This window comes from Anomaloglossus baeobatrachus, chromosome 1 (genome assembly GCF_048569485.1).
Source record: "Anomaloglossus baeobatrachus isolate aAnoBae1 chromosome 1, aAnoBae1.hap1, whole genome shotgun sequence".
Classification (NCBI taxonomy): domain Eukaryota; kingdom Metazoa; phylum Chordata; class Amphibia; order Anura; family Aromobatidae; genus Anomaloglossus; species Anomaloglossus baeobatrachus.
In genome coordinates this window covers 695808052-695872891 of record NC_134353.1, presented here as the reverse complement: position 1 = coordinate 695872891, position 64840 = coordinate 695808052, and the positions used below count along the sequence as shown (strand labels likewise).

The 64840-nt window shown below is 47.3% G+C and overlaps 2 protein-coding genes across 2 annotated transcripts; both read right to left on the bottom strand.

Moving 5' to 3' along the window:
• Nucleotides 1–15871: 15871 nt before the first annotated feature.
• On the bottom strand, nt 15872–35143 carry UNC119B (unc-119 lipid binding chaperone B). Its single transcript, XM_075341751.1, has 6 exons — nt 34882–35143; nt 34702–34812; nt 28645–28748; nt 21029–21033; nt 18362–18534; nt 15872–16495 (listed from the first exon to the last, which is right to left on the bottom strand). Exons 1-6 carry the CDS (start codon nt 35078–35080, stop codon nt 16383–16385), a joined length of 705 nt encoding a protein of 234 aa, XP_075197866.1. The 5' UTR covers nt 35081–35143; the 3' UTR covers nt 15872–16382.
• A 13630-nt stretch (nt 35144–48773) lies between these two features.
• Nucleotides 48774–57345, bottom strand: MLEC (malectin). The gene is made up of 5 exons (XM_075320609.1): nt 56945–57345; nt 55811–55989; nt 55494–55670; nt 54855–54912; nt 48774–52577 (listed from the first exon to the last, which is right to left on the bottom strand). Exons 1-5 carry the CDS (start codon nt 57129–57131, stop codon nt 52354–52356), a joined length of 825 nt encoding a protein of 274 aa, XP_075176724.1. The 5' UTR covers nt 57132–57345; the 3' UTR covers nt 48774–52353.
• Between the last annotated feature and the right edge of the window lie 7495 nt (nt 57346–64840).

Sequence of the window (64840 nt, the reverse complement as noted above, 5' to 3'; positions counted from 1 at the left end):
CTCTAGACTCCCAAGTTTCTGTTCTGCTTGTACATTAGCTGCAATAAACTGAATTATTCGTACCATAATGAGCCTGTACAAAAGTCAATGTGAAGGAAAGGGGAGCAGGGCATCTGTGACATCCCCTATTGTGATTGGTGGACCCTGTGTTATCAGCTCTGTATAACAGGTGTTACCTGTCACTGTAATCCTGCCTCTGATGATGACAGCTAAAAAAAAAAAATGTCTTCTGTGTAGAACAGGAAATGTGAGTCTGGAATAGGCCCAGGGACCACTGTGAAACCCACAGATTTCCATTATATCTATATCTCAAGTAGTACAGATTGTGATATGATAAAAGCCAAAAATGTTTTTCTAACAAAAATACATAAAAAGTGTTCTCATTAGAAAGAAGGGAATTTTGTTTACTTACCGTAAATTCCTTTTCTTCTAGCTCCAATTGGGAGACCCAGACAGTGGGTGTATAGCTACTGCCTCTGGAGGCCGCACAAAGAACTACACTTAAAAGTGTAAGGCCCCTCCCCTTCTGGCTATACACCCTCCCGTAGGAGTACAGATTCCTCAGTTTTAGTACCAAAGCAAGAAGGAGGAAAGCCAATAACAGTTTCAAAAACAAATTCAATCCGATAACACGATCGGAGAACTTAAGAAACAACATGAACAACATGTGCACCCGAAAAACGAAACCCTAAGAACAAATAGGGCGGGTGCTGGGTCTCCCAATTGGAGCTAGAAGAAAAGGAATTTACGGTAAGTAAACAAAATTCCCTTCTTTTTCGCTCCTAATTGGGAGACCCAGACAGTGGGACGTCCAAAAGCAGTCCCTGGGTGGGTAAAAAGATACCACATGAACGGGCTGTCAGACAGCCTCTTCCTACAGGTGGGCCACCGCCGCCTGAAGGACCTGTCTACCTAGGCTGGCATCTGCCGAAGCGTAGGTATGCACTTGATAGTGTTTGGTAAACGTGTGCAGACTCGACCAGGTAGCCGCTTGGCACACTTGCTGAGCCGTAGCCTGATGCCGCAATGCCCAGGACGCACCCACGGCTCTGGTAGAATAGGCCTTCAGTCCAGATGGAATCGGAAGCCCAGCAGAACGGTATGTGTGAAGAATTGGTTCCTTGATCCACCGCGCCAGGGTGGATTTGGAAGCTTGCGATCCCTTATGCTGACCAGCGACTAGGACAAAGAGCGCATCAGAACGGCGTAGAGCCGCCGTGCGAGAAATGTAAATCCTGAGTGCTCTCACCAGGTCCAACAGATGTAAACCCTTTTCAAATTGGTGAACTGGATGCGGACACAAAGATGGTAAAGTGATATCCTGATTGAGATGAAAGGAAGAAACCACCTTGGGAGAAAACTCTGGAATTGGACGCAGTACTACCTTGTCTTGGTGAAACACCAGGAAGGGAGATTTGCAAGATAACGCCGCTAGCTCGGACACTCTTCGAAGAGACGTGACCGCCACAAGAAAAACTACCTTTTGTGAAAGCCGAGAAAGGGGAACCTCTTTCAAAGGCTCGAAAGGCGGCTTCTGGAGAGCAATGAGAACCTTGTTCAGATCCCAGGGTTCCAATGGCCGTCTGTAAGGAGGAACGATATGACAAACTCCTTGGAGAAACGTGCGTACTTTAGAAAGCTGTGCCAAGCGCTTCTGAAAGAATACGGATAGCGCGGAGACTTGACCCTTAAGAGAGCTAAGCGACAAACCTTTTTCCAACCCAGACTGCAGGAAGGAAAGAAAAATTGGCAATGCAAATGGCCAGGGAGAAAACCCTTGAGCCAAGCACCACGCTAAGAATATCTTCCACGTTCTGTGATAGATCTTAGCTGAGGATGGTTTTCTAGCCTGTCTCATTGTGGCAACAACTTCATGAGATAAACCTGAGGCCGCTAGGATCCAGGACTCAATGGCCACACAGTCAGGTTCAGGGCCGCAGAATTCAGATGGAAAAACGGCCCTTGAGACAGCAAATCTGGACGGTCTGGTAGTGTCCACGGTTGGCCTACCGTGAGATGCCACAGATCCGGGTACCACGACCTTCTTGGCCAATCTGGAGCGACGAGTATGGCTCGATGGCAGTCGGACCTGATTTTCCGGAGAACTCTGGGTAACAATGCTAGAGGTGGGAACACATAGGGGAGTCGGAATTGCGACCAATCCTGAACCAAGGCGTCTGCCGCCAGTGCTCGGTGATCGTGAGACCGTGCCATGAAAACTGGGACCTTGTTGTTGTGCCGTGACGCCATCAGATCGACGTCCGGCGTCCCCCAGCGGCAACAGATCTGCTGAAACACGTCCGGGTGAAGGGACCATTCTCCTGCGTCCATGCCCTGGCGACTGAGAAAGTCTGCTTCCCAGTTTTCCACGCCTGGGATGTGAACTGCGGATATGGTGGACGCTCTGCTTTCCACCCACGTCAAAATCCGTTGGACTTCTTGAAAAGCTTGGCGACTGCGTGTTCCCCCTTGGTGGTTGATGTACGCCACCGCCGTGGAATTGTCCGACTGAATCCGAATCTGCTTGCCTTCCAGCCATTGTTGGAAGGCTCGCAGGGCAAGATAGATTGCTCTGATTTCCAGAACATTGATCTGCAGGGTGGACTCTTCCAGAGTCCACATCCCCTGAGCCCTGTGGTGGAGATACACCGCTCCCCACCCTGATAGGCTCGCATCCGTCGTGACCACTGCCCAGGACAGGGGAAGGAACGACTTTCCCTGTGACAATGAGGTGGGGAGAAGCCACCAACGCAGAGAGTCCTTGGCAGTCTGAGAGAGGGAGACAGTCCTGTCGAGGGACGTCGATTTCCCGTCCCATTGGCGTAGAATGTCCCATTGTAGAGGGCGCAGATGAAACTGCGCGAACGGGACTGCCTCCATTGCTGCTACCATCTTTCCTAGGAAATGCATGAGGCGCCTCAGTGAGTGCGACTGGCTCTGAAGGAGAGATTGCACTCCAGTCCGTAGCGAGCACTGCTTGTCCAGTGGAAGCTTCACTATCGCTGAGAGAGTATGAAACTCCATGCCAAGATAAGTCAGAGATTGGGTCGGGGTTAGATGAGACTTTGGAAAGTTGATAATCCACCCGAAACTCTGGAGAGTGTCTAGTGCCACCTTCAGACTGTGTTGGCATGCCTCTTGAGAGGGTGCCTTTATAAGCAGGTCGTCTAGATACGGGATGACCGAGTGACCCTGCGAGTGCAGAACAGCTACTACTGCTGCCATGACCTTGGTGAAGACCCGGGGGGCTGTTGCCAGACCGAAAGGTAACGCTACGAACTGCAGGTGTTCGTCGTGTATGACGAAGCGTAGGAAACGCTGATGCTCTGGTGCGATCGGCACGTGGAGATACGCATCTTTGATATCTATTGATGCTAGAAAATCTCCTTGAGACATTGAGGCTATGACGGAGCGTAGGGATTCCATCCGGAACCTCCTGACTTTTACGTGTCTGTTGAGCAACTTTAGATCCAGGACGGGCCGATACGATCCGTCCTTTTTTGGGACCACAAACAGATTGGAGTAAAAACCGTGACCTTGTTCCTGAAGAGGGACGGAGGTCACCACTCCTTCCGCCTTTAGAGCGGCCACCGCCTGCAACAGAGCATCGGCTCGGTCTGGTGGTGGAGAAGTTCTGAAGAAACGAGTTGGCGGACGAGAACTGAACTCTATCCTGTACCCGTGAGACAGAATATCCCTCACCCAACGGTCTTTGACGTGTGACAGCCAGATGTCGCCAAAGTGGGAAAGCCTCCCACCGACCGCGGGTGTGGGAATCGGAGACCGCAAGTCAGGAGGACGCCGTCTTGGCAACGGTTCCTCCGGCTGTCCTTTTTGGGCGTGACTGAGACCTCCAAGAATCTGAGCGTCTCTGGTCTTTTTGAGTCTTTTTTGACGAGGCGAATTGGGACCTGCCCGGTCCTCGAAAGGACCGATAACCAGACTGACCCTTCCTCTGTTGGGGTCTGTTTTGTCTGTGTTGCGGTAAGGATGAGTCCTTACCCTTGGAGTGTTTGATTTCATCCAAACGCTCTCCAAACAATCGGTCACGAGAAAAAGGCAAATTGGTTAAGCACTTCTTGGAATGAGAATCTGCTTTCCAATGTCTCAACCACAGGGCCCTACGCAAAACAACGGAGTTGGCTGACGCCACTGCCGTGCGGCTTGTAGCGTCAAGAACAGCATTAATCGCGTACGACGCGAATGCCGCCATTTGCGAGGTCAATGGTGCTACCTGCGGGGCAAATGCACGTGTGACGGAGTCAACTCGCGCAAGCCCGGCTGAGATAGCTTGGAGTGCCCATACGGCTGCAAAAGAAGGCGCTAATGACGCTCCAATCGCTTCATAGATGGATTTCAGCCAGAGCTCCATCTGCCTGTCAGTGGCATCTTTAAGTGCCGCTCCATCTTCAACTGCAACCAAGGATCTAGCTGCAAGCCTGGAAATTGGAGGATCCACTTTTGGACACTGGGTCCAACCCTTGACCACCTCAGGGGGAAAAGGATAGCGTGTATCTTTAAGCCGTTTAGGAAAACGCCTTTCAGGATAAGCGTGGGGTTTCTGGATTGCGTCTCTAAAGTCAGCGTGGTCCAGAAAAGTGCTTAAAGTACGCTTAGGGTATCTGAAATGGATTCTCTCGTGCTGCGAAGCTGACTCCTCCACAAGAGGAGCTGGTGGGGAAATATTTAACATCTTATTGATGTTAAATATAAGATCATTAACTATGGCGTCACCATCTGGTGTATCTAGATTGAGAGCGGTCCCAGGATCAGAATCCTGATCAGTTACGTCCGCCTCATCACCCATAGATTCATCTCGCTGGGATCCTGACCATTGAGATGAATGTGAAGGCCCGTCATAGCGAGCCCGCTTAGGCTGCCCGGGGCCATCGTCCGAGTCAGAGTCTTCACCCTGAGGTGTATATGCCCGTCCCGGAGCTTGGAGCTGAGGGGGACCAGGGGGCAATGATTGCACAGTGTCCGTGGCCTGAAGTATAGGCCTAGCTTGCAATGTGTCAAGAATTTGTGACATAGTGAGAGACATTCTGTCAGCAAAAGCTGCAAACTCAGTTCCTGTCACCTGGACAGCATTCACAGGTGGTACACCCTGGGTCACGTCCAGCAGAGGTCCCGACTGTGCAAGCGCCGCAGGGGCCGAGCACTGCACACAATGGGGGTCCGTGGAGCCTGCCGGTAGAAAAGTCCCACATGCGGTGCAGGAAGCATATAATGTCTGTGCCTTGGCACCCTTGCGTTTTACGGACGACATGCTGCTGGCTCTCTGCAATGTGAGAGAGTCTATAGCCAAAGGGCGACCAGCGCTATGCAATACAAAGTATTTGTAGAAACAAAATACTAAGAATACTACTGGCACAAGAGGGGGTGAGCCCTGAGGGCTGCTTACCGCCCGCTGAATAGCGGGTAAGAGGCTGCAGAATTCCTTGTCTGGGTCTCCCCGGCTCCCCTCTGCAGCTCAGCGTGTCAGCAGGAATGGCTGCCGGCGTCTGTGGAGAGGGGCGGTCCGTGGGAGTTCCCAAACAAAAGTGCGGGAAACAGTGTCCCCTCTGTGCCGATTGTGAGGGCTGGAGTATGTAAAAACGACTCCAGCCCTCAGCGCTGATGCACTGGCCAGCGTCCCGCCCCTCTCCTGACTGGCAGGTCTGGGGGCGGGAACGAACGGAAGCAGGCCGCAAAAGCCGGGGACTCGAGTTATCAGCGCGGCCGCCGTAAAAGCGCGGGCCGCGCTGAAGTCCCCGGCGCACCACAAGTGCCAGCCGCGCCGCAGTCCCAGCGGCCGGCATGACCGATTCCTAGACGTGGCCAGCGTCCCGCCCCTCTCCTGACTGGCAGGTCCGGGGGCGGGAACGAACGGAAGCAGGCCGCAAAAGCCGGGGACTCGAGTTATCAGCGCGGCCGCCGTAAAAGCGCGGGCCGCGCTGAAGTCCCCGGCGCACCACAAGTGCCAGCCGCGCCGCAGTCCCAGCGGCCGGCGCGACCGATTCCTAGAAGTGTGCCTGCTTCAGCGAAGCTGAATGAGGCCATGGCACAAGCGCCGTAGCGCTGATGTCCCCCGGCGCACTACAACACCCAGCATGCTGCGGTGTGAGCGCCAAATGCACGGGGACACAGAGTACCTTGAGGAAGCAGGGCCATGTCCCTGATGTACTCCGCTCCATCCAGCATCTTCTCCAGGGGCTGTAGATGGAGCACGGTCTCAGTGCCTGGAGACCAGTAAATCCCACTTCACCCAGAGCCCTGTAAAAAGGGATGGGGAAGGAATCAGCATGTGGGCTCCTGCCGCCGTACCCGCAATGGGTACCTCAACCTTACAAACACCTCCGACATACAGTGGGGTGAGAAGGGAGCATGCTGGGAGCCCTGTATGGGCCCTCTTTTCTTCCATCCGACATAGTCAGCAGCCGCTGCTGACTAAAAACAATGGAGCTATGCGTGCGTGTCTGACCTCCTTGCGCACAAAGCTAAAACTGAGGAATCTGTACTCCTACGGGAGGGTGTATAGCCAGAAGGGGAGGGGCCTTACACTTTTAAGTGTAGTTCTTTGTGCGGCCTCCAGAGGGCAGTAGCTATACACCCACTGTCTGGGTCTCCCAATTAGGAGCGAAAAAGAAATGACCAGTTGCTTGAATCCAATAAGAAAACAACATTACATGACCCTATAGTCATAAATAACGGAGTTTTAGATAACAGATTACACTACTTCGTTACAGCATATGAATAGAATCCAGTAGATCCCAGGAGAAGCAGCATCATCTGCCCACATCTACTACAATCCCATGGATAAACACTTAACATTACATTGGAATTTGCATTCCTAAAAGCCATGTCACAGAGAAAAAACCCTGTCAAGCCCATACAAATTGTAACAACTTAAGTCACAAAATTCCCTCAATTATCCTATGAATTTGCTTGTGCTCAGAGCAGGGCTAGCTGGCAGAAAATAAGGTAATGAGCTAAGATTGATTGGTGTAAAAAGAGTTAAACGTGATTGCTAGAGCTCCATTATACAACTCTAAAGGGGGCTTTACACGCTACGATATCGTTAATGTTTGGTCGCCGGGGTCAAGTTGTTAGTGACGCACATCCGGAGTCATTAACGATATCGCAGCGTGTGACACTGACCAGCGACCTTAAGCGACCTCAAAAATGGTGAAAATCGTTCACCATGGAGAGGTCGTCCCAAACTCAAAAATCGGTAAGGGTTGTTTATCCAGGTGGTTCATCGCTCATGCGGCAGCACACATCGCTGTGTGACACCGCAGGAGCGAGGACCGTCTCCTTACCTGCCGCCGGCCACAATGCGGAAGGAAGGAGGTGGGCGGGATGTTACGCTCATCTCCGCCCCTCCACTTTGATTGGCCGGCCTCTTAGTGACGTTGCGGTGACGTCGCTGTGATGCCGAACGTCCCTCCCCCTTGAAGGAGGGATTGTTCGGCAGTCAGAGCGACGCCGCCGACCAGGTAAGTATGTGTGACGCTGCCGTAGCGATAATGTTCGCTACGGCAGCGATCACAAACAATCACATGCGCGACGGGGCGGGTACTTACACACTCGCTATCGCTACAAATTGCTAGCGATATCGCTACCGTGTAAAGCCCCCTTTAGAGCAAGTATTTAGGAAGCAGGGTTTCATAATGTGCTCAAGGTGACACTACAGATAAGAGGGCGATCTGCTGTCGGCTCCTCTAAACTAGCATTGCTACAAGTATCATTCCAACTTGTGCAGGAGCACACCACTACCCTGCCTCCATGCTTCCTGCATGATTGACTGTTTGGACCAGCGGTAGCACCAAGCTGAATTAAGAGTGCTCCAATATTGTAAACAGAAGCAGGGTAGCCCGTACAGGTGCAGGACTGCAGCTGCTGGAAATCTGGCCACCTTCAGAGCAGTGATTATAAGCTCTAGAGAAAAAGAACTTTGAGGATGTGCACCCATGATGAGAATTTGGGAAGTTTTTGACCCCCCCAAAGAATTGCATTAGATGTAAAAAAAAATAATAAATAAATCAGCAGGTAAAAATTATAAGGGAAACTGTACCCATGGAGATTTCTGCAAGTTTGTCCGCAGCTACTCATTGTTGCGGGATTCGAGCATTTTTTGTTGCAATAAATCAGCGGGACAAGTGTGGAAATACCTGCGGACGTCCCGGCCTCTATCTCCATAGTGGAGGAGCAAGAATTCCGCAGATATTTCCGCATGAATAATTGACATGCAGTTACATGCGGCTGTGGGACATCCGCAGCATATTCCACAGCCGCACATGCCGCAGCATTGATACAGCACTCCCCAAATCCCATAGGATAACATGGGGAGTGTCTGTACTTGCTAAAACCTGTGGATTTATCTAGAAAATCCAGATAAATCAAGTTTTTCCACAGCAAAATCTGCGGGCATGTGGTCCCGTGGGCACATAGCCTCAATGTGCGTTTCCACTGCAAAAACACAATGTAATCCATAAATGAGTCAAAGTTTTGTCAAAGGCAGGTACCAGGAGGTATCAAAAACAAAGCTGCTTTATTTAACGCATGATGTACCAAAAAGTGCAATGTCAAAAATCACATGTAAAGAAAAATAAAATGCACAAAAATAAAAAAAAAGTAACCAAATTGACCTAATAAGTGTACAAACGCTACAGAGAATCTGCAACATCAAAAACCAAAAGCTCATCATAAGAACCCAGCCTTAAGGCACCACTCCAGCAGTGAAATAAAATACCGTGGAGTGGTGCTTCAAGCTCCGCGCTCTTTGCCTAGGAGAGAGCTCATCTCCGATGGACTGCAGAAGGAGGCGGGTGAACCAGGCAATGAGTGATAAAACACACAGGACAATTACTTATATTCTTGAGACTGAAGAGGATTTTTAATAACAAGGAAGTTATAAAGTTGTGAGTTTTTACAAGCAATTTGCACATGTAACCATTTATGATGAGACTAACCTTTGAAAGGGAAATGGTCAAGTAAAGAATACATTATTAACCTGCAGATATGTGGTTAAACTGCCTGGCGCATGCACATTAAAGCCCGCTCCCAGGAGGAAGAAGGGAATTTTGTTTACTTACCGTAAATTCCTTTTCTTCTAGCTCCAATTGGGAGACCCAGACAATTGGGTGTATAGCTATTGCCTCTGGAGGCCACACAAAGTATTACACTTAAAAGTGTAAGGCCCCTCCCCTTCTGGCTATACACCCCCAGTGGGATCACTGGCTCACCAGTTTTAGTGCCAAAGCAAGAAGGAGGAAAGCCAATAACTGGTTTAAAGACCAATTCAATCCGAGGAAACATCGGAGAACTGAACCATACCACATGAACAACATGTGTACCCGAAAAAACAGAAAAACCCAGAGAAAACAGGGCGGGTGCTGGGTCTCCCAATTGGAGCTAGAAGAAAAGGAATTTACGGTAAGTAAACAAAATTCCCTTCTTCTTTTTCGCTCCTAATTGGGAGACCCAGACAATTGGGACGTCCAAAAGCAGTCCCTGGGTGGGTAAAAGAATACCTCGTGATAGGGCCGTCAAACAGCCCTTTCCTACAGGTGGGCAATTGCCGCCTGAAGGACTTATCTACCTAGGCTGGCGTCTGCCGAAGCGTAGGTATGCACCTGAAAATGCTTGGTAAAAGTATGCAGACCCAATCAGGTAGGTGCCTGACACACCTGCTGAGCCGTAGCCTGGTGCCGTAATGTCCAGGATGCACCCACGGCTCTGGTAGAATGGGCCTTCGGCCTTGAGAGAACCAGAAGCCCAGTAGAACTGCAGGTTTAAAGAATTGGTTCCTCGATCCCCCGAGCAAGGGTGGATTTGGAAGCTTGCGACTGTTTACGCCGACCAGCGACAAGGACAAAGAGTGCATCCGGGTGGCGCAGGAGCGCCATGCGGGAAGTAGAACCTGAGTGCTCTCACCAGAACCAACAGATGCAAATCTTTCTGAAATTGATGGACTGGACGAGGACACAAAGAAGGTGAGGTGATATCCTGATTGATATGAAAGTGGGATACCACCTTAGGGAGAAATTCCGGAACCGGACGCAGAACTACCCTGTCCTGGTGAAGGACCAGGAAGGGAGTTTGTATGAGAGCGTTGCTAGCTCGGAAACTCTCCTAAGAGACGAGACCGTTACTAGAAGGCCACTTCCCGTGAAAAGCGGGAAGGGAGACATCCTTCAAAGGCTCGAAAGGCGGCATCTGGAGAGCAATTAGAACCTTGTTCAGATCTCAGGGCTCTAACGGCCGCTTGTACGGAGTGCTGAGAAGACAAACTCCCCGTAGGAACGTGCGTACCTGAGGAAGTCGTCGTTTCTGAAAAAATACAGATAGCGCTGAGACTTGTCCCTAAAGGGAACTGAGCGACAACCCATTTTCCTACCTAGATTGCAGGAAGGAAGGAAACATAGACGATGCAACCGGCCAGGGAGAAACACCCTGCGCCGAGCACCGAGATAAGAATATCTTCCACGTCCTGTGGTCAATCTTGGCGGACGTTGGTATGCTAGCCTGTCTCATGGTGGCAACCACGTCCTGAGGTAATCCTGACGACACTAGGTTCCAGGACTCAATGCCACACCATCCGGTTGAGGGCCGTAGAATTCAAATGGAAGAATGGCCCTTGAGACAGCCAGTCTGATTGGTCTGGTAGTGCCCCCGGTTAGCCTACCGTGAGGCACCACAGAACCGAGTACCACAACATCCTCGGCCAATCTGTAGCGACGAGGATGGCGCGGCCGCAGTCGGTCTTGACCTAGCGCAGTACTCTGGGCAACAATGCCAGAGGTGGCACCTAAGGTAGCTGGAACTGCGACCAATGCTGAACTAAGGCGTTTGCCGCCAGAGCTCGATGATTGTGAAACCGTGCCATGAAGCTGGCACATTGTTGTTGTGCCGTGACGCCATTAGATCGACGTCCGGCCTCTGTCAGCGGCGCCAGATCTCCTGAAACCCGTCCGGGTGAGGAGACCATACTCTTTCGGCCACACCTCAGCGACTTAGGAAGTCAGCTTCCTAGTTTCCACACTTGGGATGTGAATTGTGGATATGGTGGATGCCGTGTCTTCCACCCACATCAGAACCTGCCGGACTTCCTGGAAGGCTTGCCGGTTGCGCGTTCTTCCTTGGTGGTTGATGTATGCCACCGCTGTGGAGCTGTCCGACTGAAGTCGGATATGCTTGCTTTCCAGCCGCTGTTGGAAGGTTTGTAGGGCAAGATACACTGCTCTGTGTTCAAGAACATTGATCTGAAGGGTGGACTCTTGCTGAGTCCACGTACCCTGAGCGCTGTAGTGGAGAAAAACTGCTCCCCACCCTGATAGACTCGCGTCTGTCGTAACTATCGCCCAGGATGGGGATAGGAAGGACCTTCTTGTTGACCAAGAGGTGGGAAGAAGCCACCACCGTAGAGATTCCTTGGCCGCCTGAGAAAGAACGACGACTCTGTTGAGGGACGTCGACTCCTCGTCCCATTGGCGGAGAATGTCCCATTGTAGTGGACGCAGTAAAACTGCGCGAAAGGAACTGCCTCCATTGCTACCATCTTACGTAGGAAGTGCATGAGGAGTCTCAATGTGTGCGACTGGTTCTTAAAGAAGAGCTTGCAGCCCGTAGTGAATGCTGTTTGTCTAGCGGAAGCTTCACTATCGCTGAGAGAGTAAGAAACTCTATGCCTAGATATGTTATCGATAGGGTCGGGGTCGGATCTGACTTTAAAAAGTTGATGATCCACCCAAAACTTTAGAGAGTCTCCAGCGCAACGTTCGGGCAGTGTTGGCATGTTTCCTAAGAGAGTGCCTTGACAAGTAGATCGTCTAAATACGGGATCACAGAGTGACCCTGAGAGTGCAGGACTGTGACTACTGCTGCCCTGACCTTGGCGAAGACCAGTGGGACTGTCGCTAGCCGGAAGGTAGAGCTACGAACAGAAGGTGTTCGTCTCCTATAACGAAGCGTAGAAACGCTAGTGCTCTGGATCAATCGGCACGTGTGGATAAGCATCCTTGATGCCTAATGATGCTAGGAAATATCCTTGGGACCTTGAGGCGATGACATGGCGGAGGGATTCCATCCGGAACCGCCTGGTGTCCACGAGCTTGCTGAGCATTTTTAGATCCAGAACGGGACGGAACGGCCCGTTGTTATAGGTACCGCAAAGAATTTGGGGTAAAAACCGTGACCTTGTTCCTGAAGAGGAACGGGGGTCATTACTCTTTCTGCCTATAGAGTGCACCCTGTTTGCAGAAGAGCAGCGGCGCGGCCGGGAGGTGGAGAAATTCTGAAGAATCGAGTTGGAGGACGAGAAGTGAGCTCTATCCTGTACCCGTGAGACAGAATGTCTCACACTCAATGGTCATTGACCTATGGCAGCTAAATATCGCCAAGGCGGGAGAGCCTGCTACCGACCGAGGCCGCAAGTCATGAGGAAGCCGCCTTGGAAGCGGGTTTTCAGACTGTCGCTTTTTTGGGCGTGACTGAGCCCGCTAAGAATCTGAGCTCCTCTGATCCTTTTGAGTCCACATTGGACGAGGAAAAATGGGACCTGCCCGAGCCTCGAAAAGGCCGAAAACCCCGACTGCCTGTTGCTCTGTTGGGGTTTGTTGTGTCCGGGCTGAGGAAAGGATGAATCCTTACCCCTGGACTGTTTAATGGTTACATTCACCAAACAGTCGGTCAGCAGAAAAAGGCAACTGGTTAGGCAACCTTTTTTGGAAGCAGAATCTGCCTTCCATTCACTTAACGAGCAGACCAGGCTCTGCTTAAAAACACGGAGTAGCGGAGGCTACCGCCGCACGGTTCGCAGAGTCCAGGACAACCTGAATCGCGTAAGAAACAAATGCAGACATTTGAGAGGTTAAGGATGCCACCTGCGGCACAGATGTACGTGTAACCGTGTCAATCTGTGTAAGACAAGCTGAAATAGCTTGGAGTGCCCCAAGGGAGAGAATGCCGGAGCCAACAGCAGTTCCATCTCCCACTGCAACTATGGATCTAGCTACAAGCCTGGAGATTGGAGGATGCCGCTTGGGACACTGGGTCCAGTCCCTGACCAAGTCAGGGGACAGGGATAACGTGTATCCCAAGCCGTTTGGAGAAGCGCATATCTGGATAAGCGTGGTGTTCCTGGACTGCCTCTCTGAAGGCAGAGTGGTCCAGAAAAATACGTGAAGCTGACTCCTCCACTGGAGGAGCTGTGAGAAATAACCCACATTCCATAGATGGACGCTATAAGATTATTTACTATGGCGTCACGATCAGGTGTATCCAGATTGAGAGCGGTCTCAGGATCAGAATCCTGAGCCGCTACTTCCGCCTCATTACACAGCGAGTCCTTCTGCTAGGACCCTGATGAAACCGAGGCCGCTCATAGTGAGCCCGCTTAGGCTGTCTGGGACTGACGTCCGTGCAGAGCCGTGACTCTGGGATGCGTGTGACATTCCCGGAGCTGTTAGTTGTTCACACTGAGGGGGGCCATGGATCAATGATTCAACAGTGCCCATATTGTGAGAGACATGTCCGGACTGCTAGGCTTCTAGTATCATAGCCATAGTCTCAGAAAAACTGTCAGTAAATACTGCAGACACCGTCCTCATCCCCTGGCCATTAGTGCATACAATGGGAGTCTATGTAACCTGCCGGCCGTATAGCCGTACATGCTGTACCAGCTGTATAGAAAAACATGTGGTTCTGCACCTTTGTTTTACACAGAGAATATGCTGATAACTCCTCCGCATAATCCAGGAGGGTATATACAACGTGCGACCAAACAGTGCAATGTATATAGTACAAGCATATCTATAAGTGCACTTCTGCACTAGTGGGGTTAGCACCACAGGTGCTGCTTAACGCCTGTTGCAGCGATTGTGTGACTATCAGAATGCCAGGGTCTTCCACACTTGTCTCTGTATCGTACAGAAACTGACACTAATGGCTGCCGGCGTCCTTGTAGAGAAGGAAGCCGTGGGCGTGCCTGAGAAAGTGCGGGAATCCGGATTCACAGTGCACCCAGTGAGAGGGGTGGAGTATGCAAAACATACTCCAGCTCTCAGCGCTGCTGTGCTATGCAGCGTCACGCCCCTACCCTGACTGTCAGGGCTGTGGGCGGTAACGAAGGGAGACTAGGCCCAGAAGCCGGGGACTCGAGTTAACAGCGCGGCCGCCGTAAAAGCGCGGGCCGCGCTGAAGTCCCCGGCGCACCACAAGTGCCAGCCGCGCCGCAGTCCCAGCGGCCGGCGCGACCGATTCCTAGAAGAGGCCAGCGTCCCGCCCCTCTCCTGACTGGCAGGTCTGGGGGCGGGAACGAACGGAAGCAGGCCGCAAAAGCCGGGGACTCTAGTTATCAGCGCGGCCGCCGTAAAAGCGCAGGCCGCGCTGAAGTCCCCGGCGCACTACAAGTGCCAGCCGCGCCGCAGTCCCAGCGGCCGGCGCGACCAATTCCCATAAGTGAGCCTGCTTCAGCGAAGCTGAATGAGGCCATGGCACAGGCGCCGCAGCGCTGATGTCCCCCGGCGCACTACAACACCCAGCATGCTGCGGTGTGAGCGCCAAATGCACGGGGACACAGAGTACCTTGAGGAAGCAGGGCCATGTCCCTGATGTACTCCGCTCCATCCAGCATCTTCTCCAGGGGCTGTAGATGGAGCACGGTCTCAGTGCCTGGAGACCGGTAAATCCCACTTCACCCAGAGCCCTGTAAAAAGGGATGGGGAAGGAATCAGCATGTGGGCTCCTGCCGCCGTACCCGCAATGGGTACCTCAACCTTACAAACACCTCCGACATACAGTGGGGTGAGAAGGGAGCATGCTGGGAGCCCTTAGTATGGGCCCTCTTTTCTTCCATCCGACATAGTCAGCAGCTGCTGCTGACTAAAAAGTGGAGCTATGCGTGGATGTGTTGCCTCCTTCGCACAAAGCACAAAACTGGTGAGCCAGTGATCCCACTGGGGGTGTATAGCCAGAAGGGGAGGGGCCTTACACTTTTAAGTGTAATACTTTGTGTGGCCTCCAGAGGCAATAGCTATACACCCAATTGTCTGGGTCTCCCAATTAGGAGCGAAAAAGAAAACAACTTTACTCCTCGCAGCAGGCTTTCAGTCATATGGGTGACTGGCAGCTATAACCACACCCTGGCACTTACAGAGGGCTCAGCATTAGATTGGCTAATTGTCAGTCCATGTGAGGGGCGTGGTTACAGCCGCCACTCACAACGCATAGAGCAGTGACTGAAACCGTGCCAGTGCAACCACTATGGCTGAAACCTGATGCTGCCAGGAGGCATAAACTATGTCCTCCCAACAAAGGAACCATCAGTGTGGGCTTAAGGCTGCTTTAGAGCGCCATCACCTGTAGACAAACACCATATCTGCAGATTAGTAGCTTTTTTTTATATATAATTTTTTTTTTTTTTTTACATGACAGGTTGCCTTTAATAGAAGTCCCAGAAATTTCGAGCTCCATAGGGTTCCAATGGTAGAAATGTTAAATGACCCCTCTCTGGGACTTCTAGTGTTAGGATTATATCACACTATTGCTTAAGAGTTGTATAATGAGAACTCCTAGCAGTCAGTCCTAAATTCATTAACAAAAAAAAACCCAAAAAAAAAAAAAAACAGGGATAGATCAATATCAGTATGTGCCAATTACAATCCCCAGCCTGGTCCCAGTGTGTGCAAATGGAAGACAATTATCTGTCCTGGCCTCCACTCTCTGTGGCAGGTAGACACAATACCTGGTATTTAAAGTTAATAAATTATTGCTTATAGGTTTATTGGAACCAACATATATAAAAAGGCCTTTAAAACTATCAGTGATAAAGAGAATGAGACTTGCTATGAAAATGGCACCTTAGTGGCCCATCATTAGAGGGAACTAATTATACATAATGATATAGGTTTATTTTTTTTATGCGAATGCTACCACAGTTGCATTTGGATCACACAGGAAAGAAGATGCTTTAGACATTTTACCAAAACTGGATTTAAGAAACATATAAAAGTGTTAGAATGCTCTGTGCATGTTATTTCCTGAAAAAGGGGGAAAGGAGGTTATAGTATTGCACAAACCAAGAAATTATCCAAACCTCTTACGAGAATATACATATATAAAACCTTAACAGCGACCATTCTCCTATAGCTTCCTTCACAGCGCAAAAGTCCAATAAGGAACAATTGCACGATTATAAAAATAAATTAATATCTTTTGTACAAAGTATTCAGTTCCGTATTACACGTTATAAAAGGAAAAAATAAAAAAAAAATAAGAATGAAAAATACAATATCCATAATGTGTCAGGCACAGGATTGACCTCAAATATATCCTCAAATCCTCTGCTCTTGACAAGGAATGTTCTGTCTCAAAACAGATCAGTCCAAGGAAGCATAGCCTTACTGGCCACCATTGTAGGCATAATCTGCTTTATTGTGCATGATGAGCTTATTATCCACGAAGTAGAAACTATCAGATCTGGTCTCATATGGGTTATCGATCATCAGGCGAACTGTGGGGGAAAAAAAATGGGTCATATTGAATTAAAATTATATTTGCCCATCTATTGTTATATTACACTATACTTAACTCCTTAACTGCCAGACGAATACGATTTTCCGATCCCTTCTTCCAAGAGCCATACCTGAACCCCCCACCCCCAACATGCCCATATGAGGGCTTTATTTTTGTGGGATGAGTTGTACTTTTGAATGACACCATTCATTCTGTCCCATATTGTGCTGAAAAACATGGTGGGTGGGAGAGGGGGTATCCTACTGCGATGAAATTGAAAAAAAAAGTGCAATTCCACAGTTTTGTGTTTTTTGTTTTTTTTTTAATTACTATCTTCCATGTTCAATATATGGTAAAACTCACCTGGAAATGATTCTCCAGGTCAGTAAGAGTACGTAGATACCAAACATACTTTTTTTTTTAATTTATTTAAGTCTGTGGTCCCCAACTCCAGGCCTCAGAGTCACCAAATCAAATCATGTATTTAGGATTTCCTTAGTATTGCACAGATGTTGGAACTATCCCCTGTGCAATTATTAGGTAAATCCTGAAACCATGAACTGTTTGTGGCTCCTGAGGACTGGAGTTGGGGACCACTAAGGCTAGGTTTGCACACTGCGTCTTTTTGACGCTGCGTTTTTGGCCGCTAAAAACGCACCTGCGTCGAAAAAACGCGTAAAAAAAAGCATGCGTTTTTACCGCGATTTGGTGCGTTTTTGATCTCTGCGTTTTTCCAATGCATTGCATGGGGGGAAAAAAACGCAGAAAAACGCAGGAAAGAATTGACATGTCCATTTTTTTTTTCAAGCTCAAAAACGCAGCTTAAAAAAAAACAGTTGTGTGCGGACAGCAAAACTGAAAACTCATAGACTTTGCTGGGGAAGCAAAGTCATGCAGTTTTGAGGCCAAAAACGCACCCGAAAAACACGCAAAAAAGCCGCGAAAAACGCACTGTGCGCACATAGCCTAAGGCTGCTTTTACATAGTGTTCTGATCTCTGTTCAGTGGTCCCGTCGGGGCTTCCACCCGAACCCCCTGCAAAACGGGATCTGGACGTAGGAGACGACAGGGTCACTGACTATAATGATGAAAGCAGAGTCAACGTGTTGTCTGTCATGCACCATTTTTGTGACTGTATGCTCTCTGGAGGCGGACACCCAGATGCAGTCTACTACGTTCAAGTGTCCGCCTCCAGAGAGCACATGGTGACTCTGCACCATGGTCAGTGGCCCAGTTGGCACATACGTCAGAATCCTGTTTTGCATGTGGTTCGGACTGAAGCCCCAAAAGGACCACTGAACGGAAAACTGAATACAATGTGAAAGGGGCCTAATTTAAGTGGTGGGGAAAAAAAAAAAAAAAAATCAGAGTGGGTGCCTTTCTTGAAAAATGTAATATTACCAGTATGTATATTAGATTTTATGACAGGGTGTTGATCCAGGGAACTAGTCTGATTGCCGTATGTGGAGTCAGGAAGGAATTTTTTTCCCCATTGGAGCCGTTTGACACATTGGGGTTTTTTTGCCTTCCTCTGGATCAACATGTTAGGCTACGGGTTGAACTAGATGGACTTAGAGAGTCTCCCTTCAACCTTAAAAACTATGAAACTATGAAACTATGGGTGCAGGGTGAGTCCTGGTGTGGAGCTGAACAACCCTATTAATGGCTTCAGCTTTTTAGACATTTGGAATTTTTCAAAAACTTAGTGATAAGATGGGCTACAAATATGTAAAAAGCATGGAAGTAGAGGAGAAAATCAGCCCTATGTAGTCTTCTGGCATATATGTCAGAACAGCAGCTCTCAACATTCGTATATTAAACAAATTTTAATGTAAAACAAAAAAAAAAAAAAACAAACACTTACTCAGGTCTTCAGAAAGCTGTGGGAATTCATACATGTGTTCACATGTGTTACTGCTGTTTGGAATGCAAAAGCCAAAGTCAAAATCAAAGCTTTTAAGTATGTGATCGCGGAAATAATGTCTCTCAATCATCCGGAAACTCTTCACCGGTTTATCTCCTACTGTAAACTCGACACTAAAAAAAAAAAAAAAAAAACAAAAACACAAGGCCAAACTCATTATTTCAAATCTGTAAAAAAAAAAAAAAAAAAAAAATTGTAGTAACAAAAACAGTAATTACTGAGGGCAGTTTATTATTCCCTACTAGGGACCCCAGACCCAACCAGTTAGGCTCCGATTAATCTACACTGGTGTTTTAGGTGACAGTGAGTATGTTGGATGCACAAAATTCACAAGGTGTATGAATTATAACATTTGGGAGTATATTTCTTCTCAAAGATTAGTCACATCATTACCTGGACTACATTTCTGTTGGAATATACGCCACTTCTTTAGCATGATAGGTTTGTTGGCTGTATTCCACCATGTGGAGTTGGCCGGTTCTAGAGTAAAAATACCAAATGTTGCAAGACAAACAACTTAACCAGTTACTTGAATGACCTGTATGAGACACAGGTATTGGTTAGGCTGGTTTCACACTACGTCTTTTTAACATCCGTTGAAAACGTTTTTTTAACGGAAGTACGGATCCTGCTTTTACAGCAAATAACGTATGCAAACGCATATGTTATTTTGCAGGATCCTGCAGTGGATGTTTCGGGGTGGGCATTGTAGTCATGTGATCGGGAGTGAGGGTAACTAGACTGGGAGGAGGCTTCTGACAGCTGCAGACGCTGGTAACCAAGGTAAACATCGGCCTTGGATACCCGATATTTATCTTGGTTACGAGTCAGCTGCTCGGAGAGAGCGAGAGCGAGAGACTGGTTCTGGGCATGCTCAGTCCAAAAGCAGGATCCTGTCTATCAGCATGCAACGTTCACCTGCGTTTGCGTGCGTTCTAGTCAGGATCCAGCAATTTGCAGTATTTGGACGGAGCTCAAAAACGCTACATGTTGCGTTTTTGAAACATGTTAAAATAACGCAAAAGGACGGATCCTGCGTCTAACGGACGCAAACGCACGCAAACGCAGGTGGACGCGAGTCCATTGAAAATGCATTGACATGAAAACGGATTTGCACAGGATCCGTACTTCCGTTAAAAAAACGTTTTCGACGGATGTTAAAAAGACGTAGTGTGAAACCAGCCTTAATGGAGGACATTAAACGCTGGTAGTTGTTAAAGTGATGCCAGAGCCAGGGTTTGTACAAGCCACTCCCTCTAATACAGGTGACCCCAACCTGTCTTCTGGCTTGGTGCACAGCATTAGGTCTAGCAAACAGCTAAGAAGAGCAGGTTTCCTACTTGTGAGTAGTCCCACATAAAAGAGCAGATCTGAATGGGGGATGAGGTAGGAACTCCTGGATCTTGGTATGGTTCATCGCCCTCTCTCAAAGCTAAATGTAGCAAACAAAACTTTCAAACCTTTAGGCTATGTTCACACTAGAAAAATGATTTTTCTTAAGAAATTTCTTAAGAGTGCACCTGTGTTAAAAAACGCACCAAAAACGCACCTGCGTTTTTGCCGCGTTTTCGGTGCGTTTTTACCGCTGGTTGCTCCCTGCGTTATTGTGCCAATTATATATGGCAAATAACACAGTTAGCTGCAGAAAAGAAGTGACATGCTCATTCTTTTTCTTAAGAAAATCTACTGAAAGAATTTTCTGAAGAAAAAAACGCAGTGTGCGCACAGCTAATTTTTTTTGCCATAGGTTTTGCTGGGGAATGTCTGCAGAAAGGTTACAAGAAATTCTCAAGAAATTTCTGCAGCAAAAACGGACCAAAAACGCAGGTAAAAAACGCAGTGTGTGAACATAGCCTTAATGTGGTTCTCAAGGTCAGAAAGGTTGAAGGTTGGGAACCTCTGATCTAGTAGGTCCCAGGAGACCTATGGACTTCACAATTTAATTCTTGTATAGGGATGGGATCTGAACTTACTCAGATTCCCCCAGTTGAGTCCAAAACGTAAATGCTGGCTGATGGAGAGGGTTGGCAGAGAATAGTCAGAATGCTAGGCAAGATCCAGGAGATCAATGTCAGGAACAAAATAGAGAGGCAGTCGGGTAGTCAAAACACAAACAGAGGTCATGGACAAAATCAAACTAGCTGAAGCAGTGTAACAGGCATGAAGACTGACTTAAACACCGAACAGCTACTTCTAGCTGGCACTTATAAGCAGAAAGTGGGACCACCCAAAGCTCACAGAAGTGGCCTAATTACAACAGATATCCGGCACTCTGCAGGAAGACAGACACTCTCTCTGGGTGGGACCATAAGTCTCATCCACACTAATGTAATATACTACCATGCCTCCATTACTCAGCACCACCAGCAGTGAAAGTCAGGGCCCCTACTCAAGCACAACCCATTCTAAGGCTGCTTTCACACATCCGGCTGAGCGGCACAATACGGCGCTTTGCAGAAAAAAAAAAAAAAAACCGGAGGTTTTTTTTGCCGCCGGTTGCGTTTTTTCTGCATAGACTTGTATTAGCGCCGTATTGTGCCGCATGGCCTTGCGTTCGTTTTTTGACGGATGCGGCATATTTAGCCCAATGCGGCGGCCGGATGGAACGTTGCCTAGCACTTTTTTTGTGTGGCGAAAAATCCGCATCGCGCCGGATCCGGCGCGATTTACAATGCAAGCCTATGGACGCTAAATGCGGTGTCCTGCGGCAAAAAACGCATCCGGCCGCCGGATGCGGTTTTTTTTGCACTGCGCATGCTCAGTATCAAGCCACATAGTCAAAAAACGGGACGCATGGAAAAAAACTTATGCAACGGATCTGGGTTTTTTTCGCCGCGTCCGTTGCATAGGTTTTTGAGCCGGATTGAGCCGCACTGCAAAAACCGAATGTGTGAAAGCAGCCTAAAAGTGCACAAGAAAAAAAAAAATTTTTTTACGGCTAACAGTAAGTGATTCAACCCAGATTTGCACTAACTTTACAACCGGAGCCCAAAATTAAAAACATGTTTATCATATTTATTAATACATGTGATATGATTGCAAGTGCATATAACAGGGCGCGCAGCCCAAATCTATGAAATCACAAGAGGATGGCTTTCTGACTACAGTATACTAAAATAGGTCACTGATCACAACTGTGGCCTTAATAGCAGAAAGGAAAGAAAATAAATAGCAGACTTGTGTAAAAATGATTACTCCCAGCAGATTAGCTAAGGGAGAGATTATTCAAACCGATATATTATGAGATTATAATATGGGTTACAATTCTAAAATTATTACACTTATGAATTGCTCCGGTTTTCTAAGTCTTAGAAATACTGCAGTCATTGTTCCTAATAGTATGCAACAGGATTGCAGACCCCAAATCAGAATAATACACTTTAGTTCTCAATTGTTGGATGCCGATATTGCTTTTAACTCCTTAAGTTGAGCACCTAGTAAAGGTCTCCCACTCACAAGAGTTTGATTTTAACTTCTGATCCAGAAATCCCAGTCGGCATACAAGCATACACTGCCAGAACATGAGATTTCATGGCTCTGACTTATAGACATCCATCCACAGCATTGTACCACTGTCCACACGTACATAAGCTCATTGAGATGTTTGAGCTCGTATTTTTCAAACTGTATGCTGCCATAAGGGGGTAGAGCAGAAATGCTTGGCATAATAGGAGTTCCCCTCCAGGACGTCCAGATATGACTCCTGCAGGACATAATGGCCATGTAATTTATCTGGTGCGCCCATTTTGTTCTTTTAATGTCGTCATGTAACTATTTTTTTTCTTGGGGGGGGGGGGGGGGGTAAGGGTGTTGGTTACTTCAACCAAATAGATGAGGCATTCTTGTCTGCAGGGCTTCTTTGGACACTGAATGCATGCCTCAATGTCATCTACATGCATAGATAATTCCAACAGTTTAGGCTGCAATCTGCATTTGTTGAGTTTTTGGCATTGCAGAATTTCTGCACCTTAGTTTGTTTTTTCATTGTGCGTTTTTATTGCTGTGCCATGCTACGCCGCTGTGTTTTTGAAACATCCTGGGATTGAGACAAAAGGCCCCTTTACACACTGAGACTTTCTAGCGATCCCAACCTGGCCGGGATCGCTACAAAGTCTCTGGTGAGCTGTCAAACAGGCAAACCTGGAAAACGACGCAACAGCGATCCGGACCTGCAGAACGACCTAGCTAGTCATTGGGGACGTTGAAAAATAAAGCAGCTTTTTGAAAGGGACGTCGCTAAGGAAGTCACTGTAAAGGCCCCTTTACACACAGACTTTCTAGCGATCACGCTGCACAGCGGGAAACAAAGGACCAAAGAATGGTCCTGAGAGATGTGTAGCGATCAGCGACCTCACAGCAGAGGCCAGGTCGCTGATGTGTTTCTCACACTGCAATGTCGCTGGGGAGGTCGCTATTATGTCACAAAACCGGTGACATTACAGCAATGTCGTTTGCGATGTTGCAGTGTGTAAAGGGGCCTTTAGGTGCGGTTTATGATGTGTTTACGCAATTGAAATTAACTGAAAAAAAGCTTGTGCATGGTTTCCTTTGTGGATCTCAGGGGAAATTTCGCAGAGAAATTGACATTCTTGGAATAATGCACCAATGGTGAGTTTCTGCAAAAAGCAGCACAGCGAGCAGGAGATTTCTACAAATCACATCCATTTTGCTTGCACTGTAAAACGCTGTGTTTAACAGCAAAAATATGCAGCACCAAAGCCGCAATAACTCATGTAGGCACAAACTCTTAAAATTGTAGTCTGTCCTTTTTGTCAGACGCAATCTAAAGCAGTCAGGTGAATTCTTGGGAAGCGAGTAGACAGGAACGGAGATAACGTGCTTGACCGGCTGAACTTGGACAACGTTCATTTATAAGTCCACATAGTCTTGGAGTGCGTTATAATAGGGTGGGGGGGGGGGTTTAAAGCTTGCTACATTCTGCCACTCCTACCAAGACAAGCATCACGCCCATCAACTAAGCCGCAAGTATGCAAAGTATGCGGAGAGAGGGGGGGGGGGGGGGGTAAGGCGTGAAGCCCCAGATCCCCCGCTTCAATTATAAAGGACTCCATGACTGCGTGGAAATAAAATTTGGTGTTGAAGTCCAGCCGGTTACATCCACTATCTCTGTTCCCACAGTTTCACTTACGGTCCCCGATACTATAAATATGCCAAGCTATGATTTGAATCAGCATCCTAACGCTAGTATAGCCCTGCCTGTACTTTATACGTGAAAAACCTGCTGGTTTGCTCACTTTAAAACTCAATAATAGCCTATAAACAAAAGAAACACCTACGACTGTCAAGAAGTGTTCCTAATGACACAAACACAGCCCCTAAAGCCTATATTCCCTTCTAACCATAGGAAAGCCAGATGGGGGGGGGGGGGGGGGGGGTGTAGAGTTAATTATTGGGGTGATTAGTTCCAAAAGTCCCAGACAGTCAAGAATTTCTGCAGACGTCCTCTATTCTGATACTGTTATTTTATATAGGATAATTGTGTGAACTAGATCTATCCAGGACTGTAAAGTTAGGGAAGAGGGGCAGTAACCCCCCCCCCCATCCAGTGCAGGGCTATGATTTTCCTGGCAAGGAACATAGTTTCCCCAACAAAAAATCTCATGTGAGGATTAAGTTTCCTCATCAAAAACAACAAACAGATAAATTATGGGATCAATGGAAATAAAGTCTAAAAAGGAGGAGAGCAAAAGTCTTATCTCCTGCCAGAAGGAGAAAATAAAATCAGACAAACCCATATCATGTGCCAGAAATCAGAATCTGGAATGTGACGTCACACAGGGCAACTGTCCCATCCAAAATAGTTTCAAAGGGGCCAAATGATTTGTGGATAGTATAGAGCTGAATCATTTTATTATTAGCAGAGGGAAACAAAAATGGAGGAGACTTCAATACCTCCTCCCAGTGTTCATCCTAAATGAAAGGAATCAGCAATTTCCATCTCCTCCCACCCCAGTGGATTGAATGCATTGTCTGTAGAAAGCATATACCGTTTTTTGATTATAAGACGCACTTTTACTCCCAAGAATTTGGGAGGACAATGTGTGTGTTTTTTTAAAAATGGTGGTGGTGGTGGGGGGGGGGGATGCATTGTCTCTGCTGAATGGTGGTGGCAGAAGTAGGGAGAAACAGTGGGCATTGTGAGGCAGGAGCGGGAGGAGCACAGAGTGTACCGGCAAAGCAGGAGTCATCTCGGCAAAGCATCGGGCATTGTGAGGCAGGAGCCATCCCCAGTGACTGCATGTTAAAAGAAAAGAAAAAAGTTGGTGGTGTGGGCCTCAAAGAAAGGACGCCTGGAGTCGGCGTGTAGGCAGATTGAGCTTTCAGCTCCATGTCGAGCCGAGATCTCATCTGCGTACACGCCACCGCTGTACATAAGGAAGAAATGGGGTCTTGTGATTTAAGAAATCCTATCAAGGGAAAAGCAGATATCGAAATCTCTGGGCAATGATTGCTCAGTTGTCTTTGGAATGTTGACCGGAGAAGAAGATACATAAAAAAATGCGGACCTTGGAACGTTATATCTAAGTCATAATTGCTTAAAAAGGTACCAGTACATTTTGTTCGTATATGTAGCTTAACGAAATGACATTATGAGTGCACAGGAATGGGCAGTATGGATTTTGCCCTAGAGGCAAAGCACTAGTTTAACTAGAGGCAAGATTTTAGGAACAGAGGGGTTATCCATCTCCAGAAAGCACAGTAAAAAATTAATTTTATCTACTTGAACTAAAGGACTCTCGGACTTGGACAGAAGTAGTCATGGCGTGCAACTGTTAATGCCCTCAGCTGGCCTGCCAAGTAATAAAGTCCGGCAAAGCTACTGCCACCTCGTTTTTTGGTCTATGGACCAAAGAATATATAAGAATGGGACAGTTTGAGTTTAGGCTTAGAATTACTACAATTAAAACAGATCAGCAATGTAAAAAGCATTTGGAAACAGGTCTGCAATGTGCTGTAGAATATAACTCACCATTGGAAGTAAAATCATTTTAATTTGGTTAATGTGTCCCGACATTAATAAGGGAAGCTTGCTCCATAAGCAGAAGTTAAGTTTGCTCAAGTAAGAGAGAGACGTTACATGAGGGGTCATTTCTACGGCCCTTATTAATAACAATCTGTAAATATTTAAAGCAATCTACTACAGGTAGGGAGACAATGATTTAAGATGATCAGTAGGGTAAGGGGAACGGGGCATTAGTGTAAATGTATCTCAATTTATTGATATCCCTTAATATTTACTAAAGTCAATTAATGAAGTAACTTGTAGCAATTAGTGATGGGCGACTAGTAAGCCAGTAAGCAGCCCTGACAGGGTCGCCTCCCCAAGGAAAAGGATGCGGATGCAACATTATGTATAACTACTTTAGCCCTAGGGGCCACATACAAACAAAGGAATCCATTTACAAAACTTAGGGCCAAATGTAGACTTCTGGAGACGTGCTAGCAAGAGAGGCCATTCCACAGAGTTGAAATGCTTTGCTGCATCCAACGAGGCCAACACCCAATTATTGACAGTATTAATTATATTGAGTAATAGACAAACTCTCCTAATGTTATGGTTTCAGGCAGGAAGCCTGCTTGATCCGGGTGTATTAGAGCAAGTATTACTTTAAAGGGAATGTATCGCATTTTTTTATTTTTGTATTAAAAATAGTGATTATGAAATAAAGTATTTTTAATACAAAATGAAAATCGCAGCTTTTTAGTTTATTTAATTCTTATTTTACTGGAGGCACTGGGGGCTGCCATGCTGGATTTGCTGTGTGTGTAACGACAGTTACTTTCTCCTTTATGGCAGCCCCTGTGCATAGAGAACAGTGATCGGGATCCGACCCCATCATTTACGTTACAGTGGGCGTCTGCTGTAACCTGTCCAGATCACAGCAGAGGGGGGAGATCAGCGCCATCATTGTGGAGCTCACAGCGTGTGCCGTTTGCTAAAACTATACCCCTGTCAACCGTCGGGATGTGTGAGTACGGGCAGCCTACCCTCCCCTCCCCCCGTTACCGTCTCCGATGACACCCCCTCCCTCCGCTTGCTGTGTGTGTGCCACTGCATGCGAGTACTACTGCTGATACTGTCTGCACGGCTGTGTATCTAATCCTCTCCTGTGTGATATTGTCTGCACGGCTGTGTATCTAATCCTATCCTGTGTGATACTGTCTGCTGTCCTTGGTGACACTTTAGACATTTCTGGTCACCAACAAAATGGCTCTGCACTGTGTCCCTACATGTCATTCTCGGTTATCTCTTGTAAACACAGATTGGGAGGGGGAGGGGTGCCATCACACACAGGAGAGCAGACTCCACCCACTTTACTGCAGCTGTAATGTGAGTTTTTTTTCTACAGTTGGATTTCTGTAGGATTTAAAAAGCTGCTCCCCCTAGTGTTTAAGAGTGGAAACAGTGGAAAATATCAAATTTTAATTTGAGCAAAATATAAAACAAATTAAAAAAAATAATATTTAAACAAAACATTAAAATATTTATTACTTTACATTTTTTCAGTTATTGATTTTTTTTTTTCTGACGATACACTCCCTTTAAGTCTAGTAGCTAATATTTTAGTGAAAATTTTATAGTCCACCTTTACTAGGGAGATAGACAATAATGATACTGTCCTAAAAAGGTGTCTGGCAGGGGGCTCCCCTGGGAGAATTGTGAAAAGACCCTCTAACAGCCGAGGTGCCAAACATCTTGATACTTGCTTTATAAGTCCAGAGGTAGTCTATCCGGCCCAGGTGCCCTACGCCATATCACATATGGCTGAAATTACTTCCTCCAAGGTAATGGCAGAAGCTAAAAAGGAATTTCTGGGAAATACCCAAATTGGGGGACCTCAAATAAGACAAATCGGGGAGACCATCTAAAATTGCAACATCACATCTAGGAGGTTATATTAGGCTTTATAATACGCACATAAACAATGGGCTATATCCTCTGTCGAGTAACAGTAGTCCTGTCAGATGGCCGAATTAGGAGTACAGCGTTTGAGGTATTGTGTTGATGAAGCATAAAAGGCAAGTAATTTGCTTGACTTAATTGGAGAACCAAAGTAAGATTGATGGGTAAAAAATAATTTCCGTTAGGATTTAGCATTTATGTGCCGTGTATAAAGATGTTGGGATTATAAACATTTCAATCTATTCTCCTTTGTGGGGCTTGCCGTATAGATTAATTCAGCGTCTTTCAAGTTATATTGTATTTCTAGATCTTCTTCGTAAGTTACCCTTTTTATGTATGATAATGTAAAGGAAAGACAACTTCTAAGACAAGCTTTCGTCGTGTCCCAAAATGAATTTGCTTTCCTAGGGGCTGTGTCTACAAAGCATTCTATTTGATCAGGAACTCTGATTAGGGTTGCTTAATTTTAGCCAGAAGGGTTTAGCTTCCAGAGGGGTCTAAATACCTCTTGATTAAAAGGTCAGTGTAAGTATCACCGAGCTGGTGCGGAAATGAGCTTTAGGGCACGCGCACACTGGCGTACAATATGGAGAAGTGCACCGCAAGGACATCTCACATTGCACTTTGACCAATGTCTGGCAGCAGATATCAAATCACATGCACCCATACAATTCTGTGGGTAAGGGTATGTGCGCACGTTGCGTACTAGCCCAGCACCGTAAAAGGTGCGCTTCAGAGCGCAGCTGAAAAGCTCCGTTCTGAAGCGCATGGTGCCGGCGAGAACGTGCGCTCTGCCTGCAGCTCCTGCCATAGACAGAGCAGGAGCTGCCGGCAAAGCGCACGGAAGAAGTGACATGTCACTTCTTTTTGCGCAGCGCTTCGGCAGTAGCCGAAGCGCTGCGCACTAAAACGCCACGTGCGCACGGCCCCTGCACAATCTCCATAGACTGTGCAGGGGACGCAGGACGCATGCAGTTACGCTGCGCTGCAAAGCGCAGCGTAACTGCATGAATTTACGCAACGTGCGCACATAGCCTTAGTGTGAAACATCGGACTGCACTGATGATATCCGAGTGCAGTACGGGATATGCAGAGACAGGCAATGGAGAAGATTGAGAGATTAGTTTCTCCTCCTCACCTGTGCAGAGATTCTTGCATGTAAGAGAATCAGATCACAGTAGAGGATTCTTGGCTCACGCAGAGTCTGAGCAGAGTGACATTAGCATATCGCACCCAGTACTATACACTAGTGTGATCCCGGCCTTAATCAGGATTTTACTGGACTACTCACGTAAGCTCCTACTTTTCGAAGCCTAAGAAAGGCTGGTGTGAACTGGTATCGGACAAACCGACCAGCACTAATATCCACTTGTCCTGCATCTTCATCCTCGTCTTCTTGTTCTATTGGAAAGAGAAAAAAAAAAAAAAAAGAAGCACATGTGATCCTCAAATTAGAAAGCTAATTCTGCTGAAGACCCCCATGAGAGTCACGACAATGGCGCATATATGTATTTTCCTAAAGAAACATCAAAGTATAAAGGCTTCCATAACAAAGTTTTGGGGGTTTTTTTTAACAAGAATTTTTTTCTTTCACACATCTGATGTGATATGATTTTTTTAGCCAATGTTTTTAAAAAGAAAAAAAAAACAAAAAAACAAAAAAAAACCCCACACACTAATGTGTTTCCTAAGAGCTTCCCATCTGATTTTTGCAGAAAAAAAAATAATCAAAAAACCCAATCCTCTTAAGGACCTGTCAAACACAGAGATAGATCTTTGGCAGATCTGTGGTTGCAGTGAAATCATGGACATATTGTTCCATTTGTACACAGCCACAAACCTGGCACTGATTGTCCACAATTTCACTGCAACCGCAGATCTGCCGCAGATTTATCTCTGTGTGTGACAGGGCCTTTAGAACTCCAACCACCTCAGACAGTCCTATCGCCTAACAATGGGAGGTATGTGTCCATTGTACCCACGTTTAAGAGAATATCAAAAAAGACACACGTCCTTTTTTAAAATAAATTTGCTTGTAGCGATAAGATGTCCTTCAAGTGTTTTGTATACGGTACAACCACATGTGATCACCCTGCATTACACACCCTGCAAATAGGGCTGTTCACCAATGCTTCTCCCATGTTACGAGAACATCTACAAGGGGGCGATATCTACTGCACCGAATTCAGCAAATTGGAAATTCTCAGTGAGTTTTGCCCGTTCCATTGAACAGAAAGAAATAGATTATGAAAATCTGCAGCAATGATGGATTTCCGTTGGAGATTTTGTACCCACCTTCTGTAACCATGCCCTTAAAGGGTTGTGTGTGATGAGATAAACACTTAAAAGGGAACCAATCACCAGGATTTTCGTATATAATCTAAATCTAGTGCTATACTGGGCTGATTCTCTACATAGCTTTAGTGGTCAGCTCGGATGTTTAGCTTTTGAAATCCAAGAAAGTAAAGTTTATAAAATCAGCAGCTTCTTGAGTGACAGCAGCTGAGGATCAGATAATAGTTGGGGGATATTCATAGTTATCCCCTCCCCCTGTTAGCATTAGCATAAGTATTATACAATCGATTCACTTTTTCACTCTCAAGACCTGTGTGAGGTCATACCCATGTGACCAGAAGGGACGGGGCCTCAGCCAACAAAGCTGATACCACAAAGCAACATTTCTGTTGACTGAGGTCCCGCCTCTTCTGGTCACATGGGTATGACCTCACGTGTCCTGCAAGTGAAAAAGTAAAAATCGATGGTACAATACTTAATGCTCATTCTAAATGGGGGAGGGGATAACTATGAATACCCCCCCCCCCCCTATTATCTGATCCTCAGCTGCTATCACTCAAGAAGCTACCGATTTTATAAACTTTACTTTTTTGGGATTTTAAAACCTATACATCTGAGCTAACCACTACAGAGATGTAGAGAATCAGCCTGATAGTGCCAGTATAGCACTGGCTGTAGGTTATATAGGAAAATCCTGGTGATTGGTTCATACAAAGGGGTTGTCCCATTACCTACATACTGATGGCTATACTTAGGATGTGTTACATCAGAATAGTTGGGGTGCGACACCCACTGATCAGCTGTATGATGCTCTCATGACAGCCGTTTGTAAACAGTGTATGGAGCATTACATCACAGCACTGTTTGGTAGTCTCTTAGCTACTGCAGCTCGGCTCCTATTCACTTCAATAAATGCTGATCTGCAGCCCCCCGAGAATGGCCACTACAGTGTACAGTGCAGTAGTGTTCTGTAACATACACTGCTCACATCTGCCACGGCTGGAGCTGGATACAGCCAACTGGTGGGTGTTGGACAGAGAACCTGGATACTGATATCCTACAGCGCATCAATATGTAAGTCCTGGACAAGCCCATTAGTACCAGAACCATTCAGCACGCTATGGATTATAATTTGCATGTAGTCCACTAAAATGGTGAAGCCAAACATAATATGGTGACCTTATGGCACCGTGTTAAGGTATCACTTGGAGCAGTGAATGGCATTCTCCATAGTGACACTGTGCACATATGATGGATCAATGATGATGATGCATATAGGGGCGACAACTTGTTTTATAATTGGCAGTATTCATTATATAACTGTTTAATGGCCCCGTATGGCAGTATTTGCTATAGGTCGGTATTATGGCCCCACATTGGTGGTATTTGCTATAGGTCGGTATTATGGCCCACATTGGTGGTATTTGCAATAGGTCGGTATTATGGCCCCACATTGGTGGTATTTGCTATAGGTCAGTATTATGGCCCCACATTGGTGGTATTTGCTATAGGTCGGTATTATGGCCCCACATTGGTGGTATTTGCAATAGGTCGGTATTATGGCCCCACATTGGTGGTATTTGCTATAGGTCAGTATTATGGCCCCACATTGGTGGTATTTGCTATAGGTCGGTATTATGACACCATATTGGTGGTATTTGTTCTACATTTATGAACATAGGAATTACAAAACCAAGAAGGGAAAGTCTTGGCATCTGGAAACCACAGGATTGATAGCCATGTTACTGATATGCAAACCATGAAAACTGAAACTCTTTTTTCTAAACATCTCGATACAGAGCTCCCCTCGGGGTTACATGCTGCAGAGTGCCCGCACTGCCCCCGCCCTGTGACCCCCGGGCACCAGGCTGCTGATATATGGAGCTCCTCTCATGGTTATAGCTGCAGAGTGCCCGCACTGCCCCCGCCCTGTGACCCCCGGGTACCAGGCTGCTGATATACGGAGCTCCCCTCGGGGTTCTAGCTGCAGAGTGCCCGCACTGCCCCCGCCCTGTGACCCCCGGCACCAGGCTGCTGATATACGGAGCTCCCCTCGGGGGTTATAGCTGCAGAGTGCCCGCACTGCCCCCGCCCTGTGACCCCCGCACCAGGCTGCTGATATACAGAGCTCCTCTCGGGGTTATATGCTGCAGAGTGCCCGCACTGCCCCCGCCCTGTGACCCCCGGCACCAGGCTGCTGATATACAGAGCTCCTCTCGGGGTTATAGCTGCAGAGTGCCCGCACTGCCCCCGCCCTGTGACCCCCGGCACCAGGCTGCTGATATACAGAGCTCCTCTCGGGGTTATAGCTGCAGAGTGCCCGCACTGCCCCCGCCCTGTGACCCCCGGCACCAGGCTGCTGATATACGGAGCTCCTCTCGGGGTTATATGCTGCAGAGTGCCCGCACTGCCCCCGCCCTGTGACCCCCGGCACCAGGCTGCTGATATACAGAGCTCCTCTCGGGGTTCTAGCTGCAGAGTGCCCGCACTGCCCCCGCCCTGTGACCCCCGGCACCAGGCTGCTGATATACGGAGCTCCCCTCGGGGTTCTAGCTGCAGAGTGCCCGCACTGCCCCCGCCCTGTGACCCCCGGCACCAGGCTGCTGATATACAGAGCTCCTCTCGGGGTTCTAGCTGCAGAGTGCCCGCACTGCCCCCGCCCTGTGACCCCCGGCACCAGGCTGCTGATATACAGAGCTCCTCTCGGGGTTATAGCTGCAGAGTGCCCGCACTGCCCTCGCCCTGTGACCCCCGGCCACCAGGCTGCTGATATATAGAGCTCCTCTCGGGGTTATATGCTGCAGAGTGCCCGCACTGCCCCCGCCCTGTGACCCCCGGGCACCAGGCTGCTGATATATAGAGCTCCTCTCGGGGTTCTAGCTGCAGAGTGCCCGCACTGCCCCCGCCCTGTGACCCCCGGGCACCAGGCTGCTGATATACAGAGCTCCTCTCGGGGTTATATGCTGCAGAGTGCCCGCACTGCCCCCGCCCTGTGACCCCCGGGCACCAGGCTGCTGATATACAGAGCTCCTCTCGGGGTTCTAGCTGCAGAGTGCCCGCACTGCCCCCGCCCTGTGACCCCCGGCACCAGGCTGCTGATATACGGAGCTCCCCTCGGGGTTCTAGCTGCAGAGTGCCCGCACTGCCCCCGCCCTGTGACCCCCGGCACCAGGCTGCTGATATACAGAGCTCCTCTCGGGGTTCTAGCTGCAGAGTGCCCGCACTGCCCCCGCCCTGTGACCCCCGGCACCAGGCTGCTGATATACGGAGCTCCCCTCGGGGTTCTAGCTGCAGAGTGCCCGCACTGCCCCCGCCCTGTGACCCCCGGCACCAGGCTGCTGATATACAGAGCTCCTCTCGGGGTTCTAGCTGCAGAGTGCCCGCACTGCCCCCGCCCTGTGACCCCCGGCACCAGGCTGCTGATATACAGAGCTCCCCTCGGGGTTATATGCTGCAGAGTGCCCGCACTGCCCCCGCCCTGTGATCCCCGGCACCAGGCTGCTGATATACGGAGCTCCCCTCGGGGTTCTAGCTGCAGAGTGCCCGCACTGCCCCCGCCCTGTGACCCCCGGCACCAGGCTGCTGATATACAGAGCTCCTCTCGGGGTTCTAGCTGCAGAGTGCCCGCACTGCCCCCGCCCTGTGACCCCCGGCACCAGGCTGCTGATATACGGAGCTCCCCTCGGGGTTCTAGCTGCAGAGTGCCCGCACTGCCCCCGCCCTGTGACCCCCGGCACCAGGCTGCTGATATACAGAGCTCCTCTCGGGGTTATAGCTGCAGAGTGCCCGCACTGCCCTCGCCCTGTGACCCCCGGCACCAGGCTGCTGATATATAGAGCTCCTCTCAGGGTTATATGCTGCAGAGTGCCCGCACTGCCCCCGCCCTGTGACCCCCGGGCACCAGGCTGCTGATATATAGAGCTCCTCTCGGGGTTCTAGCTGCAGAGTGCCCGCACTGCCCCCGCCCTGTGACCCCCGGGCACCAGGCTGCTGATATACAGAGCTCCTCTCGGGGTTATATGCTGCAGAGTGCCCGCACTGCCCCCGCCCTGTGACCCCCGGGCACCAGGCTGCTGATATACAGAGCTCCTCTCGGGGGTTCTAGCTGCAGAGTGCCCGCACTGCCCCCGCCCTGTGACCCCCGGCACCAGGCTGCTGATATACGGAGCTCCCCTCGGGGTTCTAGCTGCAGAGTGCCCGCACTGCCCCCGCCCTGTGACCCCCGGCACCAGGCTGCTGATATACAGAGCTCCTCTCGGGGTTCTAGCTGCAGAGTGCCCGCACTGCCCCCGCCCTGTGACCCCCGGCACCAGGCTGCTGATATACGGAGCTCCCCTCGGGGTTCTAGCTGCAGAGTGCCCGCACTGCCCCCGCCCTGTGACCCCCGGCACCAGGCTGCTGATATACAGAGCTCCTCTCGGGGTTATAGCTGCAGAGTGCCCGCACTGCCCCCGCCCTGTGACCCCCGGCACCAGGCTGCTGATATACAGAGCTCCCCTCGGGGTTATATGCTGCAGAGTGCCCGCACTGCCCCCGCCCTGTGACCCCCGGCACCAGGCTGCTGATATACAGAGCTCCTCTCGGGGTTCTAGCTGCAGAGTGCCCGCACTGCCCCCGCCCTGTGACCCCCGGCACCAGGCTGCTGATATACAGAGCTCCTCTCGGGGTTATATGCTGCAGAGTGCCCGCACTGCCCCCGCCCTGTGACCCCCGGCACCAGGCTGCTGATATACAGAGCTCCCCTCGGGGTTCTAGCTGCAGAGTGCCCGCACTGCCCCCGCCCTGTGACCCCCGGCACCAGGCTGCTGATATACAGAGCTCCTCTCGGGGTTCTAGCTGCAGAGTGCCCGCACTGCCCCCGCCCTGTGACCCCCGGCACCAGGCTGCTGATATACAGAGCTCCCCTCGGGGTTCTAGCTGCAGAGTGCCCGCACTGCCCCCGCCCTGTGACCCCCGGCACCAGGCTGCTGATATACAGAGCTCCTCTCGGGGTTATATGCTGCAGAGTGCCCGCACTGCCCCCGCCCTGTGACCCCAGGCTGCTGATGCCAGTCTGTACCTGGGCACGGCTTGGAGATCTCGAACAGCACGGTGCCGGTCTCCAGGTCCCGGATCTTGAAGCGGGTGAAGTCGATGCCATAGACGTTCTCGTCCGGCTTACACAGGTAATCTGGTGACGAGACAAAGCCCAGTGAGAGGCCATATCGAGCAGTGCGCCGCCGCCTGCAGCACAACTTACTGTCTGTGACTCTGCTCAGGCCCAGGACGTGCTCCGGTCTCAGCTCCTTCAGGCCCAGCAGCTCGTGCTCGGTGACCGGGGTCACGGCCCTGTGGTCGCAGTCGCTTACTTCCCGGCCCTGCACCCTCCGCGCCTTCAGCCGGTTGATCACTCCGCCTCCTGCTTTCTTGCGTTCTGCCTCACGGTTCGACCCGCTCATTTCTACAAGATGGCGGCTGCCACCTCCGCTAGTGCCGTAACTATGGAGAGTAGGCGGGTACCACGGTTACTAGGCAATATCCGTGATGTACGGACACAGGGCGTGTCTCCACAATGCTTCCACCAATGAGACTGAAGGGGATGCAACTGAGCGCTATGTGAGAGGGGGGCGCATGCGCAGGGCAGTGAGTCCTGCACTGGGGCCGCAGCTTTGTTCTGTAGTGGTGGCCTCCCCTTTTCCTGAGGGTCATAGGCCACGCCCCACTTGCAGACCAGTCATTCAGCCCCTACTGGTGGCCGCTTGTACATGCAGAGGTCTGACCCGGACAATCTCCGGCCATAGTCTCTAGTCAGGGTGTATCATTATGGAAGGGGTCCCTCAGCTAGACTTGTGAAGTCTCTAGTGGTCGCCGTCGTTACTTCATATATCAGTCATCTGACCTCTGCAGCCAATCACTGGCCTCAGCAGTGCAATTGGTGCAAATGTATCCATTGTAGCCAGTGATTGGCCACAGTAGTCAGGTGACTAATGGGCACCACCTCATTCGTTTGATCAAAGAAGGATTCAAGCGGTAATTCCCAGTCTTGTGGCCAATTCTGTATAAGACTGGTGACCCCCTTTAATTGTCAATGTGAATGGGGCTGTCTAGCTGGGGCCAACTATTTTAGTTGCGCCTAAGGCTATGTGCGCACTAGAGCTTTTTACCTGCGGATTTACCCGCGGATTTGCCCCGGAAATTTCTTGAGAAATGTCTGCAATCTTTGTGCAGACATTTCCCATGAAATTCAATGAGAAAAAAAAATAGCTGTGCGCACTGTGCGGATTTTTCTCAAGAAAATTTCTTGAGAAAATTTTCTCGAGAAACTTTGAGAAAATGTGCATGTCCATTAATTTCCGCAGGTACCTGCGGTATTCCGGGGGTATTCCGCAGGTAGCAATGATGTGCGGTATACCACCGGAATAGCCGCGAATTACCTGCGGGAATGCTCATCGCTGCCTGCGGTTTTGCAGGAAGTGATGTCATTATGCCAGGAAGAGGAAGCGGAGCAGAGTAAACACACACGTCACACTCCCTGGACGCCGCACAGAAGCACTTCCGTGCGACCTCCAGGTGCCCGTGCAGTCTGTGTCCTGCTCCGGCCTCGCGGCTGCCTGCACTGCAGGGTGTCAGTGTCTGCCCGCAGTGTCAGCAGCCTGTCACGCGGCAGCGCAGGCAGACACTGACACCCTGCAGTGCTGGGAGCCGCGGGGATGACGATCGCTGCTGTCAGGAGGTGAGATCATTACCTGCTGTGACGATCTCCTGCCTCCTGACGTCACCGCGGTCACTGCTGTCTATGCCCGTCTCGCGAGCGGCCCGAGACTGTCACTAGCGGTGACGTCACGGGCTCTCGCGATACTTCTGACAACGCGGCGGGCATAGAAGTCAGTGACAGCGCTGACGTCAGCAGTACAGGAGATGATCACAGCAGGTAATGATCTCATCTATGCTCCTGATGGCAGCGCTCGTCATCCCCTGCAGTGACCTGAGCTGACCTATTGATGTTAGCTCAGGTCACTGCATTGCTCTCCCAGCCAATGGGGAACATTCTGTTCTTCATTGACTGGGACAGCGACTATGGTATGGATCGCCGTGCCCCCCCCCCCCTTATTGGATTACGACGGACGTGGAATTGATTGTGCTCTTTTCAATAAATTGGTTAAAGAGGGAATGTTTTGGGGAGTGTTTTTTTCAAATAAAACTTTTTTTGTTGTCTATTTTTTAATTATTACTGACTGGGTTGGTGATGTCGGGTATCTGATAGACGCCTGACCTCACCAACCCCAGGGCTTGATGCCAGGTGACATTACACATCTGGCATCAACCCCATATATTACCCCGTTTGCCAACGCACCAGGGCGCGGGATGAGCTGGGGCGAAGCGCCAGGATTGGCACGTCTAATGGATGCGCCACTTCTGGGGCGGCTGCGGCCTGCTATTTTTAGGCTGGGGAGTGTCCAATAACAGTGGACCTCCCTAGTCTGAGAATATCAGACCCCAGCTGTCCGCTTTACCTTGGCTGGTGATCCAATATGGGGGGGACCGCACGTTTTTTGTTTTAAATTATTTATATAATTTAAAATAACAGCGTGGGGTGCCCACTGTTTTGGATTATCAGCCAAGGTGAAGCTGCCAGCGGTGGTCTGCAGGCTGCAGCCGTCTGCTTTACCCTAGCTGGCTACAAAAAATGGGGGGACCTCACGTCGTTTTTTTTTAATTATTTATTTATTTTATGGCTAAATACAAGGCTAAGCACCCTTTAGTGCCACATGAAAGTCACTAAAGGGTGCCAGCTTAGAAAATGCAGGGAGGTGGAACATTATATAGGTTTTTCTCATCTATCTATCTATCTATCTATCTATCCCTCTATCTATCTATCCCTCTATCTATCTATCTATCCATCTATCCCTCTATCTATCTATCCATCTATCCCTCTATCTATCTATCTATTCATCTATTCATCTATCTATCTATCTATCCCTCTATCTATCTATTCATCTATTCATCTATCCATCTTTCCCTCTATCCATTATCTGTCTATCGATTATCTTTATTATTTATTGCAGGGACAAACCTGCGGTAAATCCGCGGCAAATCCGCGGCAAATCCGCATGCGGATTTGGTGCGGATTTTTTCCGCAGGTCCGGAAATCTTTCACTGGCAGAAGTTTCTCAAGAAATTTTCTTGAGAAACTTCACATTTCTAGTGCGCACATAGCCTTAGTTGTCCTGTAAAGGCAATGGGTGTTCTAGCGGAGGGGCACCTCTAGGGCCCCCCTGACTTCACAGCCTCCCAATATGACCAGCTGCTGATCAGTGGACGACTCAAGACAAACGCTGCTACCAGTTAGTCTCCAGCTACTAGAGAGATTGAATTCAGTTGTCGCCAAGACAACAGTATCTATATATATAATTGCCTTATTCTGTCTGTCTGTCTGTCTTGCTCCAAAATTGTGTCCTTACGGTAACATGTCCTTACAGTGACAAACAGCGGATTGGCCGCTGGGCTCGCCATGGCCCCCCCCATGGATTGGCCGCTCGCCTCGGCTCCCCCCCCCGCATGGATTGGCCGCTCGGTTTTTGCACCCAGTTCGGACTTAAAATGGTGTTCCAAACGTTATTCCTTATTGTTAGTAGTTTTTCGTTTGTGAACCCTCCCCAACCACACCTATTGCCAATCCACATGATACGCATAAATAGCCTGGGTCTCAGCTTCCCATACACGGTAAGTTTTTTAACTGCATGAGAGGACACACACAAGCTAGGGACCCCAACGTAGAGAAATACTTTGGCGTAGTGTTGGGGCTCTATTGCATTGATCAATTCAGTAGCTATATTTCTCTTGATTCATATGTTCATGGCAGTAATGCAGATTCCATTTTTCACATTTTCACTCTTACATATAGCTATTGGATTTTTCAAGTCAGTATTCACACAGCAGTTTCTGCTATTTCATGTATTCCCCTTACATAGTCACTGGTGTGCATACCTTATCTCCCCATAGTGATGTTTTTTTAGGTTTTTGCACCCAGTTCGGACTTAGAATGGTGTTCCAAACGTTATTCCTTTTTGCTCCAAAATTGTGTCCTTACGGTAACATGTCCTTACAGTGACAATCAGCGGATTGGCCGCTGGGCTCGCCATGGCCCCGCCCCCCCCACGGATTGGCCGCTCGCCTCGGCTCCCCCCCCCGCATGGATTGGCCGCTCGCCTCGCCTCGGCTCCGCCCCCCCCCCCCCCCCCCCCCCCGCACGGATTAGCCATGTCCTTCCGGTGACAAACAGCAGATTGGCCGCTGGGCTCGCCATGGCCCCGCCCCCCCGCACGGATTGGCCGCTCGGCCTCACGGATTGGCCGCTCGCCTCGGCTCCTCCCCCCGCACGGATTGGCCGCTTGCCTTGGCTCCGCCCCCCGCACGGATTGGTCGCTCGCTCAGGCTCCGCCCCCCCACAGAATGGCCTCTCGCCCCGAGGTGAGCGCATCAAGGTCCTGCAGCGGCGGAACACACACACACGCACACACATAAGAACAGACACACACACACACACACACACACACATCAGATCACACTCACTCTCACACACACATCAGATCGCATCCACACACTCACAACATCCCGTGATATCGCTTGCTTCTCGGCGGCGATACTGTGCGTGCAGTGACCTTCCAGGACGTGCCGGAGGATCACATGGCCGGAAGCATGTGGTATCTCCGGATGTTGTGATTGTGTGAGCGCGTATGTGCGATATCGTCAGTGTGTGTGTGTGTGTGTGTGAGTGTATGCGATCGGATGTGTGTGAGTGTGTTCTGATGTGTGAGTGTGTGTGTGTGTGTGAGTGTATGCGATCGGGTGTGTGTGAGTGTATGCGATCGGATGTGTGTGAGTGTGTTCTGATGTGTGAGTGTGTGTGTGTGTGTGAGTATGCGATCGGATCTGTGACTGTCGACAGAGGAGCACGGTGTGCAGCACAGCTGCTGGGACCGCCCACCGGTGGGCACAGGGAGAAGTGGGGTGTGTGTGTGTGAGTGTATGCGATCAGATGTCTGCGTGTATACTGTCTGATGTGTGACTGTGGAGCACGATGGGGGGTGCGCAGCATGGGGGATGGAGCACGATGGGGAGTGCGCAGCATGGGGGATGGAGCACGATGGGGAGTGCGCAGCATGGGGGATGGAGCACGATGGGGGATGCGCAGCATGGGGGATGGAGCACGATGGGGGTGCGCAGCATGGGGGATGGAGCACGATGGGGAGTGCGCAGCATGGGTGATGGAGCACGTTTGGGAGTGCGCAGCATTGGGGATAGAGCACCTTTGGGACTGCGCAGCATGGGGGATAGAGCACCTTTGGGACTGCGCAGCATGGGGGATGGAGCACGATGGGGAGTGCGCAGCATGGGGGATGGCACACGATGGGGGGTGCGCAGCATGGGGGATGGAGCACGATGGGGGGTGCGCAGCATGGGGGATGGAGCACGATGGGGAGTGTGCAGCATGGGGGATGGAGCACGTTTGGGAGTGCGCAGCATGGGGGATGGAGCACGATGGGGAATGCGCAGCATGGGGGATGGAGCACAATGGGGAGTGCGCAGCATGGGGGATGGAGCACGATGGGGAGTGCGCAGCATGGGGGATGGAGCACGTTTGGGAGTGCGCAGCATGGGGGATAGAGCACGATGGGGAGTGCGCAGCATGGGGGATGGAGCACTATGGGGAGTGCGCAGCATGGGGGATGGAGCACGTTTGGGAATGCGCAGCATGGGGGATGGAGCACGATGGGGAATGCGCAGCATGGGGGATGGAGCACGATGGGGAGTACGCAGCATGGGGGATGGAGCACAATGGGGAGTGGGGATGGAGCACGATGGGGGGGTGCGCAGCATGGGGGATGGAGCACGATGGGGGGTGCGCAGCATGGGGGATGGAGCACAATGGGGGGTGCACACCTCCCCCCAGAACACACACACACACACTGCCACACACGCACTGCACAACACACCACACACACACTGGGAACCACAAACACTGTCCTACACAGACACCCACACACACACAGACAACGCCGCACACACACAACACCCAACACACAAACACCGCGGCACACACAAATATACGCACATACCGCACAACACACACACTGCACAAAACATACCTACCCCCAAAACACACACACACCCCACACCCACACAAACCGCGCAACACACACAGCACCACACACACAGAACGATACAGACACACAGCGCTCCACAAATAACGCAACACACGCAACACACAAACAACACCGCTCTCACCCCCCCCGCCACACCCAGACAACACCCAGAACATGTACAGCCCCTACACAAACACTTGGTAACTACAGACAACAACATCTATATATATATATAACAAAAATCATGCATTAACTACACAATACGTAAATTCTAGAATACCCGATGCGTAGAATCGGGCCACCTTCTAGTCTTTCTATAAACATCCGCCACATGGTATCATTGACAGGACTTCACCACAAAGGTGTCAGTGGGGCCGAGGGTGACAGGTTTCGTCATATAATTATCGACCATTGCAACAAAGCAAAATGAAGTGTACGTACAGGTGACTGCACTAGTTTACAAACAAATACAACCACATGCAGCCAGCCAAGGAGTATGGGAAACCTTCAATGTACACTGCTCTCTATTTTATCTAGCGAGATCGCAGCTGAGACATCACTAAATTTACACATCTGATGTAAAATTCAAGTCAATATCCACTTTAAAAATTCAATTACTTTAGAAAGCAGGTGAAATGAGTGTAGAATTAAGGTACCGTCACACATAACGAGATTGCAGCTGAGTCGCGGTTTCTGTGACGCAGTAGCGATCCCATTAGTGATCTCGTTATGTGTGACATCTACCAGCGATCAGGCCCCTGCTGTGAGATCTCTAGTCGTTGCTGAATAGTCCAGGCCATTTTCTTGAAAGGCGATGTCCTGCTGGGCAGGACACATCGCTGTGTTTGACACTGTGTGACAGGGTCACAGTGACTGCTGAGATCGTTATACAGGTCGCTACTGCGACCTGTATCGTTCCTGCATCGCTGGTAAGATCTGACTGTGTGACATCTCACCTGCGACCTCCCAGCGACTTACCTGCGATCCCTATCAGGTCGCATCGTTTTCGGGATCGCTGGTAAGTCGTTGTGTGAGACTGAGCCTTTACCTATCCTTTACTTTGTAGGCTCAGGAGTCTGATAATGAAGCTTCCCATCCGCAGGAATGCCCAGAGGCTGGTAGATGGGGGTCACACAACTTGATCAAACAGTGCCTAAAGTACATGAAATGTAAAGTGTAGTCTGTATAACAGTGATGCATCGGGTGGCATGGTGGCTCAGTGGTTAGCACTGCAGTCTTGCAGCGCTGGGTCCTGGGTTCAAATCCCACCAAGGACAACATGTGCAAGCAGTTTGTATGTTCTCCCCGTGTTTGCGTGGGTTTCCTCCGTTTTTTTTCCCACACTACAAAGACATACAGATAGGGACTCTAGATTGTGAGCCCCAATGGGGACAGTGTTACTGATGTATGAAAAGCGCTGTGGAATTAATAGCGCTATATAAATGAATAAATATCATTATTATAGTATAACAGTGATGTAGTGCATGAAATGTAAAGTGTAGTCTGTATGGCAGTGATGCAGTGCCCAAGCCATGTAGTCAGTGTTCTCCTATATCTTCTCACACTCTGAGTACGCTCGTACTTGTTTGCGTGCTATAGCAATAGTCAAAACAACCTGTAGATTTATTTCATTTTGCTGGAGGTGATTGTCAGTTTCTTTTTTTTTTGCAATGTACATTTGGGTTCAGTGACTGACTCCATTCCCCATTGCCTTAGCATGAACCCATTCTGGAAACTACACTTTTCAAAGTGTGTAGTGAGCATTTTTAACCACCAGGTGTTTCATGGAATTATAAAATGCCTGTTTCAGACATCAGTGATTCTGGTACGTATGTGCTTTTTTTTTTTTGTATATATCTACCAGAATTACTGTACACACATCAGTGATTTTTCACTGACCATGTCTCCGTGTGGCGTACACGCGTGTCCGTGATTGCCGCACGGAGACATGTCCGTTTTTTTTCTGGCATCACTGATGTCCCATGGACCACACTGTGTGATCCGTGAAACACTTGCCAGAAAAACATGTACATTGAAAATAAAAAATATTTTCAACTCACCTTGTCCAGCAACGCTCTGTGCTGCCTGTGCTCTCTGCAGCTTCCTGGCCGGCTCATGAATATTCATTTATGCAGCCAAAGCCGACCCGGAAGAAGCTGCAGAGGGGAGAGACAGCGGCGGCCGGATGCAGCAGAACTGGACACTTCAGCACCATGGATAGCAGGAACGGGGACAGGTGAGTATATGTCCATGTGCAATCACGGAGTATGGATCACGTATCACGGATTGCACATGGACAACCCATGTGTGCTGTGAATCACGGCACACGGAGGCACATACGCGGTTTTTACACATCAGTGAAAAACGTCTGTGTTTTTCACTGACGTGTGAAACAGGCCTAACATTGGGCTTTGAATATAAAAAAAAAATGACATTTTTTCCACTAAAATATTGTTTTGGCCCCAAAAAATTTTAATTTTCAAAAAGGGTAACAGTAGAAAATGTACCATACAATTTGTAACACAATGTTTCCGGAGTTTGCCAAAAACCCCATATGTGATCGAATACTACTTTTGAGGCACAGTACAAAGTGAAGAAGTGAAGGAGCGCCATTTTGGAGTGCAAATTTAGTTGGAATGGTTTAGGGGTGCCATGTCATATTGGCAGAGCCCCTGACATGCCAGGAAAGCAGAGATTTCCCTTAACCCTCAATGAATTAATCTAGGGGTGCAGTGAGCATATTGAGACCATAGATGTGTCTCACAATTTTATACTGTCAAGGGGGTGAAGACAAAATAATTACACTTTTACCACTAAAATGTTGTTTTAGCCCTAGAATTCAAATTTTCACAAAAGAAAAAGGTAACAAAAAAGGTCCCATAATGTCTTACACAATTTCTCCTGAATGAGGCAGTACCTACAAGTGACTGCACAGTATTATTTGGCCACATAGGAGGAAAGGAGTAATGTTTGACTTTTGAAGCACAGATTTTTGTAGAATAGCTTGCAGACTCCAATAGCAGAGCGCCTAAGTGCCAGAAAAACAGAAACCTCCTCAAGTAACCACATATTAGAAATTACACCCCTCTGGGAAATTATCTATGGATTTTGTCTCTGGAAAAAAAGCTGTGAAGCCAAACACAGTGAATGTTGCAGAATTAAAAATTACAAAATAGACCTTGTAGTGCCAGTACATTGTGCGGAGCTCATGCTTCTGGGTAAACATTTAGATTTTGAAGTGCAGATGTTGCTGGATTTCTTTTTTGAGGGGGAGCCATAGAGCTTTTCCAGAGCCTTTGTGGAAGTATTTCTGTTAACAGATGACAGACCTGAGTTGGAATGTTTTTTTGCAGGTTGAGTTGAATGGTATTGGTGGTAATTTGGGTACAGAACATTTTTGATCAGTTCACACTTATCCTTTCCTGAGCAATTACTTTAGGGTTTCCATTTACATCTCCAAAATACATGATTCATGTGAAACCCCCATCAGATCCATTCACTAGTGAGGCAGAAGATTTACTCCAGACTCAGTTTCAGAAGTGCCTCTGTTCAGAGGTATCCGTCGAAATGTGCACAAAACTGTTGTTGACTAGCACTTTTGTGGACACTTTAAAAAAAAAAAAAAAAAAAAAAAAACACAGACAAAAACATAAAAAGATGGACACCGCCAGACAACAGTGTAGACGGGAGTTCAAGGTGACTCATTCTGTCTCATTACAGTGAATTTTCCGTTGGGAATTTTACCTGAATATTTTCAGAGATTTACACGTAATCCTTGGTGTAAGTCCTCAGCGTAGAGCGCAGGATAAATGTGAGCAGCATCGTACTGCGATCTCTGGGAGGCAGAATAAATAAACAATAGTTGAGGAATTGGCTCTGTTTTTTTTTTTTTTTTACAATGTTCAGCTTTTGATAATTAGGCAGCTTTATTAGTCAGGTCAGTTCAATTACAGCAAAACCAGATTTTTTTTTTAATTATATATCTTTTTTAGGTTTGGCAACTAGATAAATTTTTACAAAATAAAAAGGTTTTTGGCATCACCGTATTTTGAAGGCTATAGTTTTTGTTTTTTTTTATTTTTTCTGCTGACCGTAACGTGAGGGCTTGGTTTTTTTGCAGGACTAGTTGGAAATTTATTGATATCATTTTGGGCTACATAATATTTTTTTATCGCTTTCTAATAGTCTGCTGTTTGTGAGGAAGAATCAAGAAGAAAGAACAACTCAGGAATTCTTTTTTTTTTTTTTACACTATTCTCCTTGCCATAAAAGTGCTAAAACTGCTTTATTCTTTGAGTCAGTATGATTACAGCGATTCCACATTTATTTTTACATTTTGCTGCTTTTACACCATAAAAGCAAATTTTATAGAAAAAAAAAAAAGTTTTTTTCGATGTTTATTTTTACGGTGTTCACTGAAGAGCTTAAGTAGTGTGACAGTGTTGTATATTGGGTTGTTCTACCGTGGCAATACAAAATGTGTATTTTTTTTGTATATTTTTTACATAACTATATGCATTTATTGGTATTTTTCTGTTTTTAAATATTTTTACAATGTTCTTTTTACGTTTAACTTTTTTACTTGGTCCCTATATGGAACATTAACTTTTATTGCTCTGATCGCTATACTGCACCTATAGTTTCATAGGATATACTAGATACATTGGGACTTATCATGATTGAATTATGAATGGGTAAGGAATGGCACCTGTTTGGGGGATTTTCAACTTTGCCAGGTATATATGAGAGTGGAATTGGCTGTGTATATGAGAGTACACCCACCCACTTAGCACGTGGACGATCTTTAGATAATGTCCTTCCCTTTTTAATTTAAATACTGCCGCCCCTAATATGGTACAGTAACACCCTGCCTGCTATGCGGACTATGTGATTGTACCGGCTATATTTGATATATAGTATATGCTGGCACACCCAGCAAGGGAACGATGAAAGTGTCTACCGGATGACACACAAACACCAGGTATAATGGTGATGTGGATGACATGACAGCCCACCCATAGTGATTACGCGGCTACTCCACCCATTAGATTATGCGGGGTACAAGTCAGCTCTGCCACACCTAATGCTCTGATGAAATATATGAATCTATATACTTGGTTACCCTTATACATTGCGCTTAGTGACCTCACGTACTATAACTCATGTAGAGCATAACTGGCTCTCCTTTACACCATTGCAAGGGTGGCTTAGCTGATAACTGCAGCCCAACCCGACCTCACACCGCACTGGGACTGAATAGCTTTATGCCAATTGTTAAGACAGCACATTGGATTGGTTGGAATTGTTACGTCACACCCAGGATATGATGGGAGACGCCAAGTAATTGGAACTGACATGCTTTACTATATTATCCCCATTACGATTTGGGTGGTGCAGCACCACTTCAGCACCAGAAAACACCATGTTTGAATCATCTTGTCTTTGTGATGTTTGGCATACTTGTAGATGATTATGAACTTTCCCCTTGAATGTAAACTCCCCTGATGACTTTTCATCACTGAGACAGAAATGCATCGGGAGGGATATTTTTAAAATTTTGGGGGACAATTAGTCTAATCCCACATTTGGGAGCAATCACAGAGGGCACAGCCAGGTCGTTGAATATATCTCCTTCAATTCATCCTTCTTCCCAGTGGCTCCACGTACTGCGATGCTCAGCCTACAGGCTAGGGGACAGATCTAAGCATTTTTATTTTTTTTTTAACCTCTATGGTTTAACACTTGCCCTTCAATTATTTTGCTTATATGTTGAACATTAGATATTAGGGCATCACAATTGTACTTAGTAATTTTAATATGCATGTGTGCTCTTTTAGTACATATACAATAAAATGCTATATTTTAACTGGATCCCCTTCTGCTGTATATCAGATTTATCCCAAAAGAATCACAATGGGCACAACAGCCACTTGGGCTGCTTCTCAGATTAAATCGCAAAAACGTCCTCACAGAAACTTACAAAATGTGTGGGGTTATTTTTTGTTTTCATGGAGTTGGGGCTTTATTTTATTTCTAGATAGACCATACTTTTACAGATGTGGCGAATAAACAAAAAAAAAAAAAAACCCCACACCTTTTGTATTGCCACATCCATAAAATTATGGTCTACTAAAAATAAAATAAACCCCTGAAACTCCATGGGAAAATAAAAGCCTGTAATTTCAAGGTCGCTGTACCTAAAATAACAAAAACGTGAAAAATCATCAATTTACCCCAAACTGTGGGAAAAAAAAAAAATATCAGCTCACCCCATGAGAAAAACAAATCTCCATCGACAAGGAAGTAAAATATAATGGGCCTCAGAAAAATAGTGCCACAGGGGTTATTTTATAGTAGATTAGAAAGCAGGAGAAATAAGTGTAGAATAAGTCACCAATATTATATCTAAAGTAATTGAATTTTTAAAGTGGATATTGACATGAATTGCACACCAGATGGTAACAACCGATCCAGTCCATAGGCAAAGAAATAAAGTGACCAATGTCCATAAATTTAGTGATGTGTAATAATGAGCAGGGCTGTGGAGTCGGTAAGCCAAACCTTCGACTCCGACGCCTCAATTTCTCTTGCACCGGCTCAGACTCAGACTCAAGCGGGCTTTACACGCTACAATTTCGCTACAGCAATCTAGTTGGAGTAACGGATTTTGTGACGCACATCCGGCCGCTGTAGCGATGTGTGACTCCTTGGAGCGATTTTGGATCGTTGCAAAAACGTCCAAAATCGCTCCTCGTTGATATGGGGGTCCGCTGCCAGTTATCGCTGCTGTCGCTGGGGCGAAGTTGATCCTCGTCCCTGCGGCAGCACACATCGCTACGTGTGACGCCGCAGGAACGAGAATCATCTTACCTGCCTCCGGCCACAATGCGGAAGGAAGGAGGTGGGCGAGATGTTACGTCCCACTCATCTCCGCCCCTCTGCTTACATTGGGCGGCCGCTTAGTGACGTCACTGTGACGCCAAACGGACCGCCCCCTTAGAAAGGAGGCGGTTCGCCGGTCACAGCGACGTCAAAGGACAGGTAAGTATGTGTGACGGGGGTGCGCGATTTTGTGCGTGACAGGCAGCGATATGCCCATCGCACACAAACGATGGGGGCGGGTGTCATGCTAGCAATAATCGGGCCGGATATCGCAGCATGTGACTCAGGACTCTCAGGACTCCTCTATTTCTCTTGCACCGGCTCAGACTCAGACCGCTTATAGTTAGGTGAAAAATTTATTGTAGTACATGAATATGTGTATGTGAACATCAGACATTTAATAATTTTTATGATACTATAATCAATATATTTGGATAGAACATAAAATATATTTATTGGATACAACTTTAGAACACAAAAAAACTGTAATAAATTGTAAATATGTAATATATATGTAATCTACTCTATATTACATAGTGTATCGTGTGTGTATAATTATATATATATATATATTTTACATATTTACAATTTATTAGTTTTTTGTGTTCTAGAGTTGTATTCTAATAAGTATATTTTATGTTCTATCCAAATATATTGATTATTGTATCATAAAAATAATTAAATGTCTAATGTTCACATTGTACTACAATACATTTTTCACTTAAATATAAGCAATATACTAAATGTTATTATTTAGTAAAATATTCAGCACATTCTGCATTGCACTTTATATTATATATTTTAGGACTCGGAGTCAGTGCATTTTATACCGACTCCACCAAATTGAGCTCCGACTCAGACTCCACAGCCCTGATAATGAGAAATTAAACAGGGGAAAAAAAAAATATTATATTATAATACATACATACATTTTTTTTTTCAAAATTTTCAATGTTTTGTTTTTTTATGATTCATTCATTAAAATCCTGAAAAACCTAAGGAGAGCACACAGCTGTTTTATAAAAGTTTTTTTTCCTTGCTGTAAGAACACATCTCCGACAAAGGGTTGAGCAGACTGTTGGCGTCACTATTCAATTATTATACAGATAGTCAGCAAAACACAGAAAAGTATAATATAAACTTTATTTTGTTTATAAACTGGTTGTAATTCCAGATTTCCAGATCAATAAAACAAAACCCAAAAAAAATAAAAAGAAAAAAGAAAGAAGGTGGGTTGGCAGTTGAACAATTTCTGCAGCATCTCCTACTGGTTCTGGAGCGCGTGGGGAATACTCCATAGGGACACTCACTCTCAAGGCATGAAAGCAAAGCAAAAAGCAAGGCAGAGATGCAAATTGGAAAAATATACTGTTCATTAATAATGCATAAAAACTAAGCTATTAAAAATATATCATGTATAGTTAACTTTAGACACTTACCATAGATGATCGATGCAAAAACCAAGCCAATGTAAAAAACAAAGTCATACACCATAGGCTTCTTAATAGTACATTGTGTGGTTTAGTGTCACAGTAGGTATGGCCCCAGAACAGGGCACATGTCCGATAAGCCAAAATTAAATGGACTGAGTCACTATTGATCAAGTGGATGACAAATTAATCTCACCATCAGCAAGTGATCGTAGAGAGCTTCAATCAATTCATATAGCCAAATATGAAAATCTAAGCAAAGTCCAAATTAAGGAATGGCTTATCTGGAGCTACACGAAATTCAACTGTGTAAATGGCAGAATAAGGCTGCAATATATTTTGAATTTGCATACAAACCATAAGGAAAAAAAAGCCACATCCACAATCCTAAAGAAAAGGGAAATGGAATAAAAAAATAAAAATAAAATTAAAATTAAAAATTCTGAAGACTAGAGACAGTACCGCAGTATTTGCCAGGTACAAATAGAGCTCTAAAGATTTACATCTCAGACACAGGCTCCAAAATAACTACAGCTCCAATACCCTGCAGAAAACACCTGTCAGAAATGAAGGCTTTCCGTCTCCAATATTATCTGAGCGCACACAGTACCATAATAAAATTCAAGTGTAAGAAAAAATAACAAAACACAAGTACCAAAACTTCACAAAGCATGAAATTATTATTGTACCTGAAATCAAAGGTTGCACCAAGCAATAATTAGGACAGATTTCCTGTACTTCAGAATCAGGTGATCTATAAAAGTGTCACATAAGTGAATAGAAAGCAGAATTACACAGCCGACGTCCGGGATAGAGCCTACAACTGCTAATGGGTCATCCTTCGTATAAAGAATTCTTTCATTTGTTCCTGAGGCCACAAGACAACAGGTAGTATGTAACCATTTTAGATAGGATGGAAAAACTATGAAATCGCCACCCGTAAGTCTTCTTTACTGGTACTAACAGAACGTGGGAACATTGTGCAGGCAAAGCAATTCAACTCAAGTAATAGGTAAAAGACAGAAGGGAGAAGATAATCCTGGCCGTCAACAGCACCAGAGAAGAATTACACTGAAGTCAAGGTTCTTTGAATTGCTGTCCATCAAGCATCCATGGCCTCTATGACCTACTGGCCGATATGTCATCTTCTCAAAATTGAAAATGCAAACACAAAAAAAGTACCACCCTAAATCACAGAATCTCAAACATTAGCACATCCAAATGCTATATCTGAATTTCCAATTAACAAAAAGGCAAAAAAACAAAGGCACCAAAAAAATAAATGGGTGGGAACAATCCTTAGCCATGTAAACTAAAAAGTGTGACACTGTACCGCTTGGATCCATTACTAGAGGTGGCCTTGCACATAACTGTCCAACAGCTATTCGTGCCGATTCCCCCACTCAGCCACGCATGTATTACCAATATAGAGAGGGGAGTAACCGCTGGCCGACAGCTGTAATGGCAACTTCTCTTCACTGAGAGAAAAGGATTGGGCATTTTTATATCCAGCATACCAGACTATTTTTTTTACTCCCTGATATCAGGGAAGAATCGAGACACCCCTGTTTACATTAGTCAGCCAAACACGCTACAGAGTTCGGCAGACGCTCATCACATTTAAAGGGGTTGTCCACTACTAGGACAACCACTTCTAATTCAACATGTTTGTCTTAAGTAAAATAACAGACTATTCTCACAGCCCATTCCGGCACGATTCCAGCGGTGCCCGGGGGTGGGGGGGGGGGGGGGTGGGGGTCACATGGGTTTGTGACGTCACACCAACCCCATGCCCAATCAGCACTGGTTCAGTCCTCCCCGCCTTCAGACCAAGCGAACAAATCAACCGCCATTGCACTAAAGGGTGCTTTACACGCTGCGACATCGCTAGCGATGTAACACGCCAGATCGCACATACGATTTGCCGAGATCGCACATGTGACTGGCGCTACAAAAATGACCTATGTGCGATCTCGGCAAATCTTATCTGCGATCTGGCATCTCACATCGCTAACGAGATCGCTAGCGGTGTCGCAGCATGTAAAGCACCCTTTACTTCCTGGTGATTAAATAGTTTGGTCCGAAGGCAGGGAGAAAGAAGCCAACAGATTGGACACGGGATCGTTTGACATCGCAGCCCCATGTGAATCGTCCCCCCCCCCCCCTGCAATCCCGGTGCGGGAGGAGAGTAGTCTATTACTTTACCCGGGGAAAACATGTTGAAATCAGAAAGGGTCGTTCTAGTAGTGGACAACCCCTTTAAATGCTATCTGCCAATGAAGAGCTTCTGACTATGGTGAGACAGACATTTCCCATTAGGCTTCATTCACACTGATGCACTAGTTGTATATGGGAGAATGTTATGCTAAAACCCACAAATCGAATATGGTCAGTAAAACCATTACCCTGCTTTCCGCTGACAGGTTTCTATTCTGTTCTAGGCTTAAAATATACAGTGGTGTGAATGAAGCTTCATTCCTTTAATTAAGGATAGTCTCTAGGAGGTCGGCAGTGCCCATAATCAACAGCATTTGGAGAAACATGTAAAAATTTTGCACACCAAGGAGTTACAACCTCCTAAAATTTGCAGGACAGTGGGGCTAAAGGCAGATATTAGTGAGTCACTTCATGGTATATCACAAAAAAATAAAAACATACACTAAAACAATAAGCTTATAAATCAAATATTCCCCATTGTATGCATAGCAGACAGACATAGCGCATAGTCACCACCACGGAGATGTCGCAACAGAGTACGCGGATGAAGCTGAAGTGAACGATTGATCTCCTGCTAACACACACAGCACACGCACATAGATTTGGCAGGAGTTGAAGAATTTTGAGAGCTGGAACCCATTGTCTTGTCGGACATAAAAATATTTAAAGTCTGCAGAAATGGTACCCTGGAAATCTCCATGCAAAACTCTAGGCTTTGTGTCCATAGTTCCATAGCTCCTCCAGGTGAGAATAGTCATTTAGCAGCACTTGCATTCTACTCCAGTTCTCCTTAGCCCATGTAATAGATGTCTAAAACCATTTAGGAGCACAAGCGTTCTAGTTCGGATATTTTATTGGCTGTGGCTCCGGATCCATTTAACATGTAAACATGAAAATGTCAGGCAATGATCTGCTGCTTGTACAGGGCCACTTATCTCCTTTATAGGAGATGTTCTGCTTCATTGTCAAGAGATTCTGAAAAATTACCAGGGAAAAAAAGAAAAACCAAAACAAAAGCAAAACAGAAACAAAGTAAAACAATTGGCATCCAGCCTTCTATAGCCGGCACAAGCAGAAGAGTGTAGGGATAAACACTCCAAAGGCCACCAGTATTGGAAACATGAGGCTGCTGTTGTCTGAGGCATACGGGTTAGGAGTGCGAGGACCAGACTGCACACTTTTCTTGGTGTTCTTCCTTGTACTAGGACTTTCCTCCTCTTCATCTTCCTCATCCTCCTCTTTTTTTTCTAGACCAGGATGAGGCTCTAGCTTTGGAACATCTAAAAAAAAAAAAAAAAAAGAGAAGACAAAAAACACAATAACACTAATTTACATGATCAAAGATTAGGTCACATTTATCTTTTTTTTTTTCTTTTCTCCTAAAACAAAAAAGTGAAGAAATACATTCCGAAAATAAGATTTTGCCCACTTTTTTTATGTTGTCCGCCCTGTTTTACCCTATAAATCCAAGAAAAACCGTTCCAGATGGGTAACTGGGTTTGGGAAACGATGTGATTGGCCATTTCTTGCTTTTATTTACCAAAGCAGTGGTGATCAAAATTCCCAACAATATTCCCATGCTCGTGCTTTGCAGCACATATCAGCAATCGGACTATAAAAGTTAATGTCTATTGACGAGCGAGTTTCGAAATACTCGGATTCGCGATACTCGTAACTAGTACGGTATAATACTATAATACTAGTGTATTCCGTACGAATAGTGTGTGCAATGCAAATCAATGGGGAAAAACTCACAATGTAATGAGTAACCCGAATGCCGCACTATTCGTGCAAGTAGCGAATAGTGCGGAATTCAGGTTACTCGTTACATTGTGAGTATTCCCCATTGACTTGCATTGCACATGCTATTCGGAATGAATATGCGAGTATTAGACTGTACTCGTGACAAGTATCGCGAATCCGAGTATTTCAAAACTCGCTCATCATTAGACATTAACTTTTATTAGTCCGATTGCAAATGTGTTGCTAAGCAGGAGCATGGCAATTCATTAAAGCGGTCAGTGTGACTTCTAGAACACGTATTAGACCATGCTCTTGGCATGGTCTAAAAGGTCACTGTAGCCAGCAAACCCACAAGTCATACTTTGACCTCAGGTTGCTATTGCAACGATCAGCCCCAGTTATGTTATTGGGGATCCCGATCAAATGGAGAGGGAGCTCCCTCTCCCAGCCTCCTATTTCTGCATTCGCTATTAATCGCGGCATTCAGGGAGGGGGGGGGGGGGTGTCAACAGCCGCAGCATGTCCCGCAGCCGCACATTCCGCAGCATGGACACAGCACACTCCCCATGTCCCATATGATAACATGGGGAGTGTCTGTACTTGCTAAAGCCTGCGGTTTTATCTAGAAAATCTAGATAAATCTGCAGGTTTTCCGCGGCAAAATCCGCGGGTATAGAGTCCCGTGGGCACATAGCCTTAGGCTTCCTTTACACATCAATGCAAAACCTGAATGTTTTGCACGGTCTGTGGTGAAGGGGTGTATGCAGCATGTGCTGTCCCTTTGCTATCCATGTGACATCCAGATAGCATGAGCTGCTTTATTTACCTGTCTGTGGTTTCCAGTGCTGCTGTTACTTTTGGGTCCGCACTGAGTACAGTAACTATGCAAAGAGCAGGCCCGGAAGTAGCAGCGCCGGAGATAGGCATAAAAATTCTTTATTTTTATAAGACCTGTGTTTTCTCCGGTACGTGGCACACCAATTACATCAGTGTGCGGTCCGTGTGCCACCCATGCTGCCGGCAGAAAACGGACATGTCGCCGTGTAGAGCATAAAGACACGCGTGTGCTCCACACGGAAACAGTCCATGGAAGTGTGAGCAGACACATTGATTTTAATGGGTCTATATGTGTGTCTCTGGCACATGTGAAAACAGACGCCACATGTACCGGAGACACGGATGTGTGAAGGAGGTCTTAGGGTGTTTGTAATTTGAGAAATATATACATTATATATTATATCTCTCAAACTACAACCCCATTGCATCTTGCGTTAAGCCCTTAAATCCTAATAAACAGATAGGTCTTGAGAAATCTGGCCCTGTGTGTTGAAATAAGATGCTCTGGATTCATTATGAGAGGACGTCTCTTAATGATCAGGTGTGTCTGAAGAGCAGCGAGTCTCCATTCTCCTCACCAGAAATCTTAAGTCTCTCAAAAAAGAAAGCTGGAGCTGGTCATGAAATGAACGAACTGTGGCTCCACTACTGCCCCAACTAATTCAACACAAATCAGTGTTAAAAGCCAAACATACAAAAAGTCTAGCAGAATCACTGATGAATTGGGGCCTCTGTGCTCACCGTTGAGTTGGCACAGGGTCAGCTCGGACCGTTCCTCTTATCACACTGCGGTAGTTCTTGTAAAATGTTTATGTTGAAACCCTAATTACTGTCCTGCATTGCACTCCATGTACAGTGACAATTACAAAACTACAGCAACCTGACAACTATGGACAGACTGAAAAGTCTTCTGCAAAAAGATATATCTTCAATTCTATAAGTCAGAGAACGGTGTTCATGTTGTCCCGGTGACTTACCGTCTACTGTTCCTTTCATAAGGTATAGAGCGCACACTTTGGGATTATCGTAATATCCCTGAGGAGAGAAAGTTAAGAATTTGGTAATCATTGTAAACACACAACTTTTTTTCCTGACATTATACAGTCTTTATGGCCATGGAACCACGCTGCAATGAAATAACTGGGCACAGTGGTCAAAAAGGCAAATGGCTACAACACGATCCAATTATGCACACGCTGCATAGCCCAAAACATGTCAGTCACTTTACTGATGACGGAAAGGCTAGGGTCACATGACTGTATGGATTTTCCTCCAGAAGAGTGGGACGATTTCTTTCTGACCCGTCATCTGTGTACAATCCGTTTGTTGTTTTGGTTTCTTTTTTTTTTTTTTACTTTTTTTGTACCCATACTTGAATAGGCGAGTGTCACCCGTACTCCAGTCAAGTGTTGGCAATTTTCTTCACAGATAGCACTCGGACTGCAAATACAGTCATGTGATCCTGGCTAAGACTAGTGTATGTTCACATGTTGTAGCCAGACTGCATTTATGGAGAACCACACACACACACACACACACACACACACACACACACACACACACACACACACAAAAACCCTGAATGCAGCCAAATACCTAGAAGTGAGACAGGTTACCTTTACAAACTCCACGTAGAGCTTCCCTGTAAATGTGGACACTTCCCCTTGGATCGTGAGTTTTCCCTTCTTGATGACGACGGGAATGATCTCATCATGCGCTGTGCTGTGTCCTACACGGTCAAATATATCTAGATCTTTCACTACATTATGTCCATTTACACGTACATCAAACACCTGAGGAAAGCAAAGACCAGAAACATGAGCCGTCAGTGTCACTCACCTGCACAGGCCACATGCCATCTGCTAAAATCTCATGGGACACGAGCCATCACTTCTCGGATGGGAGGGGACTGCAGGGAACATGACACCCTTACCTTCTGCTGTGACTGCGCAAAGTACACCTCGGCAAACTTCAGCACTAGGACGTATTCTCCTTCTTCTCTGATAGAAATGTCATACCCAAAGTTATCTTCATTATATCGCTCTGTCTGATACAGGATCTGATCCTCTGGGACGGAGCGCAGAATCGGCAGCTTCAATCCATAGTCCGACGCTGATTGTAAAAAGGAGGGGGGGGGGTGGAATTCATTGATGGCCAGCAAAACATATATCATAGGCAATTTCTGAATTGATAAAAAGTCATGAAATGGTTACTGATCGCTGCCATATAGATCATGAGGCCCTGTAAGAGTCTACAGATCGCATGACAACCGGACCTGTGACAATGCAAATATACAGGAACACTGCTGCAGCCTACCGAAAGGGGAACTAACAGTCACAAACGCACACAACACATGGCCGAGATACCGAGCACCACACTCATCACATGTCCAAGTGTTGTAAGCTAGTACCAGAAACAAGCATGGCTGTATAGGGCTGATCATACACCAGCAGCTCCTGGAGGTCAGACATAGGTGCAATCCCTGGTATGGCTCCAGGGCCAGAGGGCAATGTCATGTACTGGTCACATCTCTCACAGGGACTGACCTATACCCAATACTCCAGTCTCCGGGAGATCAGACATGGGCAGGTGACATTCCTCGTATGGCTTCAGGGCCAGAGGGCAATATCATGTACTGGCCACATCTCTGACATGGACTGACCTATACCTTCCAGTGCAGCTCTGGAGATCAGACATGGGCAGGTGACATTACTGGCATGGCTTCGGGGCCAGAGGGCAATGTCATATACTGGCCACATCTCTGACATGGACTGACCTATACCCTCCAGTGCAGCTCTGGAGATCAGACATGGGCAGGTGACATTACTGGCATGGCTTCGGGGCCAGAGGGCAATGTCATATACTGGCCACATCTCTGACAGGGACTGGCCTATACCCTCCAGTGCCGTCACAGCTGGCACGTGCCAAGTCCTGGATCTGCCCAGTATGACCATAGTCCCCCGCGCTCCCTGTGTACAGGCAGCCAGCTCCACTCAGCACAGTGCACAGGACTGCCACCTGCTTCCCTGGGGCAATGACCCTCTCCAGCTGTAGCCCATGCACTCACCTCTGCCCACTCTGCCCTCCAGCGGGTCCTTCCGGTAGTGGATGCCGTGCACGTCCACATGGGCCTCGCCCCCAGCATTGACAGCCCAAATCACCTTGTCACCCAGGCCGGCTTCTACTACCGCCAGCACGGCGAGTACAGCGACCAGCAGAGCGGCCACTGGGCCCCGGACGGCTACACCAGGCATGTCCGTATCGGCGGAGGCCAGCACCCGGCAGTGGAGCACACAGGGACCCGAATTCCGGCCGGGCTCTGTCCTGATGACACGGCTTCCCCTTACCGAGCCCCCTCGGCCGCCCCGCACTTGGCCGCTGCTGGCAGCCCGCACATTTCATTCACTCTCACCAAAGAGTCACCCGAACTTGCTCAGCTCTTCTGTCAGCCAATCCCGGGGGCTTCCTACTGGCACCGGCCGGGAGAACAATGTGATTGGCTGAGAAAAGGAGTAGAAGTACGTGCGCGAAGTGATAAATAGAGTAATGAACCAATCTCCAGTGAACACTGGGCACTAGGGCGGAGACACCCGGACATGGTTTGTCTGACGCGTAGAAACCGGTTGGTCCGGTTGTGGGAGGCGGAAGTGTGTCGCGCTTCCGGGTTTAGGTTCCGTGACATAAGGCGTAGGGTTGCGTCTAGATCAGAGTTGATTTTTTGTGGTCCTCAAAAAATCAACTCTGATCTAGCTGCTTCAGTAGTGAGCCGGCTATATCGGAGTTGATTTTTTGAGGCCTCATTTTTTCCACTCTGATCTAGCCGGCTCACTACTGAAGTGTCTAGATCAGAGTGGGTTTTTTGTGGTCCTCATTTTTTCCACTCTGATCTAGCCGGTTCACTGCTGAAGTGTCTAGATCAGAGTTGATTTCTTGAGGCCTCGCTGCAGTCACATGTTTTTGGTCACCTCGTTTTATCCACTCCGTTCTAGCTGCTTCACCAGTGAGGTGGCTAGATCAGAGTTGATTTTTTGATGATCTCTGTGATCTTTTCTCCATACAACACAGTTCAGTTTCTACAGCAGGGGCTGGAATCAGATTTATAATTGGAATGATTTCATGTTTTTATTTATTAGATAAACTGTTATATTTATTATTTTTTTCCAAAGGGCAAATTTTTATTTTCATTATTATTATAACTTACATTTTATTATTATTTTTTACAATATAAATAATTCCACACAGCGCTGATTATTCAGTTTTGCTGGAATTTTAATTTTACCGTATTTCCACGAGTCGTGGCCGCAGGACTGACATTAAAAGAGTGGGCGGAGCCTCACAAGGAAAAACGGAACCGCGCAGCTGACAGTCTTCATAACTTACCATATTGGATCAGAGTGGATTTTTTGAGGATCTCTCTGTAGCCTTCATTATGTACATTTGGTACTGAGGTGACTGAAATTCAGTTTTTTGAAGAGTGGGAGGAGCCTCACGGCGAAAAACGTAACAGAGCACAGCCGAGAAAGTGCTTATAATTTCACACATTGTGTCGTGGATTTTTTGAGGACCTCATTTTAGCCACTACATTATGTACATTTGGTACTGAGGTTACTGCAATGTATTTTTTCGAAGAGTGGGAGGAGCCTCAAAGCAAAAAGCGTAACAGTGCGCAGCTGAAAGTCCTCATAATATCCACATTGTGTCGTAGTGGATTTTTTGAGGACCTCAAAAAAGCCACTCCGTTCTAGCTGCTTCAGTAGTGAGCCGTCTATATCAGAGTGGATTTTTTGAGGACCTCATTTTAGCCACTACATTATGTACATTTGGTACTGAGGTGACTGCAATGGATTTTTTCGAAGAGTGGGAGGAGCCTCAAAGCAAAAAGCGTAACAGTGCGCAGCTGAAAGTCCTCATAATATCCACATTGTGTCGTAGTGGATTTTTTGAGGACCTCATTTTAGCCACTCCGTTCTAGCTGCTTCAGTAGTGAGCCGTCTATATCAGAGTGGATTTTTTGAGGACCTCATTTTAGCCACTACATTATGTACATTTGGTACTGAGGTGACTGCAATGGATTTTTTCGAAGAGTGGGAGGAGCCTCAAAGCAAAAAGCGTAACAGTGCGCAGCTGAAAGTCCTCCTAATATCCACATTGTGTCGTAGTGGATTTTTTGAGGACCTCAAAAAAGCCACTCCGTTCTAGCTGCTCCAGTAGTGAGCCGTCTATATCAGAGTGGATTTTTTGAGGACCTCATTTTAGCCACTACATTATGTACATTTGGTACTGAGGTGACTGGAATGGATTTTTTCGAAGAGTGGGAGGAGCCTCAAAGCAAAAAGCGTAACAGTGCGCAGCTGAAAGTCCTCATAATATCCACATTGTGTCGTAGTGGATTTTTTGAGGACCTCAAAAAAGCCACTCCGTTCTAGCTGCTTCAGTAGTGAGCCGTCTATATCAGAGTGGATTTTTTGAGGACCTCATTTTAGCCACTACATTATGTACATTTGGTACTGAGGTGACTGCAATGGATTTTTTCGAAGAGTGGGAGGAGCCTCACGGCGAAAAACGTAACAGAGCGCAGCCGAGAAAGTGCTTATAATTTCACACATTGTGTCGTAGTGGATTTTTTGAGGACCTCATTTTAGCCACTCCGTTCTAGCTGTTTCAATAGTGAGCCGTCTATATCAGAGTGGATTTTTTGAGGACCTCATTTTAGCCACTACATTATGTACATTTGGTACTGAGGTGACTTGAATGGATTTTTTCGAAGAGTGGGAGGAGCCTCAAAGCAAAAAACCGTAACAGAGCGCAGCTGAAAGTCCTCATAATATCCACATTGTGTCGTAGTGGATTTTTTGAGGACCTCAAAAAAGCCACTCCGTTCTAGCTGCTTCAGTAGTGAGCCGTCTATATCAGAGTGGATTTTTTGAGGACCTCATTTTAGCCGCTACATTATGTACATTTGGTACTGAGGTGACTGAAATGGATTTTTTCGAAGAGTGGGAGGAGCCTCAAAGCAAAAAGCGTAACAGTGCGCAGCTGAAAGTCCTCATAATATCCACATTGTGTCGTAGTGGATTTTTTGAGGACCTCAAAAAAGCCACTCCGTTCTAGCTGCTTCAGTAGTGAGCCGTCTATATCAGAGTGGATTTTTTGAGGACCTCATTTTAGCCACTACATTATGTACATTTGGTACTGAGGTGACTGTAATGGATTTTTTCAAAGAGTGGGAGGAGCCTCAAAGCAAAAACCGTAACAGAGCGCAGCTGAAAGTCCTCATAATATCCACATTGTGCCGTAGTGGATTTTTTGAGGACCTCATTTTAGCCACTCCGTTCTAGCTGCTTCAATAGTGAGCCGTCTATATCACAGTGGATTTTTTGAGGACCTCATTTTAGCCACTACATTATGTACATTTGGTACTGAGGTGACTGCAATGGATTTTTTCGAAGAGTGGGAGGAGCCTCAAAGCAAAAACCGTAACAGTGCGCAGCTGAAAGTCCTCATAATATCCACATTGTGTCGTAGTGGATTTTTTGAGGACCTCATTTTAGCCACTACATTATGTACATTTGGTACTGAGGTGACTGCAATGGATTTTTTCGAAGAGTGGGAGGAGCCTCAAAGCAAAAACCGTAACAGTGCGCAGCTGAAAGTCCTCATAATATCCACATTGTGTCGTAGTGGATTTTTTGAGGACCTCATTTTAGCCACTCCGTTCTAGCTGCTTCAGTAGTGAGCCGTCTATATCAGAGTGGATTTTTTGAGGACCTCATTTTAGCCACTACATTATGTACATTTGGTACTGAGGTGACTGCAATGCATTTTTTCGAAGAGTGGGAGGAGCCTCAGACCAAAAAACGTAACAGAGCGCAGCCGAAAATGCTCATAATATACACATTGTATCTGAGTGGATTTTTTGAGGATCTCATCATAGCCTCCACTATAGACAGGTCGGAGCTGAAGTGACAAGAATGGATGTTTTTCTGAAGATTGGGCAGAGCCTTACAGGGAGAAGCGTAACAAAGCGCAGCAGAGTCGTCACAATCTACAATATTGGATTGTAGTTGCTTTTTGAGAACCTCATTTTAGCAACTCCATTTTAGATGATTGACTAGTGAGCTGTCTAGATTGGAGTGGATTTTTTGATGATCTCCCTGTAGCCTCCACCAGGGGCATACCACCAATAGAGGAAGGCCACTTCACCGCTATAAGGCTCGATGCCAGCGCTGGCATCGACCCCCCCCCCTCCCGCGGGCCCCCTGACGAGGATCACACTTTCATTTATATCGGTGTAGGGGGTGGGCAGACCCCTTACAAGGAGGTGCAGTTTTCCCCTGAATGCTGATGTTATTGAATAAAAATGTTTTATTGTTATTGCACTGTTTTAGTGGGTTTCCCCTAGTGGCCGGGTGGGACGGCTGTCCCCATAGAAACTGTACAGGAGGAGCCGGCAGCAGAAAGGGGAGGGAGGAAAAGAGTTGTTAAGGAAAAAGTTTTTGGTCAGAGGCAGTCGAGTCCGGGACGGGAGAGAAGCAGAGAGGGGCAGAGTGTGGGAGCTGGGTGAACAGGAAAGCGAGAGAAAAGAAGAGAAGGAGTATCCTCAAGTGTGAAGCAGTATTGGTGTGGGTCCAGTCTGTGTTAGCCGGAGTGGGAGCCAGGTGAAGTGGAGTAGCCGGGCACATTCCCACTAGAGGAGACGTCCGGAACAGGTTTTTCCCTAGCAAAAGTGTGAAGTCATCTGATGTGTTTTGCCTCTACGATGGAGAAGTGTACAATAAACTTGCCTGCTGGTTCAATTGATCTACGTCTGCAGATTCTTTGTACAACTGACGGCGGCATCTGCACCACCACACTCTGCCCCACCAAGCCACCTCCCGTTCCAATAGTGACGGCGGAGCCGGGGGTTAGCCTGATAGAAACTGGGGCCACGACTACAAGCCCCGAGGCACCCCCGGCGCCCCGTTACATCGGCATCACAGATGCCAATACAGTTGAAAGGAATGATGAGAGGAGTAGAACAGTCCCTTTCTCATCATTCTCCCGCTGTGCATCTGTGATACTCTGATGTGTCAGCACTAGAGATGAGCGATGTTCGAGGTTCGCCAATTTCATGTTCGAGTGATTTTGGGGGATGTTCGAGTCGTTCGACGAACTCGAACGATTTGCTAAAAGTTTGGCAGTTCGAGTTACGTTCGAGAACGGTTCGATCACCACAAACGTGGCTTTTCACAGTAAGGCAATGTGCGCACGTTGCTATCTGCATGCGTCCTACGTCCCCAGTATAATCCCTCTCTCTTTCCTACTCACCGATCACGGGCACCTCGCTGCACGGCTGTCACAAATCTCCAGCGGCATTTCCTCATTTGAATATGGCTACCGCTTCATTATTCAATTAGTTATTCCGTGCTTTCCCCGCCCACCGGCGCCCATGATTGGTTGCAGTTAGACACGACCCCACGATGAGTGACAGCTGTCTCACTGCAACCAATCACAGGCGCCGGCGTGCGGGTCTATATCCTGCAGTAAAATAAATAAGTAAATAATGAAGAAAAAAAAAATGCGGTTCCCCCCATATTTGATACCAGCCTGGATAAAGCCACACGGCTGGAGGCTGGTATTGTCAGGATGGAGAGTACCACATTATGGGGAGCCCACCACCCTAACAATATCACACAGCAGCCACCCGGAATTGCTGCATCCATTAGATGCGGCAGTCCCGGGACTCTACCCAGCTCATCCCGAATTGCCCTGGTGCGGTGGCAATCGGGGTAATAATTAGTTAATTATGGCAGGCGTCTCCCCGAGATACCTTCCATGATTAACCTGTAAGTGAAAGTAAAGAAACACACACAACGAAAAATCCTTTATTTGGAATAAAAGACAAAAAAAACTAATTTACCTCTTTATTAATCCCCAACCAACAATCCAGGTCCGAAGTAATCCACATGACACTGTCAGCTCTGCTACATGAAGATCACAGGGAGCACCGTAGAACACGATCGCTGTGTCCTCTCCACGTAGCACCTGAAGTGAATCGCGCTGTCACTGGAGACTTCAGTCTGCAATGCAGACATCAAGATTACCAAATCTGCCTGTGTTTCTCATGAGAGCCAGTGGCTCAATGGTTAGAGCGCTCACCTAAGAAGCATTCGTTTATGAGTTAAAGTCCAAGCTGTCCCGGTAAAAAAATTAATTTATTTTAAATTACAATTATTATTTATTTATAATTATAATTTAATTTAATTATGCCTTGAGGGGAGGTTGATGGGGGTTGTAGTGTCTGTGGTGATGATGGTGGTTGTAGTGCCTGCGGTGATGAGTGCGGTACTGCCGGTGTTTGCCCGCCCATCCGTCCATCCATCCGCCCATCCATCCATCAATCCATCCGCCCGTCCATCCATCAATCCATCCGCCCGTCCATCCATCAATCCATCCGCCCGCCCATCCATCAATCCATCCGCCCGCCCATCCATCAATCCATCCGCCCGCCCATCCATCAATCCATCCGCCCGCCCATCCATCAATCCATCCGCCCGCCCATTCATCCATCCGCCTGCCCATCCATCCGCCCGCCCATCCATCCGCCCGCCCATCCATCCATCCATCCTTGCAGCTGAACAATCTGCTTCTAGATTCTCCACTGCAGTATAGAGCTAAAGATTGCCAAATCTGCCCATGTTTCTCATTAGAGCCAGTGGCTCAATGGTTAGAGCTCTCGCCTGAGAAGCATTGGTTCACAAATTCAAATTCCGGCCGTCCCGGTAAAGAATTTAATTTAAATTATAATTAATATTTATTTATAATTATAATTTAATTTAATTATGCACTGAGGGGAGGAGCCGGACATCAGCTGTGAGCCGCGGGACACACCTCTAAAATCGGAGCAGTTCACGGAATGAGGCTGCATTGCTCTCTCCTCTCTCTCTTCTCTCTCTCCCTCTCTTTCTTTCTCTCTCTTTCTCTCTCTCTTTCTCACCCTCTCTCTCTCCTCGCTCTTTTTCTCTATTTCTCTCTCTCTCTTTTTTTCAGTCTCTCTTTTTCCCTCTCTCTCTCCTCTCTTTTTCTCTCTTTCTCTCTCTATTTTTCTCTCTCTTTCTTTTTCTCAGTCTCTCTTTTTCTCTTTTTCCCTCTCTCTCTCTTCTCAAATTCAAATATGCTTTATTGGCAGGACCAAAATACAATTAGTGTTGCCAAAGCAAGAGAAATACAGTAAGTAGGGTGGGAGGGGATCAGGGTTATGGGGAGTTGGGGGCACAATTTGGGCTCTGAAAGTCCATTTAGGGGCCTTATGTTCCCCTCAGCTTATGACATGTGGTGACATATTGGGCGGCGATCTCCACCATTGATTCCTTTTCCCCCAGTAGGATGCAGAGTTTCATCTCCTCGTCCATGGATGGAAAGTCCGGGGTATGAGTGGTAAGTTTCTGGAAGTGGGAGGCCCTCACCGCTGAGTATTTGTCGCAGTGCAGCAGGAAGTGTGCCTCGTCCTCCAGAGCCCCCTGCTGGCAGTGCTGGCACAGTCTGTTCTCCCGCGGCTTGTATGTCTGTCGGTGCCGCCCTGTTTCCACCTCTAGGCTGTGGGCACTCAGTCTGTACAAGCTCAGGGTCTGCCTGTCTTTGGGGTGGCGTAACCTTTCCAAATATGGGGCCAGAGTGTAGTCCCTCTGTAGTGACCGGTAGATGGTAAGTTTCTGGGAGTTCTCTAATTCACTCTTCAAGTCCTCTATGTATTGCATCTTGCGACTCTCTGAGATCTCTTTTATTTGGGCTTTTATCAGGGTGTGTTACTGACTTTGGTTGTACTGGTGTCACGCTCCCCAGCTCCCGTGCCACGCTCCCCGGCTCCCGTGCCACGCTCCCCGGCTACGCTTCCCCGCTCCCGTGCCACGCTCCCCGGTCCCCCGCTCCACAGCCTTCATGCTCCTGACTCGCCCACCCCCAGGGCTATGGGACACCCGGTGCC

Excerpts from the sequence above, each read along its gene's own strand:
- MLEC (XM_075320609.1), bottom strand. The coding sequence starts at position 57,131 with ATGCCTGGTGTAGCCGTCCGGGGCCCAGTGGCCGCTCTGCTGGTCGCT. Across the intron at positions 55,671-55,810 it reads TTGCGCAGTCACAGCAGAAG|GTGTTTGATGTACGTGTAAA; the intron begins GTAAGGGTGTCA and ends TGCTTTCCTCAG. Across the intron at positions 52,578-54,854 it reads TATGAAAGGAACAGTAGACG|ATGTTCCAAAGCTAGAGCCT; the intron begins GTAAGTCACCGG and ends TTTTTTTTTTAG.
- UNC119B (XM_075341751.1), bottom strand. The coding sequence starts at position 35,080 with ATGAGCGGGTCGAACCGTGAGGCAGAACGCAAGAAAGCAGGAGGCGGA. Across the intron at positions 28,749-34,701 it reads GATCTCCAAGCCGTGCCCAG|AACAAGAAGACGAGGATGAA; the intron begins GTACAGACTGGC and ends TCTTTCCAATAG. Across the intron at positions 16,496-18,361 it reads ACAGCTTTCTGAAGACCTGA|TTCGCCTGATGATCGATAAC; the intron begins GTAAGTGTTTGT and ends TTTCCCCCACAG.